Source organism: Fundulus heteroclitus, chromosome 12 (assembly GCF_011125445.2).
Source record: "Fundulus heteroclitus isolate FHET01 chromosome 12, MU-UCD_Fhet_4.1, whole genome shotgun sequence".
Lineage (NCBI taxonomy): Eukaryota > Metazoa > Chordata > Actinopteri > Cyprinodontiformes > Fundulidae > Fundulus > Fundulus heteroclitus.
The window spans coordinates 18,741,215-18,812,749 of record NC_046372.1 but is presented as its reverse complement, the minus strand read 5'-3'; the positions used below and the strand labels follow the sequence as shown (position 1 = coordinate 18,812,749).

General features: G+C 39.7%; 3 protein-coding genes across 3 annotated transcripts; 1 reads left to right on the top strand and 2 right to left on the bottom strand.

The window, feature by feature from the left end:
• Window positions 1-7,259: 7,259 nt before the first annotated feature.
• Window positions 7,260-9,376, bottom strand: LOC105937701 (zinc-binding protein A33). Its single transcript, XM_036144127.1, has one exon. It carries the CDS (start codon window positions 9,239-9,241, stop codon window positions 7,826-7,828), a length of 1,416 nt encoding a protein of 471 aa, XP_036000020.1. The 5' UTR covers window positions 9,242-9,376; the 3' UTR covers window positions 7,260-7,825.
• A 9,248-nt stretch (window positions 9,377-18,624) lies between these two features.
• Window positions 18,625-22,520, bottom strand: si:dkey-174n20.1 (uncharacterized protein LOC796174 homolog). The gene is made up of 4 exons (XM_036144129.1): window positions 22,383-22,520; window positions 21,949-22,191; window positions 20,375-20,677; window positions 18,625-19,091 (listed from the first exon to the last, which is right to left on the bottom strand). Exons 1-4 carry the CDS (start codon window positions 22,501-22,503, stop codon window positions 18,832-18,834), a joined length of 927 nt encoding a protein of 308 aa, XP_036000022.1. The 5' UTR covers window positions 22,504-22,520; the 3' UTR covers window positions 18,625-18,831.
• A 1,334-nt stretch (window positions 22,521-23,854) lies between these two features.
• On the top strand, window positions 23,855-54,023 carry susd2 (sushi domain containing 2). The gene is made up of 15 exons (XM_036143571.1): window positions 23,855-23,858; window positions 24,913-25,047; window positions 25,163-25,361; window positions 28,417-28,565; window positions 29,953-30,298; window positions 31,386-31,587; window positions 31,715-31,800; window positions 31,890-32,158; window positions 33,004-33,147; window positions 33,511-33,663; window positions 36,918-37,169; window positions 38,376-38,654; window positions 38,953-39,129; window positions 47,985-48,081; window positions 53,407-54,023. The coding sequence occupies exons 1-15, from the start codon at window positions 23,855-23,857 to the stop codon at window positions 53,453-53,455; spliced, it is 2,541 nt and encodes an 846-aa protein (XP_035999464.1). The 3' UTR covers window positions 53,456-54,023.
• Window positions 54,024-71,535: the final 17,512 nt, after the last annotated feature.

Here is a 71,535-nt window from a genome sequence, read left to right as displayed (position 1 = left end):
GTTTGGGCCTGCCCCTCTCTTCACTCGAGTGTCCAAGACATGCAGCCGAAGGTCAAATGAAACAACGGCCTAGGGTTTCCTGGTGCCAAGAGCACATATGAACACCCTTATGCTTAAACATTGTGTTCGTTATGGACAATCCATGATGAGCACAGAAGTACAACAACAGAACACCACTCAAGTTCAGATCAGGTGGGCCGTTCCTCCCAACCACGCCCCTCCAGGTCCCACTTTCATTGCCCACATGAGCGTTGAAGTCCCCAAGCAAAACGAGGGAGTCCCCAGGTGGGGCTCTCTCCAGTACCCCCTCCAAAAACTCCAAAAATGGTGGGTAATCCGAACTGCTGTTTGGCGCATAAGCACAAACAAAAGTCGGAACCCGTCCCCGCACACGTTTGCTGAGGGAGGCCACCTTCTCAATCACTGGTGTAAACCCCAACATGCAGGCACCAAGATGAGGGGCAACAATTATGCCCACTCCAGCTCAGTGCCTCTCACCAGGGGCAACTCCAGAATGGAAGAATGTCCAACGCCTCTCAAGGAGGCTGGATGGAATTCTAAACAATAATACTGAATTCCCATCTTTACTAAATGAAGAGACGGTGGTGATGAAGTTCCACCACTTTTATTGAGAAACAGAGCAGAGATCACATAGATGGAAAGTAATCGCACACCACGGTCCCGCTGCAGGCTGCGTCTGCCCTGTCTCTGCCTGTCTCGCTTTCGCCGCTCTCCCTAATACTGCACTGTGGCCTTGGCATGAGACAAAACAAAGGCAGTCTATCGTGGACAATCAGTATCCCCCAGCAGCTGCAGCATTTGGCCTTGCAATCAGCAAACAGTGGATCTTATTCACAGCCATCATGTCTGCAGGCCTCCTATGTCCGAGTGGTGTGAGGCCATAGTGACTTCAAAATAATATCTTTATAACACACTGCCACATATTTGTTGCTGATTCAGCAGAACCACCAGTTTAGGATCAGAGTTTGTTTTGAACTTCGTCATATTGAACAGAACCACTTCCTGGTGTTTGATGGTCCAGAGATCAGAACATGAAGTCAGTAGACCAAGTCGTTCAGTCTACTGTGAGAAACAAGAGAAAACGGATTCTACGGACTCAGAATTCAAACCAGACAAAGTGTGCTTGTATTGAAACAGTTTATTACAAACTAAACGGCAGCAGGCTTCGTCAGTGTCTGTCAGGAAAAGTTTTTCTCTGTGCTCAATCTGGAGGAAACCACGAGTGTAGGTTCTAGCCGGCTGACCGCCAGGTGAACGTTGCTCACGCAACTCAGGAAGTCCCCATGAGCTCATGCAGTCGAACAGTGGTCAGAGAACAGGCAGAGGGTCAGAACCGTGGAGACTATCGCTGGCATGATGATCAGGAGGACAAACGAGAAGCCGATGTCGGGGATGAGGTCCGAGGTCAGAGCCAAGTGATCAGATGTCCAGGAAAGCGCCAGAGGGAAATCCAGCACAAGTCCAGTGCATAGTTCCAGGTTCGGTACACAAGCAGGCTTAAAATCAGAACGGGGTGAGGCAGGCTCAGATGTCAGGTAGCAGGTCCAGTCCGGTACACAGGCAGTCGGAGCAGAAAGGAGTCAGGCAGGCGGTCGGATCAGGCAGAGGTCAGGTAAAACAGAGGGGCAGTCAGGTCAGATACGGATCAGACAGGCTCAGCAGTCGAGAGGCAGAACATGTCAAGAAACAAGCAATCAGAAGTTAGGAATAAAGAACGCTGGAATAAGTCACACCGGATGGCTCGAAATGATCTGGCACTGATGTCTGGTCTGAAGGCTGGTTATATACTGGCAGGTGCAAGTGGATCAGATTGCTGGTGATGAGAAATGGGGCGGAGCTGGGCAGGTGTTTAGAGTGAGTATTCAGACCAGCATCAGTGCCTGAGATCGTGACAAAAATGAAAAATGTTGTGTTCTCAACTCACTTTCTGGAAATTTGTTTGAGTGAAGATCTTGAAACGTTTTGACTTCACTGAGTCATTGATAAAGAGCAGAAACACTGTTTGACTATTAAAAGATGATTTTTTTTCTTCAGAAACAAAAGAAAATAAATTTACATTATGCCTGTAAAAATGTTTAATTTATTCTTAGGTTTATTATTTATAATTGGTTTCTACAGTTCTGAGTAATTGTTTAATGTTTCTTTTTATCATGTCAATAAACTGAGTAAACTTGTTTCTTTTCAATTCATATCAAAACCTTTAAGACAAAAATTTATATTAAAAATTATGTTTTTTTCAATCTGAATCTTCTAAACTGACATGAACACCAGAGTCTCTGTTGAAAACGCTACAGATAACCTGAATTTCTTAAAATTTCTTCTGCATCCCTGGGTTGGTCATTTCATTGGTCTCCACTTATTGATTAAATAATTCTTTTATCTTTTACACACAAAGTATTTTACCAGCATCAGCTGTCAGATTGAGCAGATATTTATAATCCTGTTCACAGTCACTGATCAGTTTGTTCTGCATCCTTTATGCTGTAGTTGTCAGTTGTGGCTACAGATCTTCAACACGTGTCTCATAGGTTGACTTAAAGACTGATTGTTTTGTGATTGTTGGTAAAACTCACTCAGCAGGACGTCTTCCAAGTCTGGTTATAATTAAGAAATCTGACTCTAGTTCTCACTGACCAACATTGGTTTGATCCTCTGTTTTATTAGATGCAGTGATGCTCTGAGTCTGCAGTATCAGTGACCTGTTTTCAAGGTAATTTATTGCTGCTGTGTGTGTGTTTGCCTCCAGCAGGTGGCGCTACTGATGAGGATATCATAGCTGGACGTTTTACTCCTGTAATTTTTTTTTTTTGGATTTTTTGCGCTTCTAGTGGCTTGCTTTTTCTGAAAGTAGGCTGAAAGGAAAGGGGGGTGGAAGAGGGGGAGAGACATGCGGCAAAGGACCGCGGGTTGGATTTGAACCCAGGTTGACTGCGTCGAGGACTAAGGCCTCCATATATGGGTCGCGCTACCTGCTGCGCCACAAGCGCGCCCCTTTACTCCTGTAATAATTCATCACTATATTCTTCAGAGTGAAGAAAATAATTTCTCCGATACTTCATGTGCTTCAGCTGAAGGTCACTAACAAGTTCGGCGCATTTAAGTGCAGAATAAAACTGAAGACTGAACTTTTTCATCCTGAACACATTAAACATTCAGTTCAGTGTTTTCTTTATCAGCAGATACGTTCCCACTGAAAATAACATGGAGAGAGCAGGAAGCTGCATATCGAGGGTTCTGTCACAGTATTTCTATTTTTCTCTGTGTGAAAGAGAACTGTAAATATATCTGTTGTAATATAATTTCAAAGAGGCAGATATCAGGACAACCCTGTTAGCAACTGTTTCACACATTCAGGTGGTGGATCTGTTTAGGAGAAAGTTTCCTAGTTTCTAGCCCCAGTCTGACCTTGGTTGCATCCTTGATGCTAAAAGCAAGAAGGGATTTCATTTTTTTTCAGCTGCTGTGTAGGTGCAAAATTAGGAGAAAGGTTGTTTAGAAAATGGAATAAATTAGGATCTATGATAACTTATTAGACTTCAGGCCTCTGTTAGAATGAGAGTTTTCACAGTGTTTGTTCAGTCTGTTTTCTGTTATATCATTTAAGCCAGTTGTTCCTGTCAAGACTTTGCAAAGACCTTTCCATAACCTTCATGCTTCTTGTGTTATCTGTTCTAAAACCGACTCTGATGTGTTTTCAACCAGTTTCTGACTTTATCTTGTTCTTCTTTACCTGCTTTGATAAAACTGGATGATCTCAGTAAAAAAATGTAATGTTAATATTTAACCAGCATGATGAGTTGTTTCTGATCAGAACCAAAGCTGCAGTTTGATCCTCTGAAGAAATCTAATTTCCAGCAGGCTGAGCTTTATGATCCTCCTAGCTGGAGGAGCTGCAGGAGCTCTGCAGGCTGTAAAGAGACCAGAACCTGAAGCATCTGGACCAGGTCAGGTTCTAGATCCAGTTTACTGTGAGGAACAGAACTGCTATGAGAAACAGTTCTCCATTAATCCACTCTCTGCTTGTGTGTTGTGCAATTATACACTGTTTAAAGTCATTTAATGTTTATTAAATAACCCTCTGTTAAGTATTGTCTGGTGATGATCAGCTCTTAAGCTGATAAAGACAATGGTTGAAAGGGATGAATTTGAGCACTAGCAATTTTTTAACAACAAACTCTGCACACACATAGAATAAAGGATTGACAACTTCTTTTCAAGTTCAACAATTTAATAACAGAAATAAAATGAACATCCAGAGAACATAACTATGTAATGCTGTTTATCTGAATTAACAGTATTTCAATCAGTAAATCATCTCTACTAGGCTAGTGAATCTTAACTAAACTACTAAGCAAAATTAAAATAAAGAAGCTAAGCTAAGGAACTATTTACGTGCAAAAACAAACAAAAGACAAAACAAAAGTGGTTGATCATAATCAGAATAAGTCAGTGAATCCTTTTTCATTGCAGATCTGATTCCAAAAAGCATGGAATGAAGTTAAAAATATTTGGCATGTGTTTCAATCCATCCACAATGCAAAGCCCCAGTTAACCAGAACATTATTTTGAGTAAATAATATTCTAAAGACTGATTTGCTCAGTAAAATCGTTTGAACCTCATGATCACTTGCCTTTGTTTATGTGATTCTACCTCTGGGTGCTAGGGGTCGCTATAGCGATGAGTCGCTAAATCGGATAAAGTCTAAAGTTATCAAAATTGCCTTCAAAACCAACATTAATATTTAATATTAATGTGGGAATAAGGCTCATAGCTCTATTTACTGACGGAGCAGAAAAGACAAGCGTTATGCTTTAAAAATCTCCTTTTGAATTAGGATGTTAGCGGGAGCTGATAACACTTTGGCTAGCAGGCATTCGGCGCAAACAAATAAAATATTTAGCTTTATTTTTAATCATAATGAGTGGGCTGGATAACGTAAACATTAATGTCCCATCAATGTATGAAACCCTTGTGGAGATAATCTTTGTTATAACCGTAAAAACACACTCGACAATGACATGGTACCGAATGCTAGCAATGAGCTATTTCGTTAGTCCTTTGTTTTAAAGGCACCATGTGCACAACAATTTACAAAACATTTCCAAATTAACCATTTAAACTTTACCTTTTGGTTTCTCTGCCCAAGCCTGTGAGTCCATGTGAGTCGGTCAGGCTTTGGCCATTCCAGGAAGGAACACTGAAAGCAGGGAAGTTATTGGCTGTTCTTGAAGGGCTAGCGTTTAGCTCTGCAGCACCATGTGGTCGGGGTCGGAGGCCTGGTCTCTGCCACCTTCTGTGACCTGGATGCAGTCCGATTTAAGCAGATTCTCCTCACATTAGATAGCAGGCCCAAATTTGTCGGCTTTTCAGCTCCAGCTGGGGTTCGCTTCCCTGTAAAGGCTGAGGAGAAATACAACAAAGCTGTTTTTGGCATGCAGGATCCTTCCTCCTGCATCTGAATATGAGGTTAAGACAGCAGACTTAACCCTGATTTGCCCGGACATGTTCCCAGGGCGACGAGAGTTTTCCTCCAGGTGCTGGATGTGCGTCGGTCAGGCCCAGCCAGGGCCTCATCGTTCAGGCCTTCTTCTTTGTCTCAGCAGTAAGGAAGGTCCAGGGAGGTGAGTTCCACAGAATGACTGTTCTGGGGAGCATGTGGCTTTTGGGTCTTCGGTCACATGGCTGCTGAGGAAGGAGACCCACCCCCCTCTCCTTGGGAGCCCCAGGAGAGAAGTCGCACAAGAAAGTGTCTGGTCAGAAGAGCTCTGACTTTTATCTGTGGGGAGTGGTCCACAGCTGGAATCCTGCTGAGAGAGAGAGGGGCCGTCCCCGCTGGCTCTCTCCTCTGTGGCTGTGTGAGTCTCATGTCTAAAATGCATTTTGGATTCCTTCCCCATCGTACATGTTAAAATTAACACAATTCAGCCATGGTGTGATGGCATTACATGTGAATATGAACTGATTCTAATAAATATTTTAGAAGAAAAAACCTTTGTGTTTTAATGTTTTTGATCAGCATAAATAATAACTGGAGTAATGAAGTTTAGACTAAAGTTCAAGCTGAAAGACTTACCCCGCCTGCTTCCACTGATCATCTGGTTATACGTCCATGCACCAGCCAATCTGCGTCCAGTCCTCCTCTTATCATCCCACAAGACTTTGCTTATTAGGCGCTCCTTCAATGGATCCTCCTGCTCTTCAGCTGAACTTCAACCCTCCTCCACCCCATCTCCTCCTTCGCGCTCTCAATCTTCACCTGACTCCTTCTCCCCTACGGCCTCCACCACCAGTGTCTGGACCCCGGGGGGTGGGGTGGGGGGACTTCACCAATCCTAATCCTAAAATGGACATCCAAACTCAGGGACATTCGCAGGTTTCACATCTTCTGCCAGGGTCCGAGTTCCAAAACCTTTTTCTAATTTATGTCAATAAATCTCTCTAATTGCCTTTTTGTCCGTGTTAGTCTGGTAATAATATGAATGAATAATAAAGGCTGAAGAAAAGTCCTTTTAGGACCTTTAGTTGAATCTAGTTAAAAAGCAGAATTAAAGTCTCTCACAGTCAAAAAATGTGTTGAATAACTAAAGAACCCCCTTCCCCCCCTTTGGAGCTACGTAATTCAATAGTGGACTGTGGTTGCACACCAACCTTTTGCTTTCGCAGCAATCTACAACGTTGTGTTAATTGAAGATAAATTTGTCACTTCACTTCAACACAGCTTAATCACTTCCCTGCAAAACTATTTGATCAATGAAAACTGAGGGTGGGGATTTTAAGTAATAGGTAACCTCACTGGGTGAGATCCTGAAACCTATGGTGTACTAAAAGTGTTTCCTACACCAGACTACACTTAAGTCTGGTGGATAGCAGACGGGTGAGGAGAGCACACAACCTGAACAGCTTATTTCAGGAAAATAGATTTCTCTCATCACAGTTATGATCATCTTGAGAAATATCTTTATGAGCATGAAGTTACATCTTTCTCTCAGTACACAAGATAACAAAACAATGGCATGTTTTTGTTAGTTTAACTATTTGACTTGATGCTTCATTTTCAATTTTAGGATAACTGCTGTCCTGAGTGAATTTAAATTCATTCATTCCGTTTTAATGAAGTTAAATTGAATGTACATAATATTACACAATATTCACCCAATAGAATTACGTTCTCTATGTACATGAAACGATAATGTTGAATCAACAAGATCTGCTTAAATAGAACCAACAGATGCCAGATTTCTTTTTTTTAATATAACAAAGATATTCAGCAGCAGTTTGAATGGAAATAACTTTTACATGGAGGAAAAGAAAACAAATAATCAGTGAGGAGAAAACAGTGTTTATTTTTAGAGGTTTCCTGCTAAACTGAATCATTAAAATTATTAAAAACAAGGTAACCCAGTTAAGAAAGCTGAGATCATTGTGTCATTTTTGAACTTGTGTTAAACGTTTTTTTTTTTACAATACAGAGTTAGAAAAAAACTAAACAAAATTCATCCCAGTTCACACTAGTTAGAATATATAGAAATGTCCAATGCTGGTGCGAGAGATTGCAAAAAACACAAAATTTAAAAAATAAACTTCATAGAGGAATATTTTTATACTGGTTTCACAAATAAAATGACTTTGAAAATTATATCAATATGTTTTGATTTTGATTCCTGTTGTTGGTTTCAAATTAAAAAAATAAAACTTTAAAGATGATAAAATACGTTAATAAAATATTTTCTTATGAAGTCTGACTGCAAATAGAAACACCAATCAAAAAATATTCAATATTTCAGAGAACTCAAAAACACAAGTTTAAAAAGAAATCTCTGTTTGACAGACTTTGAGATCAGAAGTTTTGGCATCAGCAGCTTTTCCAACATTGAAATAAGGGAAGAGTTTCTCAGTGAAAGTGTCTCTGAGAGTGCAGATGTGAAACATGTCTTCAGGGTTGTAGAAGGACACCTCCCCCCTGTCATAGTCCAGCTGGACTCTGATCTTCTGGAGATTCTTATTTACTGTGAGAGTTTGACCATCACCATTAGTGTATTTTTCATCTTGATGAGCTAAACACCAGATTCCATCTTCTGGTGAAGCATATGCCTCTCCCTTCCTGTCAACTGACTCTTTAACATAACCAATGAGCCAGACAGGATGGTCTCCCACCTCCACCTCCCAGCTGTGTTTTCCTGAGCTGAAGCCCTCAGAACCAAAAACATTGCTATACTTGGTGTTTCTCTCTGGATTATCAGGAAGCTGCTGCTTTGTGTCTCCACGTCTCACACTGGTCAGATCATCAGACAGGTAGAGCCATCCACCTGCAGTGTTTGGGTCCAGAATGACAGGACTGAAGTGGACCTTCTCCTTCATCTTCTCCCAGACTCTGAAGGACAGGTTGCCCAGGTGTTTGGCCACATCTATCAGAGCTCCTGAGACCAGCTGTGGATCTGACAGTGACCTCTGACCTCTGGCTCTGCTCTGAGTGGCTTTATAACTGCTGAGGAACGACACGTTGTCTTTCTGCAGGTCTGCTTCAACAGCAGAGATGCTGTCTGACAGAGAGGAGATCTGCTCCTGGATCCTCTTCATCTCTCTGCTAATAGTCTTCCTCTTCTGCTCCTCTTCCTCCCTCAGTGCTGCCAGTCTGGACTCCTCTTCCTCTTTCAGGAACTGGTGGAGCTTGTTGAACTCTGCTCTGATCTGTCTCTCTGTGGACAACAGCTGCTTCTTGGAGTGTTGAATCACATCCTCGTATGTTTTCTCCACCTGTTTGTGTTTGTTCCTCTTGTCCTGCAGAGACTTTAAGTCAGATCTCAGCTGCTCCTTCAGCTCACTGACTGCTTGTTCTATAGGAACCACTTTGTGACTCTGGTGGAGAGAAAACTCACAGACAGGACACACAGCTCTCTGCTCGTCTTCACAGAACCAGTAAGGAACCTCTGAGTGTTTCTCACACACCACCTTATTCTCTTTCTTCAGCTCAGATGGAGCTTCATTCTGCCTCCTAGAAAACAAACCAGCACGTTCTTTAAGGGAGAAGTTGATGGATGGATTTTCTTTTGACGGTCTTTTACAGATGGGACAGTTCTTGTTTCCTGCTTGTTCCCAGAATTTCTGCAGGCAGCTTGAACAGAAGCTGTGGTTGCAGCTCAGAGACACAGGATCTCTGAAAGTCTCTGAACACACATGGCAGCTCAGGTAACTTTCAAAAAGAGCGATTTTCTCAGTCATTTTGGATTGAATTATTTCAACAGCCAAACTCACCAAAAGTTTCAGCTGCTTCTTCCTAAAATCTTCCAAGTATTTCCGTGTTTATTCATCAGAGATCTGACACCCACTAATGGCGTCTCAGCTCAGTTCAATAACGTCTGAACTTACTTTCAGGCCGTTTCTCAATTCACGAGAACGCGAGTCCGTACTCGCGTTCTCGTCAAGTCTGTTCTCGGTAAGAACACAGGAAGATCGGACTTGACGAGAACGCGAGCACGCAGCACGTATTGTGCATTGGAACAGAAGCGTACTCGTGACGTCATCACACCCGCAGCTCTTGAGCATTTCTTTAACGTTCAAAACTATTTAGACACTACACCATCATATCTTATTGAAAACGTTTTTTTTATTAATTTCTAAAAAGTCTAATAAAATATCTAAAAAAAAAAATCACAGAACTGTGGGTATAAAACCAGCAATAGCGGGAATTTCTGGGGAGTTGTAATAGACCCCTTGCAACCACGTGACTCCGTTACCCAGAACCCCTTGCGTGGCGGCCATATTGGTTGGCACGCCATTTGACGAAATGACGAGTTCTCCAGGTATTTTTCTTCTTTAGATAACGTATCACAAGATCGTTTTAAGAGTAAGTTGATGGTTGATGGTATCAGATTGCCAGATCCACACAGCAAAAGCCTGAAGGGACGGAGCGAGTCTGTGAAATGCTGGCCAAGGGTTTCGTACTGCGACACAGCTGCTTTATGCTTTATAAACATGCAGGCCAATACGGACAAGAGAGCACGAAAGCCCCTGAAACCACTGGACGGCTGCAATTATTTTATATCAGGAAAAAGGCTCCAGCAACGCCCGCGATGCCATGAGGGATTAAGCGGGTCAGAAAATGGATGGATGGATGCCGGAGAGCCGCCCGTGTAGCGATAGCTACCTCCCCTCCGCCGCTGTCTGAAGCAGCAACAGCGGCTTCTCCGGCCATGTAGCGATCGCCACCTCCCCTCCGCCGCTATTTAAGTAGAACAATGACTAGAGCAGAATTAAGTTGTATTTACCGGAGATGAAGTGTAGACTGCAAATTCTCTCGTAGTATGTTGGCTCCCCCAGTCCATTGGGAGGGTCTGCCTGCGCTCTTTTCATTGAAAATATCCAATTCTTTCTTCTTTCCTCATCCTTTGGTAAACGACAGAAACGTACATCCAACAATTTGGAATGCCTCTCTGTGCAACCGGGAGCGCAACAAGTCGTAGGCATTGCTTAGATTCCAAAAATAAACTAACTAAAAGTACGCTCTAAATCACCCGTTTTGTCATGTAGTAGACGGGCTGTCAGGCTAGCCTGCCCACCAAGATGGAGGCGCGCACCCCCGATCACGTGACTGTGACGTCAGATGCAAGGGGTCTATTGTTGTAGCTGCAGAGGAGATTGAATCTTCTTTAAAAATCAGCACTTTGTAGAAGCAAAATGAGGAATACGAGCAATATTGCTGTTGCTTCGGTCGTTGGTCAGCTTTACCAGCAGGCTGAAGAGGAGGTGATGCAGTTGAGGAGGAAAATCCGAGCAAGGAGAAGATTGATGCAGCAGAGGAGGCTCACAAGGCAGGCTTTGCTCACCCATCTATTGCCAATTGGTAGGCATTTTAAGATTGACAGCCTATTTCTTACTTTTATCTTTAAAAAAAACATTGATGGTGGTATTAAAAACGTGATCAGGTTGAAATTGTGACTATTTTTCTATAAATAATTAAAATGAAGACCCAATTTTAACATTAATAACAGTAGGGTTAAGCTACTTACTGATTAAGAAAGGATTTTTATGTCTGTCCACCGTTACAGCGATTAATCTATAAATTATGTGCAGTTAGTTCAGCCCATTTTTTCAGTGAAATGGTAAAAATACCAGAGAAGGGAAGGCATTTGTTACTTTTACTATACTTGACTAGTTTTACAACACTATACATTTTACCTTTTCTTTCTTGAACTATAATTTCTGCATGTTAAGCAGTTATAGTTTTATGGTGTGAAAAGGTGAGAATTGAAAAAAACAATGATGGTAACATTTGGCATTTTTTATTTACAGGAAGAAACAGAAACAAAATATGTGAGGATAAACACTTCTGTGCCAATCCTCCAAATATTTTTTTAATGAAGGGGACCTGAAACCAGCCTTCAGGCTAAACAGGTCCACCATCGTCCTCCTCCTTCAGCTGCTGTCCATCCAGAAGGTCCATGGATGGCCACAGGAGATAGAGGTGCTGGTGACCCTCTGCTGGCTGGCCTGTGGCTCCAGCTGGCTGCATGTTTAAGTGAACATGACTACACCTGACCTAATGTAGATCAGTTGGAGTCATGTTCACATGCTGCTTCATTTCATTTTTTCACCACCTGTGAAAATACATTAAATAATCGTTAAATAATTTCCATTCCAACTATTTTTTATTATAAGCTTATAGGCATTGTCTATCTGTATAAGATCTTAATATGAGTTATTTCTTTGGTTTAAACCATGTTAGTAACTGTTAATAATTTGTTGAATATATTACACCCATTCTTTTCCAAAGATTAAACATTTGTATAAAATAAATGTCTGTTTTTTCATATACTATCATTACTATTGTTTTCTTTCCCTCTTTCTCCTCTCAATTATCCGTGTCCTGACTCAGAATAAACTCACTTAGATAGGAAAACATTTGTAGATTTTATTTATTTATTTTATATGCTGCTGTCGTCCTTGGCAGACATTTACAATTTATTCCAGCAAGTATTGAGTTAAAGCAACACACGTCAGTCAGATAAACACAAAACAAATAAATCATAACCAGCGGTACTATGCACACTACTTTTTTTAATTACGCACTAACTCTGTAAACAGGTCACATAGAGAAAACTCAAAAGTATAATGTTCTCGCCTCAAACGATCTGAAAACGTACTTTTGAACAACAACAGCAGCAGCAGAAAAGGGAATTTTTAACTTACCGCTGTGAGCTCTGTTTGCGCTGTCTCAAATCAAGCTGCGGCCGCGGTGCATTCTGGGCAAGCGGTCAGTCTGAAGAACGCACAAGTCTGCTCTGATGCATGCTCGATAAAGAGGGCGGGCGAGAACAACATCCGGGGAATTCGGCGCGTTCTCGATTTGGCGTTCTCGGGTTTGGAACAGTGCTCGGTCTGAGGCTGATGACGTGTCACGAGCACACGAGCACACGAGAACGCTCAAGAACGCATATTGAGAAACGGCCTCAGTTTCAGCCACGCGTTAAATCAAACAATCTGCTGTATCAGTTTATCTCCAGCAGGTGGTGCTGTCGGATCATCTTTCACAGCTTCAGTCTTTTTATGTTAGACTTATTTGTTGATCCTTCCTCAGATCGATAAAGATGTGATGTTTTAAATAATTTGTAATGGAAATTTATCACAAAAAGTCACAAAATATAGGCCTATATTTTTTACTAAATGTATGAAAATGACCAAACGTTACAGAGAAACAGGAACTAAAATAACACAGGGAAATTTCTGTCTGTTTCATACTTCAATGTAATTTTAATATTGAATATCAGTCACATATTGAACATGTAAAGAATTTCAAGATCAAACTACAGGTTTTCTTCACAAATAAATCTTGCTTTTCTTTCAATGCAGGAAGCATCTTGTCTTAATGAGCTTCCTGCCTCTGTTAGATTACTGTAATGTTGTTTCTATGAATGCATCTGCCACCTCTCTGCAGATGTTGGATGCTGTCTATCATGGAGCATTACGGTTCATAACAGACTGTAAATCTCTCACTCATCGTTGTACTTTATATTCTCAGATCAACTGGCATCATTATTAATCTTTTAACTCATTCATTGTTACATTTTCATCTATAAAGTTATCCTTGGTGTCATGCTGCAGCCTTGCTTGCTGCACCATGGACATTTCAGGGCGCTATTCACCCTCCATACATCCCAGTCTCCTCTTCACCTCAGTAATCATCTACACCTGTCAGCCTCTAATCAAGCCAGAACTCATCTCACCTGTCATCCTCTCTATTTAAGCTGCCTGCATTCAGTCCTTCCTCGTCGGTTCGTTCTGTTGCTTTCTGTTTTCTCTTGTTTGATTTTGCGCATTGCTGCTCACGTCATCTGGTTCTCGTTCAGCCTGAGTTCTCCACCTGTCTGCTGTGATTCTGCTCCTGCTCTCACTCCAGTCGTGCAAGTCTCCATTCTGTCGTGCTGCTGATCAAGTCTCCATCCAAGTCTCCATTCTGTCGTGCTGCTGGTCTAGCCTGGTTCCAAGTCTTCGTTCTGCTGTGCTTCTGGTTATGCTGCCTACATGCTCTGGGTTCATCCTGCTTGCCAGCTCCAGCCATTAACTGCGTGCTGATCCAGCCTGGTTCTGTCTCTCTGGTCTCCTGCTTCCACTACTCATCATACAATAAAACTCACAAACTAAGCTCTGTGTGTGGTTCAGTTTGGGTTCAGTACACAAATCATGACACTTGGATGGTTCCCACCTTATTTATCCTCCTACATGTCACTCAGACAGTCCATCTACAGACTTCACTCTCAGGACTTTATTTCCCTTCCCGCTCCGTTAATACGATCAGAACCTGAGAACAAAAGCATTTTCTTACTCTGTCCCCTCAACTTGGATCTCTCTATACCAGGATCTGAAACTGTCAACATTGACTACTCTGGAACCAATTAAACTTATTAAAAGAAAATACAGAAATCTTCCTAGAAAACTCGCTCTTTAGGTCATAGTTTATTTGCTTATTTGATTACACTTTACTTGACGGGGTAAGACTGATTTTACACCATCATAAACATGAAGGAGCCTTTATGAATCTAATTTACCAGATGATACCTAATGATAACAGTCATAAACATTCATAAAGACTACTTCATGTACATAACAGGTGTTTTGTCATGTATAATACAGTGTAAGGCCAGTCTTATGCACACACCCTGAAGTAAAGTGTTACCGCTTACTTAATCTGAATGAAATATTTTAATTATTCATATTCTTGCTGTGTGACTTTTGTGTTAGTTTTGGTTTTATCAAAATAGGTCTGTCTTGTAAATGAGATCTTGGATCCACATAAGACAACATGTATAGATAAAAATTTTATAAAAGAGAAAAACATAAAACACACCTGTTTAATGTTTGTTTCTTGGATATTTTCATGGACAGTTTTATTAATAAATTCTAGCATTGAATCAGACCATTTACATAAATTACTGTCCATTGATCTGTAAATCCATCCTGATCTCACTGCCACACATTTGTTGCTGATCCAGCAGAACCAATAGTTTAGGATGAGAGTTGGTTTTGGACTTTGTCATATTGAACAGAACCACTTCCTGCAGAAGGTGTTTGATGATCCAGAGATCAGAACATGAAGTCAGTGGACCGAGTCGTTCAGTCTAATGTGAGAAACAAGAGAAAATGAAAGATGTTATTTGTGTTCTCAACTCATTTTTTCCGAAAATTTGTTTCAGTGAAGATCTTAAAACGTTTAAACTTAAATAAATACATTTTTGAAGTAAATTTTTACAAAGGAAATGATTATGTACCTCTCTCTATTGTGTGGGGAAAAAAACACTGTCAGACCGGCATAAAAATCTTTCAGCTCGTGCACCCATTTGGGAATCCCTGTTCTAGTGGATCCCTGGACCCGCTTCAGGACCTGAGGAGACCAATCTCTCCAAGCTGTTGCAGTGAGAATTTTAAACAAAATGCTTCTATCTCTATGGAGTTAGGAGTCTGTGCTGCTGAAGACAAGGCAAGACAAATTTGTATAGCACAGGGATTCCCAAAGTGTGGTGCCCAGGGTGCATGAGATGAAAACTGTAATGGCGGTCTGACAGTGTTTTTTCCCCACGCCATAAAGACGTGTAAATAAACATTTCCTCGTAAAAATTAAAATCAAAACTGTAAATTTAATCAATAAATAAAAATGTATCATAACGATCCATATTAAACTTTATTGCTAAGTGCTGTTGTACACTTACTGTTTCTTTAAGTTAGGTTGTTTTGGGTTTATACCAGAAGAAATGTGTGGCTTCCGGGGGGAGGAGTGGAGGTTCGGGGGAATGGCGGATTACTCTGTGAAAGCTGCTCTGTTCGTCCTACTGTAAAATAAAGTGTTAGCAGCAAAACCTCGGTCTGGTGCTTGGGTGTCATAATGGAACGTTACGGTATTCACATGAAAATGTATTTATTTAGAAAAGCCTTCTTCTACGATTCAAACCTTGTGTAAAGGGGTATCTTGTGTGGATTAGCTGAAAACTAAAATAGTCCACATGGGAAAAAATAACTAAATCCACTACTTTCTGTAGTTTTGGCTGAGAGATAAAAAGGAGATCAAAAGTTAAAGTCTGGAAAATCCAAGCAAGCAGGGAGCACAGGAGAAAGTGTAGAATATTAGAAAAATATTAATACTGTAATTTTCCTATTTACCTGCAGTAGAGGAAAATGATCAAAGATGACTTAATGCGAAATAAATTCAGCCACCGAAGAACTGGCAGGTATAATTTAATAAACATATAAATAATATTAAACATGTTACTGTACCATACCATACTTATTTCTATAGCACCTTATTAAAACAAGACATGGTTGACCATATTGCAGCACAACAAATAAAATAAAAAAACAGAGATAAAAACAACAACAAAAAACAGAAACATTAACAAAGCACCATAAAAACAGACTCAAGAGTGGAATCAGGCTCACGATGTGTTAAAAGCCAAAGAGTAAAAATGCGTTTTCAAGTGAGATTTAAAAACCTCAACAGAGACATATCGTTCTAGAATAATAAATATGGAGCCACCACAAGAAAACCTCAATCACCTCTTAATTTCTTCTGTGATTTAGGAACCAGCAGCAGCATCTGGTTAGAGGATCTGAGGGAACGAGATGGTGTGTAAGGGTCCAGCAGATTGGACAAAGATGGCGGCGCAATGCCATTAAGAGACTTAAAAACAAACAAAATAACTTTAAAATTTATCCTGAAATGAATGGGCAGCCAGCGCAGAGAGGCTAACACCAGCATGATGTTTTCGTGTTGGTTTTTGCCTGTTAAAAATCTCGTTGCCACATTTTGAACTAGTGGAAGATGTGACAAAATGCTCTGGCACATTTGTGTTAAGAGCCAGGAGGTTACAGAAGTACGGATGGCTGATGCCATCTAGAAAAGAGTGGTTTAATGTTAGAGAGCCGTATCTAAATTATGATTTTACCACAGAGTTAATGTGGTTATCAAACCTAAAGGCATTTTAATTCTAAAACCTGGCGACAACAGACTTCAAATATGGGGTTGAACAAAATGGACCCCTCACACCAAAAATCATACCACTGTATAGATTACTTCATAATACAGTTATTGTTTTTGATACCAATATGATTGTAATCAGATATTGTGTTTCATAATGTTTAACTTCTAGGTATCATATTTATGATTTAGGATCTTTTTTTTTGTTGTTGTAATTTGTGGATATGTCTACATTGAAAAAAAAGCATGCTGGGTAATCTACACTTGCCTAAAACACCATATTCTCTCTAAAAGAAGGTATTTCTATTATTTGAATAACAATCGAAAAGTTATAAAGAGGATCAAATCTGTATTGGGACAAATCTACCACCTCCCAGTAGGTTCACATTAAGATCACATGGAGCTGCGTATCTGCTCTTTACATATTTTGAGCTCAGTGGTTTTTGCATCTCCTGCTTTTCCAACAAATAAGTAAGGGAAGAGTTTCTCAGTGAAAAAGTCTCTGTAAGTGTAGATGTGAGTCATGTCTTCAGCGTCATAGAATGACACCTCCCCTCCGTCGTAGTCCAGCTGGACCCTGATCTTCTGGGGATTCTTTTTTACTTTTAGAGTTTGAGCGAAGCCAGTTTTGTATTCTTTATCCTGGTGCAGCAAACACCAGACTCCGTTTATTGGTGAAGGATTTCTTTTTCCTTTTCTTTCTGTTGACTCTTTAACAAAGCCCACATTCCAGAGAGGATGGTCTCCCACCTCCACCTCCCAGCTGTGTTTCCCTGAGCTGAAGCCCTCAGAACCAAAAACATTGGCGTAATTAGTGTTTCTCTCTGGATTATCAGGAAGCTGCTGCTTTGTGTCTCCATATCTCACACTGGTCAGATCATCAGACAGATAGAGAAATCCATATGCAGTGTTTGGGTCCAGAATGACAGGACTGAAGTGGACCTTCTCCTTCATCTTCTCCCAGACTCTGAAGGACAGGTTGCCCAGGTGTTTGGCCACATCTATCATAGTTCCTGAGACCAGCTGTGGATCTGACAGTGACCTCTGACCTCTGGCTCTGCTCTGAGTGGCTTTATAACTGCTGAGGAACGACACGTTGTCTTTCTGCAGGTCTTCTTCAACAGCAGAGATGCTGTCTGACAGAGAGGAGATCTGCTCCTCGATCTTCTTCATCTCGCTGATAATACTTTTTGCCCTTAGCTTATCTTCCTCCCTCAGAGCTGCCAGTCTGGACTCCTCTTCCTCCTTTAGGAACTGGTGGAGCTTGTTGAACTCTGCTTTGATCTGTCTCTCTGTGGACAACACCTGCCTCTTAGAGAACTGAATGATATCATCGTATGTTTTCTCCACCTGTTTGTGTTTGTTCCTCTTGTCCTGCAGAGACTTTAAGTCAGATCTCAGCTGCTCCTTCAGCTCACTGACTGCTTGTTCTACAGGAACCACTTTGTGACTCTTAAGTAGAGATTCCTGACAGACAGGGCAAACCGCTTTCTGTTCGTCTTTGCCGAGCAGTACAGGATCCTCTGGATTTTTACTGCAGATCACCATCAGCGGCTTTTCTCCCTTTTCTTTCTCCGCGGGTTCCGACTTCTTTCTTCCAGCAAATAAGTCAGACAGCTCCTTTAGGCCAAAATTTTCTGTCAACAAATCTTTTGAGGATTTTCTCTTACAGACGGGACAGTTCTTGTTTCCTGCTTGTTCCCAGAATTTCTGCAGGCAGCTTGAACAGAAGCTGTGGTTGCAGCTCAGAGACACAGGATCTCTGAAAGTCTCTGAACACACATGGCAGCTCAGGAAACTCTCAACAGCAACAATTTTGTCAGCCATTTTCTTGGAAATTTGATTGATTTAATTCTAGTTAGACTCACCAAATATTCAAATCAGAATCCAGTCAGTTGATTTTTGCTCCAAATCCTTTACCTTGCTCTTGCGTAGGAGTTCCTGTTTGGACTGACGAGACAAGCTTTCAGTTTGGAAGTGTTTCCTTTCTATCAGTCGCTGATATTTGATTTTCTTGCCAGCAGAGGGCACTGCTGGTTGCATTTTTCATCATCTTTGAACAGCCACCCTCTTGAGGAAGCATAGAGGAACTGCATCAAACCGCATGCAAATAATAAAGACAAACGCGTCACAGCAGATAAAAAGCAGCATTTGTCTTATATTGATTTTTTATTGTTTAGTTGCAGCATAACAAAGACATAACTTGATGAACAATGGGCAATTTATAAAAAAAATGTAAACAAATGAACTGGAAGATCAACACTATTCACAACAATGTTTATAATGAACATAATTTAACAGTGAGAATCATAAATAACTTCAGAGTTAATGACCTGTGGCACTTTCATCATGCCAGTTTCACCAGCCTCTCGCTGGCCTCCCACAGTTTCTTTGCTACACCGGCGTCTCTTGCAAAGGGACGCAGAGCGGCAGGCTGGCAGTCGGCAAAGTAACCCCCGCTGTGCTTGGCAGCTTCATTCGACACGGCGCAGTAGACGACAGTCTGAGCTCCGATCTCACACGGCACGGAGAACATCCACATGACCACCTGCATCAGGATCCGGAACAGGAACGAGTAGTGGCACGTCCAGCGGCTCTGGACAAAACCTGGAACAACAGTCAGTGGAAACAAAAGAGATATCAGGACAAGTATTACACTTGGTTCATGGGACGTCGACAACAAACGTCACTCCAACAAGGCAGCGGTGACCTGGTGTCAAAATCAATGTTACTAACGTGTCCACAGCGTTACTTTTAAATAAAAAACAATAACATCAGGCGAACTAGCCAGGCCAATAGCTGAGGATGTCAGAAATGGACAGGACTTTGGTCAGCTGGCTCTCAGCTGACGTTTAAGAAGAAAGAAACATGGTGGAGAAAGCATCCGCTTCAATGAGCCAGGCTCTAAAAAATGAAATTGAAAACAACATTCAAAACCTGAAGTGGTTCCCAACTGGAACCCAGTTCAAAAGAAATCATTCAGCTGTTTATTAATTAATTACTTATAAGATTGACATAACAATCAGTGTAAAAACCATTTTAAACAGACTGTTGCTGTTATATTGCAAAAAAGATGAAAGTATTGAGAAGCATTTTTAAAACTGAAATTATGTCGATTAGTAAACAATCCTCTAAGTAATTGTAAAATCTCTGTTTTTCTGTAGCAGCTTTTCTGCTTGGGTGTAACACTAACATCATAAATCAGGAATTAAAGGAAAAACTAAACCTGTTTTCTGCTTCTGATGAAATGTTAAAGTCTGGGGTTACAGCAGAAAATAGGGCTGTCATTAACGATCTCTTGACCAATCTAGCTGTTTATGTTTTTTTGTTTTTGTACACATATATAAAATGCCACCGCCATCATGACAATAATGAAATTAAAGGTTAGAATTTACATACTTCCAAATTAAAAGGCCTTGTATTTTCAGAATGTCAATTATCATGAGACTGAACTGGACATAAACTAAAATAAATCACAATTCAGGCAGATTTTTCTTTTTTTATCTACTGAATGCAGTTTGCAAAGCTAGAGAATGTTTCTGTCTGCTATGTTTTCCTGTGAATAGATGGATTTTAATGCTACGTGTGTTAATGTGCAAACCTGAAGCAACCTACCATATTAAATTGAGTTTGTTTTAAGCACATTTTAACACCTAAATAATACTGGGTCCATTTGATCTGTGTTTCACATACTGGAGTTGGCACTTTATACATATATGTTGTACTTTAATGTGGCTTTATTCTTAATTAACCTTTTCTTTGTAAGATGCAATAAATACCAAGTTAGCTGTTAGAAAATAATCTAAAAAGAAAGTTGTTTAATTGTAGGAGGAACATTGTTAAAATGAATTAATTAATAGTAATCAGTACCAGAAATAAAAAGCTCTTACCAGGGTGCACAGCATAGGAAGTCACTCCTTTTCCCTCGGTGATGCGGGCCAGCTCCTGACTGAAGTAGATGTTGGCCAGCTTGCTGCGGCAGTAAGTGAAGAAGGGCAGCAGGTTGTAGTTCAGGTCCTGGAAGTCCAGCTTCTGGTATTTGTAGCAGGAGCAAGTGAGCGTTATGACCCGACTGGGGGCACATTCCTTCAGCCGGGGCAGCAGCAGGTTAGTCAGGAGGAAGTGGCCCAGGTGGTTGACACCGAAACACATGCTGAAGCCGTCGTTTGTCCAGTCAAGGACGCCAGGCATGCCTGAGGAAGCCCCGATTGGGAAGCACAGGGGAACATAACTTTTCTTTAAGATAAGATAAGATAAGCTTTATCGATCTCACAGTGGAGAAATTCACTTGTAATGCATCGGCTCAATAATCAAAAGAAGGTGCCAAAAGGAGGAAAAGGTGCATAAGGTATATACAGTGTGTCCACATATATACAGTGGATCAAAAAAGATACAAAAATAAAAAATACGAAAAGGAAATAAAGCAGATATTTAAGATGACTTATGTACATTTACGCTGACTTATATACAAATGTACTGACGTTGTACCTTAAAGTGTTACCAGGTAAAGAGCAACAGTGAGGTAGTGAGATAAATAACAGCAGCAGGCACTTCTTTACAGGATTATTGCACAGGTAATTAAATAGAATTGCACATTTGTTATTACAGTTATAGTGCAGCATTGTACATGACATAACTTAGGCAGGACATACCTGCTGTCTGTTTTAATCAGATTTTTTTATATCGAGAAAACATGTTGGAGCTCTAGTCTGTTGGTATTTCTCCAAAAGGTTATCTTACATAGATCATAGCACTAATTCTTCTGCATTTTCCACCAATTTATTAAGAGACATAACACACTTCTACAGTAGAGGAAGTTAGGAATTATTTTTCCTATCCAAAACATATACTTTTTTAATATATATATATTTTTTTAACCCTATGTGGACTTTAACTGGACTTTTGTGCTTTTGGTTAGTTGAGACTGAAATTGAGCTTGTTGGAGAGACAAAGCCCAGGTGGGTCTGGAACCTGGACTTAATGGAAAGGAACTTTGGTGGAGCGCATAGAATCATGTACAGTACTCTGAAATAACGTGAGATTGATGTCATATAAAAATCTAGTGGGCTCTAGCAGTAAACTGGCACTAGGTCGCCGCTGGGTAGGTCAGCAGGACCGTGTTTTAAAACCAGAAGTGGTTCACTAGACACCAAATCAGCCTTCTACCATGGCCAAATTGGACTTAAATCTAACGGAAAACATCTGGGGGGAGTGGAAGAGAAAAGGAGATGACCCTAGGTTTTCCTTACAATTTCATTGTGTTCTACCCTGACTTGGGCTATAATGGCTGTGGCGACCAAATGAACTGTACAACCTATCCTGGCCAGGCAACACCTAATTGCTCATGTGCTCAATTCATCTATGTCAAGGGTTAGAAGACACTATTTTCCATGTTTCTGTTTTTTTTGTGAAGATATTTGCTAGTAAGGGGGAAAACCCCCCACCGTGGCTGGGCAGGACTTACCTGCGTTATTCACCAAGATGTGCAGGCTCTTCTCCTGCTGTAGAAACTTCTTGCAAAATTCCCTAACTGAGTGCAGACTGGCCAGATCCAGCTCCATGTGGAAGACATTAAAAGAGCGACTCCTGAGTTTGATCTCTCTTACAGCCCTTGCAGCTTTTTCATGGTCTCTGCAAGCAATGATGACGCGGGCGCCTCTCGCTGCCAGGGCAACGGCTGTCTCCTTGCCAGTACCAGAGTTCCCCCCTACAACATCAACAAAAGATTATTATTTGATATGTAAAAAACAAACAAAAAAAAAACGCTATTCTACAGTAGTTCACACAATTTAGTTAGCAGCAGTAATTGGTGTGTTAATCTTCAAATAACTCAAGTTGCAGTAAGAAAAAAACAAAAAAACAATACTAAGATGAAAAGCAACTGTCATGTTTATTTACCTGTAATGAGAGCCGTTTTACCATCAAGTCTTTTCAGCTCCGTGCAATATCTCCTCCTTTTCACCCATCTTAAAAGTAAAAAGAAACTTAAAGATGCGATTACTGTGTAGAACAGATACATTTTCCTGTCAGCTCAAGCTTTATTTATATGTTGCTACATATGCTAGCTGGTTAGCATGCTAACTGAATGGCCTCCCTCCAATATTCCGACATTCTGGATCTCTTAGCTGTAACCAGGTGCAGAATGGAATAAACATAAAAAGCGGACGTGTATTATCGCAACCTACAATAGTTTTTGCTTTTTTTGGCTAGTCAAGGAATGCGTTGTTCAAGCATGAGGTCTCGCGAGAAGAGTAAACTCAGATTCTTCTTCTGTTGTTGGAAAGTACCGCTTTGGTCCGTTACCGCCGCCAACTGGAATGGAATGTGGAGAAGCAAGAAGAAAAGTAGGAAAAATGTCAAGAGTTAATAATAATAATAATAATAATAATAATAATAATAATAATAATGCCACTACTACTACTAGTACTACTACTAATAATAATACCTTTTATTTCTAAAGTACAGAGATTTTTTTCTGCTGGTGCTAGGGTGTGAGATGGGGGTTAAGCATTTTACTGAGGATGATATGAAGGATCATTTGTTCCCGCATTTCCCAACACACACAGATGCAAGCACAAGCAAAGGTGTGAGAACACTGAGTATAAACCCTCGTGGTCCACAGTCAGAGCTCTGATAAACCTTAATTACTCCCATCTGTAAGCTTAGATTGGATTATTTAAGCAGTACATGCTGGAATGCATTTTTTTATTGTCTAAGAAGCATATACTGACTGATATAGGACCCATTTTTAGAATTTTAATTAAAGAATTTCAATAAATATTATGCAGTAAAAGATCATATTTGTCATTCCAAATGTCAGTGACAGCTTCTCTTTTTGTCAGTGATGGTGAAAGTATTTAAAGGCAGGTTTTCATTTGGGATATTTTTGGATGGAACTGCAAAAGTGTTGTTAGAGAAAAAAATCGGAAAGTGTACTGTACAAAGTTTCCGTTATCTTAACAATTTAACCTTTTGTTCTATGGTGGCCCTGTTCAGTTAAAATACACACACACACACACACACACACACACACACACACACACACACACACACACACACACACATATATATATATATATATATATATATATATATATATATATATATATATATATATATATATATATATATATATATATATATATATGGAGTGTAATAGTCTTAGGAACTGACTTACTCCACTTCTATTACAAAAACTTAATTTAAATAATTAGAAACTTGGGAAAACAATAACACTTCTTGAGAAATGTATTAATTTCTCATAAGTATACCCTTTTACTATAGGCTATTGTTTCCTTTTATTTTTCTCTATTTAGTTGTTGGAACAGCCCCCATTATTATATGTACTGTGTTAGACCAGCAGGCTACCCATGGGTGAGGAAGGTAGCTTGCCTTTAAGACGTGGGGTTTCTCCGCTGTTTTCAAGAAACGTATCAAAATGCCATCCTGGTGGATAATCCCTGAATGCATTTTAAAAAACTTCTTTCTCAGTAGCTGTGTGATGCAACACTGCAGCACATTGTTATTAGTAGTACCCCAGATAAACTGTAAATATTAAAATCTCTGCAACAAATGACTTTTCATACTATATTTTTAATCAGTTGCAGGTGACTGATACAGCTCACTCCACATTTACTGGGATCTGTGATAAACATGTACAAAAGCAAAAAAAGGTATATTTCTGCTACTGTAGTGCCAGACTTGCATTGATCTTTTTCTTTTTAACAACAACACAACATTTAGTTTAACATTTTATCACGGCAGTAAAACGTCCCACATTGTAAAAATACAAATACAATCTGTTTAAATAAGTTAAATTTATGCTGAATTTCATAAATCAGAAATGGTCACAAACATTGCATTAATTAATAATAACAGTTAATCTAACCTTAAAACATTTTTAGACACAATTTTATATTTAATGTGCTCACTTAGATAAATCCCAATAAAGTTTGATTAATTACTTAATGTAATAATGTAATTTTATAAAAAGTTAAAAAGTAAATGTAAAAGACCTTAATTTCAGCAGATTGTCTGAATACTCCTTCGTTACTGAACCCTCTGCCTGCATATAGATTTAACGGTCTCATTAATGTTCTGTTTTGTCTAAATATCATACATACAGTAAGTGTTAAAAAATAAATTCAGCCTGGCTTTAGAGCTAAATTAGCCGTATGTGATACGTCACTCGGCAATGAAACAAAGCTGGAGTTGAAAATAAAGTCCTAAAATGTGACTTTAATCACATGCGTGCAAATCTTTGGAAATTTAAAGAATGTGTGTCGCATGTCGGCGCCCCAGCAGGAAGCAGCGCTGCTTAAAATTCAAATCTGTTAAATCATTGCTAGAAACCCATAACTTGGGTCTCATGTGATGTGGATTGTTTGTTACTTTGGATGACCTTTGGCACACTTTGCATCTGTGTAAGAGTCTCAGTCAAGGGTAGATTCACCCGACCACGAGGGTTTATACTCAGTGTTCTCAAACCGGAGCATGGGAGCACACATGACAGTGTTCATTTTCCTCTTGGGAATTCTTGTTTTTGTCTCATCTGAAATCTCAGGTATGTTCAGCAAATGTTCTATTATTTGTGAAGAAGTGTCAGAATGCATTTTAATGATTTAACAACAATGAATGCAAGGCGTCTTTAACATAATTCATTTGCATGTTTCAACCAGGTCTAACATGCAGCAGGAGGTGTGGAAGTGTGTTGGAGGAATGCTCCTGCCAGGCTGCCTGTTTGTCTTTGGCGAACTGCTGTTCAGACTACAACCAGACCTGCCTCCAGGTGTCGCCTTACTCCAGCTCCATGCTGGGCGGAAGAGCTCTGAGGATCCTGGGTTTGACTCTTCCTCCTGATGGGCGCCTCCTCTGCAGGTTTGAGTCTACGCACACTTAAAAATTACAATTACACTCACTACTGATTAGGTTTCTGTTACATGTGTGAGAGTTACGTTTGTACGGTAAAACAAGGAAGACTAGTGACGTGTATTGACAAATTCAGCAAAGCTTTTAGGTTAAAGTTTTGGCACAATGTGCTTTAATGCTGAATTTATACCACCTCTGATTTTCAATACAGTGCTTTAAATTAAATTGTGAAACACAGTGGCTGTTCTGTTCATCCAAGCAACAAATGCCTTGATTTTTGTATGTTGAAAGATATTTTAAGCACAAAAATGCTATAATTCACACGCAGTATATCCCTCCATCCATCCATTTTCTAACACGCCTTTCCCTTGTGGGGTTGCGAGGGGTGCTGGTACCTATCTCCAGCTGTCAATGGGCGAGAGGCGGGGTACAACCTGGACAGGTCGCCAGTCTATCGCAGCATATATTTATATTTAAAATCTAAATTTCACTGACCAACGTCTCAGTTTGAATCAATTCAATTCAATTCAATTCAATTTTATTTATATAGCGCCAAATCATGAAACATGTCATCTCAAGGCACTTTACAAAGTCAAGTTCAATCATATTATACAGATTGGGTCAGATTATACAGATTGGTCAAAAATGTCCTATATAAGGAAACCAGTTGATTGCATCAAAGTCCCGACAAGCAGCATTCACTCCTGGGGAACCGTAGAGCCACAGGAAGAGTCATCTGCATTGTACATGGCTTTGCTGCAATCCCTCATACTGAGCAAGCATGAAGCGACAGTGGGAAGAAAAACCACCCATTAACGGGAAAAAAAAACCTCCGGCAGAACCGGGCTCAGTATGAACGGTCATCTGCCTCGACCGACTGGGGTTACAGAAGACAGAACAGAGACACAACAAGAGAAACAAAAAAGCACAGAAGCACACATTGATCTAGTAATCTGTTCTACATTAGATGGTAGTAGCAGGTGAGCCGTCTTCTCTGGATGATGTCACAGTTAACAGAACGCCAGACCAGGTGTACCTACTATGAAGAGAAAAGAGAGAGAACAGAAAGTTAAAGCAGAAATGACAACACATAATGCATAATTGAAGAACAGTAGAACTCAATATAGTGAGAAAATTAGATCCTGATATACTCCAGTAACCTAAGCCTATAGCAGTAAAACTATAAAGGTAGCTGAGAGTAACATGAGTCACTAGTTATAATTTTTGTCAAAAAGAAAAGTTTTAAGCCTAGTCTTAAAAGTAGACAGGGTGTCTGCCTCACGGACCAAAACTGGGAGTTGGTTCCACAGGAGAGGAGCCTGATAGCTAAAGGATCTGCCTCCCATTCTACTTTTAGAGACTCTAGGAACCACCAGCAGACCTGCAGTCTGAGAGCGAAGTGCTCTGTTAGGAACATACGGGGTAATCAGAGCTCTGATATATGATGGAGCTTGATTATTAAGGGCTTTATACGTTAGAAGAAGAATTTTAAATTCTATTCTTGATTTAACAGGAAGCCAATGAAGGGAAGCTAAAATTGGAGAAATATGATCCCTCTTGTTGATTTTCATCAGAACTCTTGCTGCAGCATTTTGGATCAGCTGAAGGCTTTGAACTGCATTTTGTGGACTTCCTGATAGTAAAGAATTACAATAGTCCAGCCTTGAAGTAACAAATGCATGGACCAGTTTTTCAGCATCACTCCTGGACAGAATGTTTCTAATTTTGCCGATATTCCGGAGGTGAAAAAAGGAAACTCTGGAAACCTGTTTAATATGGGATTTAAATGACATGTCTTGGTCAAAAATAACACCAAGATTTTTTACTTTATTACCAGAGGCCAGGTTAACGCCACCCAGATTAAGTGATTGGTTAAGAAGTTTATTTTTTGAGGACTCTGGCCCAAAGATTAAAACTTCGGTCTTGTCAGAATTTAGATGCAGGAAATTTAAAGTCATCCAGCTTTTGATGTCATCAAGACATGACTGCAGTCGAAGTAATTGATTGGATTCATCAGGATTTATGGATAAATATAGCTGAGTATCATCAGCATAACAGTGGAAATTAATCCCATGCTGTCTAATAATTTTGCCTATCGGAAGCATATATATAGTAAAGAGAATTGGTCCAAGGACTGAACCCTGTGGTACTCCACAGGTGACCCTAGAGTTTGAGGAAGATTTATTATTAACATGAACAAATTGGAATCTGTCTGACAGATAAGATTTAAACCAGCCTAATGCTTTCCCCTTAATCCCTACAGTATGTTCAAGTCTTTGTAGGAGAATATTGTGATCAACTGTATCAAATGCAGCACTGAGATCTAACAGGACAAGTATAGACACAAGTCCATTATCTGAGGCCATGAGAATATCATTAGTGACCTTCACCAGAGCTGTTTCAGTGCTATGATGAGCTCTGAAGCCTGACTGAAACTCCTCAAGTAGGTCATTACTTTGTAAATGTTCACAAAGTTGATTAGCAACTACTTTCTCAAGAATTTTAGATAAGAAAATAAGATTAGATATAGGTCTGTAATTTACTAACTCATCTTGATCAAGAGAAGGTTTCTTAAGTAAAGGTTTAATAACAGCTACTTTCAAAACCTGTGGTACATATCCATTTACTAAGGATAGATTAATCATGTCTAAAATAGTGCCACTGATCAAAGGGAATATGTCCTTAAACAACTTGGTTGGGATTGGGTCTAACATACAGGTAGAAGGTTTAGATGAAGCTAAAATTTTAGATAGCTCAGAAAGCTCTACTGCTTCTAAACAGTTCAAACACTGCGCAGATTCTAAAGATTCCTCCAATGCTGCCTCACTTACTGAGGACGAGGTAATCATGTTTGGGAGGATGCCAATTATTTTATTTTTAATGGCATCAATTTTATTTATGAAGAATCCCATAAAATCATTACTACTAAGAGCTAAGGAATCATTGTCTCGCACTCCAAGCTGTGTATTTGTGTTGCTTTTTAATTAATCAAATAGTGTCGCAACACCAGTCGAAAGGTCAAATGAAGGTCAAATAACTCCAAGTTTGTCTGATTTTGTTGCAGGTTCAAAGGTGAACCTGAACAACAGGGGGGTTTTGATGAAGAGGGACATCCATTCTGCGTATCTCCTCTGTTGTATGAGACGGGCTGGATATCGTTCGACGTCTCGGTAGATGGTACACATTTTGATAGATCAGGAGAATATCTGTCAGGTAAAAAAATAAATTAAAAACTCTTAAGATCCTCTTCTCTGCTTGGATTATGCTAAAAACCTATTGTGGTATGTGGAGTTAACAATCAGAAATGTTGTTAAGTGTTTTTTTTATGCAAGTGTTGCAAAAAGTAACTTGGTGCTTAAAAAACTTTTGTTAGACCTTGCAAAAAGTATATTTCATATTTATTTTCCTCCGAAGTAGGGCACAGTACTCTTCCTTGTAACCTTCTGGTTTCCCAAAGGTCAGAAGCAGAACCTCTAAAAAGGCGGTCTTTGCAGGGCTTAGGATATTTTTGCTACACTTTACACGGTTATATAAATAATCTAAACATTATTAATTCTGTATATTAAAATAATCAGTGTTGTATAGTAACAAAGTAAAAATACTTCACTACTGTACTTAAGTATATTTTGGAGTACTTTATACTTTTCTCGAGTATAAAAATTTTTGATAACTTTTACTTTTACTTCACTATATTTCTGAACTTAATTGCATACTTTTACTCCAATACATTTTCAATGTTTGGTTTAGTTACTCGTTACAAAAAGAGAGAGAGAGACTCACGCACTTAAGTGTTTTGACCCCACCTACTGATTGACTGCGACAAAGTCAGAACTTGCCTGGTCTTATTCATCACCACTAACAGGATATGAAGCTGGTTCAGTAGTAAAGCAGGTTAAATTAACCTTGTGGTATAGGTAAAGCATCTAATAGCAGAGTCCTAATTTTCTCAACTAAATGATAACCTGCAGGTGTATCTATTAGCAGGTTTACCACTTCTTGTAGTTTAACTAAACCTGGTTTATCACTTCACCATGTTCTTAGTATACACCCCCTGGTCTAAATTGTGCATGCACTTGGTTGTGCACAATTATAAAGTGCATAGCACTGACCTTACTTAAAGAAGGAAAACTGAAAGCTTACAAAAATGTTGTATTTTCTGTCTAAACTTGGTCTAAATTTCTCCTGAACTTGGTTGTTTATATTATTTTAAGTGAATTTGACCTTCAAAGTTTACCAAAATCTAAAAAATGTCATTCAAACTGCATTTGCTTTGTTTTACTTTTTACTTATACTTTTTATTACATTACTTGAGTACATCTATTTTTACAGTAATTTTCATACTTAAGTACAAGACATTTCAGATACTTTAAGACTTTTACTCAAGTAACATTTCAGTCAGTGACTTGGACTTTTACCAAAGTCATATTTTGGAGAGTACTTATACTTTTACTTGACTCCGAGATTTCAGTACTTTATACAACACTGAAAATAATAAGCCGTACCCTGTAACTATGTTTCATCATCGTCTCCTTTTTGAGTGTTTTGTTTACTGATTAACTCAACCTGACACTCAAAGTTTTCCTTCATTTTTCTGTCTCAGTCCATCCCAGTAAAGCGGATCCTTTATTTGAAGTCACCCTTGTGAACGCAACGCTGTGGCAGAACTACGGCACTCCGAACATGGCAGGGCGGCTGAGGATGACCTGGAACAGCTCTTTAGTTGAGTCAGAAAAGATCAACGTGGAGCTGTGGGGTTACAGAGAGGTCAACAGGAGTACAGCCGGCTCGTCCGCGCTGCAGGCGGAGATAAGATACCTGTACTCTCTTGGAAGGCATGTTCCCAACACGGGGGACTTCAGCTTCATTCCTGAACCCAAAGAAGAGTTTTCCGGGTGGGAGTTGGGGAATATTCGAATCACCGCAAGCTCTGAATCGGAGGGACAAAGGTATCCACAACACGTCTTTAGACTGCAGAAAATGTATTAGTTATAGAACATCTGCACATTCACAATGATGTTGCTGATCTTTTTTCCCATGCTTTTTACACTGGTGAAGCAATTTAATTAATTAAAAAAAATTAATATCATGTTAACATTTGCTTTTTACAAAATCACAGGCGCCACGCTTGTTGGTAACCCTGCCTTAAATATATTTCATTGTATCTGGCCCATGTGTGATGTTAAATTAGGGCTGGACGATAATTCAATAATACTATATATCGATCGATAGACGTGTGGTTCAACAGAAAAAAGGGGTCAATAAAAAGTTCAATAAAAGAACGGTGCATTCTAGCCTATCCTGTAGGTTAATATTACAGTCATTACATCCTCCCAACCAATTACAAACGCAGACCCAGGAACACTCCGTCACCAAGCTTCAAAAAGTTCAGAGAACACGTGTTCTTTTTTCACTTTTTAAGACTTACCGTTTTGGTAAAAAATTAATTGAATAAAAGGTTGAGTTTGAATCCATTTATTTAAAAATATGTCATTAAGCAACAGCATAAAATCACCAGGGCTGCACCTAAAATATGTTTTGAATTTTTTGATAATTGTTGATTATCGATATGCTTTTTTTTCTGTATCAACCAGCCCTATGTTAAATGTTATATAATGTTTATACTCAAGGAAACAAGAAGTCATGCATAAGTAATTACTTAACTTCCTAAAAGCTGTGGCATAAAAAGGGGGATAAATTGTTTTAAAGTTTTAGTTACATTTGTTTAAAAGCAATACTTTTAGGGGTTACTATAACTTTTTCAAAAGTGATTTTATTAACAATTATCTCTTTACTTTTCAATGACTAAATAAATCAAATCAAAGTTTCAGTTTTTCATTGGGAAATTAAGCCACAGCAATAAAATATTAATCCATTACTGAATTTTAAGTTTTTTTTTTACACATGTTTACCAATGATGCAAACATATTTGCCAGGACCTATAACTAAATATTTCAGCCATAGTTCAAACCTTTTTTTGGAGATGCCATTTTTTTTTTGCTCGTGTGCCATTTTGTAACGGATTGTTCTTCCCAGGAACGTACGGGCCCTGTGGAGTGGAGGCCATGTTTTGGCCTGGCACCTGGAGCAGTCCTTCAGAGACGATTCGTCAGCTTGGGCAGAGAATAAATGTCTGCAGTGGGACGATCTGGAGAGGAGGCTGCCTAACTTCCTGGACGAGCTCGCCCCCTGTCCTTGCACGCTGGCTCAGGCTCGAGCTGACACAGGAAGATTTCACGTGAGCCTGTGCACAGCAGCAACTGTAGGATGGGATCATTCTGTCCAGTCACTCCATCTTTCACAGAAGTTCAGCTAAGATTTTGCCTCTGACAGATAAGACTTCAGTTCTTTCTTTTCTTTTGCAGACTGATTACAGCTGCAACATTGAGACAGGCAGCGTGTGCACTTATCACCCTGGTTGCGTCCACTGCGTCAGAGCTGTCCAGGCCAGGTCGGAGTGGCAAGATGGCGGATGAACTTTTAAGTCAGAGAAGTTCAAAGAAGACATAATAAAAAGTAATTCTCCTTCTTAATGTCCAGCTCAAGCCATGGATCAGGGCAGCAGTGTTGCTACGACCACATGGATGCTCTGGTCCTGACGGGGGACTCGGTTGGTGGCAGCACCCCGGACCGCGCCCACGACTGGGGCTCGCCGCCGTACAGGGAGCCCCCTCGGGTTCCTGGGTACTCCCACTGGCTTTATGATGTGATGAGCTTCTGCTACTGCTGCCTGTGGAGCGACCTCTGCCACATCTACCTAAAACATCGACCTTCCAGTGGATGTCGCGGATACCAGCCACCGAGAGCAGGTTGGACCCGTGTAACATTTTCTTTCATGCCATTGCGAAGGTGTGCAGTCCCCTAAATGAGATACCAGAGAAAGATTTATCCTGGGAACGCACCAAAGATTTCTCATCTGTTGCACCGCGCTGTCTGTCAGCTGGCTGAAAGAAAGCTACGGAACGTTCTAATTTCATACAATAAAGACAAATTCAGCCGTATGAAAATGTTTCCAATCATGCAAAACACAAATAGTTATGATGCTAAAACAAAAAGAAGCACAACCCAATCACTTCTATCAAGGTAATGGTTTTAAAACAACGTCTGTAAAGCAACTGACTGCAGGCCGGCTCCTGGAGCAGAGAATCCATGTAATTTAACAGCTAATATTAACTTATAAAACTTTATAAACAGCAGGACGACAAAATTATATATTTTCTGAAATAACCACTTTAAAACTGCTAGTAAAATTGTGCTATAATTTCCATAAGTATAAGAAACAAATAGTAAAGTAACAGCAATTATCAATGTGCTATGGTTTTGTTAGCACCATGTCAGAGAAAAGCGACTCTGTACTTCATTATAATCTTTAATCTTTTTAGAGGGTAAGATTTTTTTTAATCTTATCGTCACATGAAACGATTAATCACAACCTGGCTGCTTTTGCTTCTTTTTAAATTTCTACAAAAAGGACCCAAGAGCAGCAGGCGAAACCAAATCAGTGTACAGGAGTAAATAAGTTACAGATTTCATTACTGGGAGCCCAGAGGTGGAAAATATTAGATCACACAACATGAGCCAGACATCGAAACCATGCTTGCTCCATAATGTGGATTTAAGTCTATCAGAGAATTTATTTCCTGCTGCCTGGCAGGTGTTGTCTTCGGGGATCTGCATTTCATAACGTTTGACGGCCTCAGCTACACTTTCTGCGGCAGAGGAGAATATTACCTGGTGTTTTCAGCAGACGAGGGGCTGAGCGTTCAGGCCAGAACAGAACAGCTGAAGCTTAAGAATGGTGAGTCCACATTTGATGCCTCTGCCCTGTTTGTACCCATGTTGTACGGTCCCATTATACTATTTTACACTTTAGCTTTCTCTGGATGCAGACTGTACCGGGGGTCCTGCAGAGAGAACATTCTTTGTTTCCAATATATTTATTTTTTAATTGTGTCTACTTTAGTTAGCAGCTTGGTAACGCCACAGAGCTTTTTCTAAGAATAGACAACAACAAAGTAACATTCATTGATTGTGGGTGACCAGAATTGCTTGATATGCCCCGAATTATTTAAAATCGCTCAGACCCAAGCAGTAATAACCGAATTGTTTACTCTGAAACGTATGCTGCTTGATTAAAGGGATATTTGCGTTTACCAATAAGGCACCTTGGTCGACGCCACCAGGCTGTCCTCAGTGGTCATGAAGGAGATCTCCTCTGATGTCATCGAGGTACGAAGTGCAGGCGACCGTCTTCAGGTGCTGAGGAACCAGAAGATCCTGCCTTTTACTGAACAAAGGTGGATGGATCTGCAAGGTGGACTGCTTTCTGTTTCTTTTGACCCCATTCTGAATCAGTAGGACTGCAGTAATTATTGTAGTAGTGAGAGGAGGCAGAGCTTTTAATAGTACCCAGTGCTTTTGAAGTGAACACTTCACTCTTCACTTTCTGATTGAGTTCAATAAGTTCAGTCTCAACTTTCTGACTCAGCGCTTGAACACTTACTAGTTAAAACAGTGACACCTTGTCACAGATTTCACTGTAAAATTTCACTGAAAATTTCACTAAAAACTAAATTGCAAACAGACACACTTGTCTTTAAAGGACTACGAAATAAAGTTGTTAATGAAATCAGAAAGTCAAGGTCCACATATTTTATGCAATTGTTTGCTGAATCAAGTGGAAATAGCTCAGAAATATGGAAGCAGATTAACAAATTGACCAATCGCAAGTGCAATTTAAGAAAATGTGTAACAAAGCTCAATATAAATGGAATGGTTTGCAATGACTCTGCCAAAATTGCAAATTAATTCAATTCATATTTTATTAATTCAGTAGAGCAACTTGCTGGAAATTTCAATCCAATTTTACCTCCAAAAAATGTTGCTGAAGATTCAGCCTCACCTTTTCACATCAAAGAGGTTGACCAAAGTGAAATAAGGACAATTATCAATCAATTAAATTCATCCAAAGCAAAAGATATATTTGGTTTAGATACATTTTTAATCAAAAAGTATAGTGCAGATCTAGTAAAACCAATATCTCATCTAGTGAACTTGTCAATTAAAAAATGTGAATTTCCACAAGGTTTTAAGACAGCTGTTGTGACTTCAATTTTTAAGTCTGGATCAGCTGATGCGGTCTGTAATTATCGACCCATTGCAATTCTACCTGTCATCTCTAAGGTGCTAGAGAAGCTAGTTGCTGAACAATTAATGGCCTATTTAGAGGAGAAAAGAATACTTAACTCCAAACAATTTGGATTTAGACCAAGGTATTCCACGGAAATGGCTGTATGCCATTTTATGGAATACATAAAAAGTAGTTTGGATGGAGGAAAATGTGTTGGGGCAGTATTTCTAGATTTTACAAAAGCGTTCGATACTGTAAATCATACAGTTCTGCTCAGGAAACTGGAACAACTACATATTTTGAAACAAACCCTAAGTTGGTTTAAATCTTATCTTGAGCAACGACATCAGTGCGTTAAAATTAATGGCGTCAAATCTGGGATCCAAAAATGTAATGTGGGTGTACCACAGGGGTCCATTTTGGGCCCATTACTTTTCTGTTTGTACATAAATGATATTCCAAACATCTGCAAAGATGCCAACTGTCAAATGTATGCAGATGATACAATAATTTATGTGACAGCAGACACACCTGAAAAGGCCTCTGATCTTTTAAACAGACAGTTGTGCATCTTATCAGAGTGGCTCCAAAATAACTGCTTAACTCTGAATTACACCAAGACTGTCTCCATGTGTTTCTCCCTTAAGAAAATTACAAACAATGAACTCAAAATAATTATTAATCAACATGAAATAAAGCCGGCTGGTGAATTTAAGTATCTGGGGGTAGTTGTAGATTCAAAATTGAAATTTGATGCCCATATTAAGAAAATGACAAAAACTATAAAGACAAATATAAATTGCTTTCGAATGATTCGACCATGTGTATCAAATCAAGCTGCACAAGTATATTTACATGCAATGATTTTATCCCATATGTCTTATTGTTCCATCGTTTGGGCCCAGGCCACAAAGTCTGTTTTAAAACCTTTACTCTCACTTTACAAACAAGCACTAAAAATATTCGATCAAAAACCGGTAAAGTGGCATCACTGCAAAATTATTAAAAAATACAACATGATGACATTTGACAATTTTATAAATTTCTCATTTTTAAAAGCTATTTTTAAATGCCTTAATGGTCTTGCCCCTGAAGTAATCTGTAAATTTGTTCTAAAGTATGCAAATGAAGGAATCAGGACAAGAGCTGGAGCTAGTGGGAACTGCAGGATTAAAAGATGTCGGACATCTATGGGTCAGTCCGCCTTCTCAGTGAAAGCATCACATTTATGGAACTCTTTGCCTCTGGAGCTTAAGTCACAGACTGATGTTAAACTTTTCTCCACAAGATTGAAAAAATGGCTCAAAGACAATCAAAAGTGTGAACACTAAACTGGCTTGTACTGTATTGTTTCTTTTAACTTTTCTTGTTTTTTATGTATTTGTGTGTTTTTACTAACCTCCCTCCCCGTAATGCTTACACCTTTTAAAAGCCTAACCAGGGACGAAGGCTGCAAATTAGCCCATGGCTACAAGCCTTATGTACTTGGACATCGGCCACCTGTTTGGTTGCAATGTTTAATTGTACTGTCCCTGTCAAATAAATAAATAAATAAATAAAATAAATAAAACAGATGAGCCAGATGGAATTAAGATTATCTGTTTGTCAAAGTGGCCTTTTTCCCCACATTTTTATTTTCATTTCAAAGATGAGTGTGTGTGTGTGAATGTAAAACCAAACATATTAATCATGCACTGCAATGGCTTAAACTCCAGTTCTCTAACAATAAACTTTAGCGATATCTCAGGTTCCTTTCTCAACCAGCTCAAGGTGACAAGACAAACTTCATCATTCAGCCTTATTTGTCACTGTTCCAGTTGTTTTGACATATTTAATTATTGTACAGGTAGATTTGGCCATAAATAACTTCTTCTATTGTTGTCATTTCCTGACTAATAAAGATCAGAACACATCTACATTAAATGAATAGCTTAATGTCCCATCTTCACCATTTTGATAAGTAAGATAAATGAGCTGTTTCGATGTTACATTTCTTGCCCTAATGACTTGCAGAGTACAGGTGTAGTTGCTTACTCCTGCCTCTAGATGGCAGTATTTACATCTGATTTGTTTTATTAAGGCGCCGCAACTGTTTGTTTTCCATAACGATGTTAGCAATTTGGCATAAATTTAGAAACGTTGGTGGGGAAAAAGAGCAACAGTTAAGGGTTAAGTTTTTTGATTTCCGAATTTTGGTGATGTGCTTAAATTAAATACTTGTTAACATCAGTTCACCACGTGATTCTTCATCACAATTATCCTTTTTCTGTCCCAGTTAGAACTGACATTATTACTTTCAAATGTGACAAAGAACTACGTGTGTGCATAGAAATATTACGTATAAAGGTATTATAGTGGTTTACTTTTTACATTATTTATTATGTCTGAATTAGGTAATTGTGTGTTCAAATCTTGACCAAAATCTTATTTTTCTTTAGGTGTTTTTGTATTTGCTCCCTGTCCTCAGAACGTGACAGTGATGTTTTCCTCTGGTGCTGCTGTGGAGCTCCGCCTGCACGAAGGGACCATGAAGGCCACCGTCCTGCTTCCAGCAGAGTTTTCCAACCGAACCCGAGGTCTGCTTGGCCGGATGAACTCTGACCCGTCAGACGACTTGACGACCCAGTCTGGAAAGGTCATATCCTCCACTAACGCCACGCCGGAGGACGTCTTTACCTTTGGAGCTGGATGTGAGTGTGAGGAGCTGTTGATCTCTTGTGTCCATAAATAATCAGACTGAGACACTGTTACAAACCTTACTCGCCCTAAAGTGACATGAAAGCTAGACATTAGGAATGTTGAGTCAGGAGAAATTCAAGGGTAACAGAAAGCATAGAAATCTAATATTATTATTTTTTTGAATGCTTGGGTTTTGAATAAAATTATGTGAAATAAAAGTCAAATTTTTGGCTGTATTTCAGTGAGGTGTTGCTCACAGTGCCATTTTTGAACAGCTGCTGACCTAATTTACATATTTAACCTGTTGAAGGGGCTGTAATGTTGAATCAGGTACACAGGTGTGCTTCCACACCCTGGCATTATAAGTACAGGACATGGTCTAAAAAGCTGGGTGCCTTATGGAGGAGATAACCATAAATACATGTGTGATGATCTGCATGGGTCAGAAATTGCTGCAGAAAAATAGTTACCTGGCTACACATGCTGACTGAGTACAGTAATATCTGAAAGCGTTGTAAACAAAGACTGGATGAGAACCCCAGATTTCCTCGCCACTACAAACAGTGAGAAGAATATGTCCAAAGCTCACTCTTAGGGAATTGCAGCTCTTTTTCAGTGTGAGATAATGCTAATGCAACAAAATATAATTTAATTTCACGGATTTTTAAAAGTTAATCCGGGCTACCAATAAATAAGGAGAATAAATTTGGCTAATTATGTCAGATTAGGACTGGTTTCAGCTACACTGCCTTTACTTAGCCTCTATCCAACATAGTAATTACAATCCAATAGTCCTATATACTAACCAATAAGGATTATTTGTCTATAATGCAAATTGTCCCATTGGGCTATCTATCTATCTATCTATCTATCTATCTATCTATCTATCTATCTATCTATCTATCTATCTATCTATCTATCTATCTATCTATCTATCTATCTATCTATCTATCTATCTATCTATCTATCTATCTATCTATCTATCTATCTATCTATCTATCTATCTATCTATCTATCTATCTATCTATCTATCTATCTATCTATCTATCTATCTATATATGTACTGTGATTCAGTTCACCCTTCTCACTTCCTGTTTTTTAACTACAATCATTGTTCATGCATGTCGTCACTTATTCATCCATGTTTTAAAATCTGTGATTTGTTTCAACAGCCAAAAACCCCAAACTTCACTGATATTGTCCATTTCTTGCTCCAGGGAACATATCAAAGACGTCTTCCCTTTTCACCTATGACTCCCACTACCTTTTGGATTCATACTTTTTTCCATCAAGCCACGACGCTGCTTTTGTTCCGGCCTTTTCTCTCCCTGTGAAACACGATGACCCCTTGGTAGCAGACATGTTGTCGATGTGTTTGGGAGAAGGGGCGCAGTTCTGTATACATGATACCCTTATCTCTCGGAGCCTGGCGGTGGGAAACGCCACACTCAAGGCCCATCAACATCATCAGGCTTTAATAGAGGCCCTGCAGCCAGGTACCACATGTGACACGTTCATTGTCCGTCTATCTTTAATTTCCTTCAGCTCATGGGCAAAAACCGGGGGGAAACCTTGTATGCATTAGGTTTTAACTCTATATGCCAAATGTACGATTTGATGGCAACAACATAATAAATTGAATAAATTATAATGGAAGATCTGGATAATTAAGAGCTTGCATTTATCATGCGCACACAACCGTTACCACTTTATAAAGCAGAAGCATCAGTTATTTTAAATCTGGGCTTCTTTTGTGACTGTGTGATGACTTTTTGACATATTGTTGCTCCTTAGTGGTGTCATGTGGCTGGCTTCCCACACCCAGGAATGGGAAGAAAAATGGGACACATTACCTGCAGGGAAAAACCCTGGGCTTCACCTGCAATGAAGGCTATGTACTGTACAGGTCAACAGAGCGCACCTGTCTGGAGGAGGGGACGTGGACTGGAGAGCAACCTTACTGTATTACAGGTGGGTTTGGAGAAAATGGAAATGTAGGAAAGTCATCCCTGTTTTTTTTTTTTTCTTTTGGAGTATTTTGTCAATGTAACCAGCTTTAAAAAAAACTTGTGGCTTTAGAAACCAGGTAAAATCTAAACCAAACTGAAAGACTGCAAATTAACTGTTATACTGGGTTATTTGTTATCATCAATTTTCCTCCATGGGGTTCCGATTTTCGAGATTTTAAAAATATCAATATTTTCTTTAAAGAAAATACATTGATTTTATCAAGATGGTTTCTGGTGCGTTATAATTATACTTTTATGTATTCCAGTAGGTTATTTATCAGCTGATTATCTTATTTATCTACAGATCTTTGTTTTAAAATAAGGAAGATCTGTAGACATCTGGGATAAAGCTTTAATTCAGATTAGGGGTGGGCAATTTATTTAAAATTTTATCACGATATATTGTGGTAATGTTGAGATAAACATAAAAAAAATATTTAGAGCTTATTGTAGGTAACTGCGTGGCTGACTGCATGTCAATTATAGCCCAACAAAGACAAAGGTTGTCTTTAAAAACGTTTTAAAAATAACATATTACAATGAAATTCAAAATATGTTTCATCGAGGACTCTAGTTACATAAAATTAAGTGTGATTTTTATTACTAAACCACACACAGTAACTGCATTTAATTATATTTTTAAATGTATTGATTTCTATTGATGCTCTGAATAAACCATCAGTCAAAAATAACAATCCTGATAATACTGACAGTTTGGGGAGTTCTCAAACACCACTAGTTGGAATTTATCGTTCCCAAGATAAATCTGATTTCTTATCGTAATAAGAAATTTTTCTCTAACGATAAAACAATACAGTAAAGCCCAGCCCTAATTCAGAGATGCTTTTTTAAAATTACTTTATGAAAACCATATAGGGATAAATATCGGATATCGGCATTCAGCCCTAAAAGTATTGAGATATAAATTTGTTGGTCCATGTTGCCCAGCCCTAGCTCCATTCATGGTCAACCTTTGTTCTCTTTACCCTTCATTCACAGTTCAATGCTAAACAAGTATAAAATGTCACTCCACTGCTACGCTGACAATCTTGAATCTCATCTTGGTGCCCGAGCCCCTACTTGAATGAATCAGAGACTTGTTTTTTATTCTTTATTCTCCTTGGAGAATCCATTTTAAGAGCTTATTGCTTGGCTTTAAGGCATGAATGGGCTTCCCCCTTCTGACTGCATAGTTCTAGGAAATACTGGAGTCAGGAGAGTAGATGTTCCTGGATGTACCAATGAGTAGAGACAGCAGACGTTCACTGTAACTGGCCCTCAGCTCTACCACAACATAGTCATTCACATCAGAATCTCACCAAAACTAAGCATTAAAACTAATTAAAAAACAAGTTTATTTCTCGGCATTTAAACAAAACTGAGTTGATACTTTTTATGCTTAATTTTGGGTTGTCATTATTGTTTTATTCCTGCACTGTCTTTCCTTTTTTCTGCTGCACACATGGATATAGTGAAAAGATTTAGCAAATTTGATTAAATTTAGATTACCTTAGAAATCCTAAAACAGAAACAGACTTCAGTAGAGCCCCTCTAGCAGTGAATTTACCACATGAGTTCAAAAGCACAAAAAAACAAAACAAAAAAATCTATGTGATCTTTTTTTAATAAAGGGACTGGAGTGGTATCTGGCACAAAGATTAGTAGACAGATTAAAGATTAGTATATTTTAATGATGTGTCAGTTGATCATGTGCACGAGAAAATGCAATTTAATTTAGACATAATGTTTGTTTGTCATGCAATTATTTTTCTTGTTTTGTTTTTTTCTACTAGCGAACTAAATTCTTATGTTGTTCCAAAAGAGCAAAATTTCACCCAAATAAGGTTAAAACCTAGCAGCGTGTTTTTACATTCATTGGAAGCACTTCTTGCATCCTTGATGTGAAACTTTTCTTCTTTTCAGTCTCTTTCAAAGCAAAGACTGAGCCGGCTCGGTTCTCATGCAGACCTTTAGTAACACGGCTAAAAGCGTTTGAGCTTAGAGCGGCTGCGTGTTGGGGAACTGGAAACACCTGGGTCCCTTTTTTTTAGTCCTCATCCTGACCATGAACTCACATGGTCAGGGTGGTAAAGGCGGTGTGGTTTAGTTTCTTAACCGGGCCAGCAGATGGCACTTTTTACCTCAGATTATGTGTGTTCTTGTACTTGCAGCTGAATGAGAACATTTATTACTAATTTAACTAGTAAAAGGGGGACTTTGATGTAAAGTGAGGACTGAAAAAAGGTCCTTACTTCTTTCTGGGCTAGGGGTTTGGTTTAGGACTAAAGTGCCAATTCGGATTAGGTTAGGGTAAATCAGGATTAGGCCATAGACAAGTTTGAAGATGAATGGAAGTCAAGGCACTGTCCTCATTATGTACATTAAACATGGATGTGTGTGTTTGTGTTGCACTTTCTAAGTTACATTATTGCTTTTCTCTGATGTTCTTGCTTCATATTAGCTGTTAGCTAATAACTCTGAATGCTTGAAATGACTTAAATTTTGATTTGTACGGTGATGCAACAACCTGCCTCATCTTAGTTGGACTCATTTGACTAATCCTAATTTTTTTTTCAGCCTTCTATACCAATAATTATTCATCTTAGTTCAATGTCACGTAACTCCACCAAGACATGGTTGCATGATTAAAGGATTCCCCAGAGAGAACTGCGTTTACTCACTTTAACACAGAATATTGGGCCATTTTGGCGGTAGTATGTGACAGTGATTGCTCTCGCTCCGTGGCTCTCATTACACAAATGGGAGCTAACAACTGTCAACGCGGCCTGAGGAGCTCGGTGGCAGGTGATGCAGGAGCCGTTTCCTTTTCCTCCGCTGCTCAGATGTGACCTCCGGCCAAGTAAACAATGCTAAACACAGACTGAGCAGCAGCCCTCCTCCTCCTCCTCCTCCCCTCATATGAATCACCGCGGCACGATCTGCAGGGTCAAAAGAAGTCGTAATTAAGTTGAAAAGGACGTGCCATTGAACAATAAATACCGCCACTTCCAGTTCGACTCATTGTCAGTCACTTCAAAGAGCCGCCGCTGCCTGTCAGAAGAGTTGACAGTGAGTCCAGGCAGAGAGTTGTGCAAGTTCACCTTTTCCAGGGAATAGCTCAGCTCAGAGAGGTTAAAATAATTCACTATCATAGTCCACCAGCTCAACATTGTCAACTAAATTGACAGTTTCTAGTAAAACCTGTGCTTAATGTTTCAATGAAACTATGTTGAAAAAATAGGTCATGACGTCCCACGACAGTTAGCATTTCATATCAGTTATGTAATAGCATAGCATTAGCAACCATTTCATGTATTTTTATTTGAATCCTGTTCTCTTTGCTCACATATTCTGTGTCTTATTATATTGCAATTCTTAATAAATCTACCCTCATTCATAATAATAATAATAATAACCTTTTTTTATTATCCAGGTTTGTCCCACTGAGATCAAATGACTGTTTTACCAGAGAGACCTGTCCAAGGCTGGCAGCATACAGAGAGTCAACTACAACACAAAATAACCATAAACTTACAATACAACATATATAAATGACTCAAGTAAAACAATTGCACTTCCGCAACTTAAACATAATGGGATCTATCTTGGTCCTAAATACATTCAGAGATACTAGAGTTCTAAGTTTAAGCTTCAATTACAAAGTATTCCATGAAGTTGGAGCAGAAAGGCTAAAAGCTTTCTTCCCTCTTTCTGTTCTGACACGAGGAACACTAAAATTTAAAAAGTCTTAAGACCGAGGAACTGTAGGTCCTGTTACTTAAAGTAAACAATAATGAAAGATAAGGTGCTGTCAACTTAAGAATAGCCTTGAAAATCAAAACGTACCAATGGCCAAGCTGGCAAACATGCAGAGATGGCAATTTTACCTCAGCGTACAAGAGACAGTGATGAGTTAGGGCTCCATGATTTGTAATAAAGCGCCATGATACACGCTATCCAGCATGTGAAGACATTGAACAGAAGTGCTCATGTATAATACATCACCATAGTCAATAATCGGAAGTAAAATTTACTCCACCAATTTCTGTTTTACCTTAAAAACAGAATTTATTTTGAAAATAAAATCCAAGTAAAAACTTCAGTATCGAATGAAGTTGAATGAAAATTTGACTTTGGTTTTAACTCAAGCACCTTTATAAGCATTTAGACCAGGGGTCACTAACATTTTTAAAATTGAGAGCTAATCGGTATCGTGTCATACGAAGGGCTACCAGTACTGACCTTTGAACTACAAGAGTCCAAGCTCACCTTAACTGTATGTAGTATAAATATGTTTTTAATACTTTTGTCATTTTTAAATCTATTTAAATGCAAATATGGTTAAAAATGGAGAGCAACTGAATAAAATAGCATTTTAAATGCAGCTCACTGGAGGGTTGTGCTGTTTCTTTAACATGCTTGTGGGCGCCATGTTGGTAACCCCTGATTTAGATGGTAGCTTCTCTTTGTCCGCCTAGTCTGACGCTTTGGTCCTCGACCGGAAAGTTAGTTAGAGTCATGAAAATAAAGGGCAGAATGCACTTTGTGAATGATTTTAAGAACGATGCGTGTATTATGACTCTATTTTGGTATAGCCAATGAAACTCCCCCAAATACATTGAAAAAGTTATCTTACTTTTGCAAGGCGCTGCATTATTAATACCGAGTCGTCAGAAAGACATACAGTTTGTGTGCATAACAGCCGGAACCACACCCACATGTGCACTCATGCAGCAGGCGCCAAGTTCTTGCCTTTTAGGGCAAATGTTGCACATCTTTTCTGCTTAATGAAGTTCTCTCACAGAGATTTTCAGTTTACTGAGCCGTCCCTCCCAAAGAGAGCACCGTTTAACGCTACCAGGGAGCGCTTGGATCTGTTCAAGGTTCACAAAAGGATTATTACCCAGTCCTAAATGCGCTCATGTGAATGTGTTACTGTAAAATGCTGCAGATGTTGGCAAAGGGGATCCACACCCACCTGCTAAGAGGAAGACATTAAAAATGAATTCTGACTGACTCTGATTCTTCTGATTAGTTTGCAATCAGTAAATTTCATATTCTAAGTAATATGTGTTGTACATTTATACAAATGTAGAAGCCTGGCTTAATCTTGTCACTTTTCAATATGAAATACTTTCCTGATTTGGTTTTAGACATCTGCCAGCCACATGTTCCAAAAGGTTGTAAAATCAGGCCTCTGTATTTTCACTGGTAAGTTTTCTCCCAACGAGTCAACTTTGTGCAGAAGAAGCTTTTAAAATGCCGACCAGGGGCATCAAGAGACTTAAAAAGTAGTCATGGTTTTTGCTTTTTTTTTATTGTCAGTGAAAATAAGATCTCCACTCCAGAAGGTCTCCTCCACGGACCTTTTGATGAATTAATTCCCACCTTTTGTGGCTTTAATATAGTTCACTATTATTCAGATCTTGTAGTAATGGAAAAGTTATTCTTTTCTCGACCTTGATGTTTACTTTTGCCTGAATTTTCTTAATCTCTTACAGCTTCTGCTGCAGGTTAGCGTTTTTCTACAAAATGTCTTGCAAGTGAACCTTGATGCAAAGACTGAGGCCAGGCGCGGGTGCAGAATATCGCTTTTAGTCGGTTTGTCCTGTTTTCTTTTCTGTCATGTCTGGGCTGAGCATGTTTAAAGTCTTTATGTAGAGCATTGTTTGACTTTAGTCTTCACTTAACCTGTTTCAAATACCAAGGATAGTTGCATTGATGAAGGTAAGTCATGCAGGGTGAGGTACACCTCGGGTGACAGCAGAAGCTCCCAGCACAGATACAGTTACCAGTTAGAGAAAAATCAGCAGCTCTCAATGAAACTTCTCATCTTTTACTGAAAAAAAAAATCAATTAAATTTTATTTAAATAGCGCCAATTCACAACACGTCATCTTAAGGCACTTTACAAAGTCAAATTCTATCAAATCATACTGGCAGATTGGTCAAAAATTGGTCCTATCTAAGGAAACCCAGGAGATTGCATGAAGAACTGACAAGCAGCATGATCAGTGTATCCATCATTTATCCAGAAATCCCTCTCCCCAGTACCCCTAATATCTGCTTTTCTCAGTTATTTGTCAGATCCCACTGCTGCACTCCAATAAGGCAACTAAAAGTATGTCAAATTCTCTTGAAATGAGTGTATTTTTACTTGATTTGATCAGGTAAATAAGACTATTTGCCCAGTTAATAGGATATTTGCACTTGAAATAAGAACAGTTCATCTCCATCATCTTATTTCAAGTGCAGGATATCTAATTATCTTATTTTAGGGATAAACATACTCATCCCATTGGTAAATAGTCCTATTTAGATGCGCAAATCAAGGAAAAATATTACTTTTAATTCCCTTTTTGCAGTGTGGATACCTATTCCACGTTCTCTTGCCTTTCTGCAGGCTAAGTGTTTTGATGGTGGGGGTGGTGGTTTCCTCCAGCCTGAATTAGGGTCTGTAGGGGTTAGTATAATGTTAAGACAACTCGGAAAAGGTCAGATGTTTTTGGGCCATCAGAGATGAAATTATTTTCGGCACAGCTGAGGATTGTGTGTGTAGGCAGATGTCCGTGGACAAGATCAACCTTGTCTGCAGTCAGAAAGTCAGGCCCCAGACAGGAATGTGTTTCGCAGAGGTTAGCACTCTGACATGTACAAGCAAATGTGATGTATGCGTTGCAAATGTTGGATCTATAAACAACAAGATGCACAAGTGAGTGTGTTTTAATTCTATCTGTGGGTCTTCTGAATGCCGTCTATAAAGAACAGTCCAGGTCTGTTGACGTCTCAAAGTCGATCCAGCCTTTTAGTATCTTTTTACAGCAAAGCTGGCTCATTTAGAAACGTCTGTAAATTGTTTGCATGAGGTTTTGGATTTTAATGTTCCTTATTTTCCATGTTCTTGCATTCTGATTGTAATTTGAATCAAAGTAATACACCATATCCTCTAACTACTTCCACTCAGTCTCAATAGTAAAACCACTGATAGATGAAAAGGACAAGTTTAAACATTTGAGAAAAGCAGCACTAAGATGTTAAACTCATGCCGATCCAAACCCCACCTCAGCTGGAGACAGAAGCGCTTGGCTTCTCCCGCGCTGACATCTGCATCCTCCCTTAGTAGGGTGATATGACCGGGTCCCTTGGAGGTCTGATGTCAGTTCTTATAAAAGGTTGGAAGAGTTTCTAAATCCTTCAACCTCTTCAGATATGTTTTTGAAGAAATCTTGGATCAAAACACGTGTGAAAGACGCTGCTGAAAGAATCCTTCAAAGTGAGCCTGCTTGAGTCCATCCAGCATCACCTTCGTCTTGAAGCTATTTTGATTTCGTCTTCATCGCTTTGTGATCATAACAGACACACCGGAACCTCTTTTGTATAGCTGGGTTTTATCTTCATGAAAACCCTTGTGAATATTCTTTGTGAAAATCTGTGTTCTGAGAATGTCTACAAGCTTAAAATGTAAATGCATATATACATGTATATTATACAAAGTTTTTATCGGTTTTGGCAAGATGAAAAGGTCCTGCAATTTCTGCTGTCAATTTAAAATTAAATAATTCGGCTACAGAAAATGACTGATCTTGCAGTAAATGCTGTTATTAGGCAAATCATTCTGATCCGTGGCCTGAATGGATCAGTAGTCTGCACCACTACCATCAGTGGTCTAATTTTCCCAGTTAGGGGAATGACATTGCAAGGGTAGCCATGCCTCCTTGATTAAATGTGTCGGTGGCAGAAATCTATGTAATTCTGAACTCTGTGTATTATTGTTTATGAAAGTCCTCTTTCTAGATTTTTTTTTCTGTCTGATGGAGGATAATAGGTAAAAACTGGTTCAAACAACACAGTTATGCAACAGAAGGAAAAGCTTTTTTGGGGGTTTTGTCAGGAAGGTGGGACCTGACTTGTGTCTTGGCAACTTTTCAAGTGTTAAAAAAACGTTTGAAATCTTAGCCAGCTAACTGGTCTGGGCAGAGTGGGCGGTGTTTGACAGAAAGATTGCTTGGTGTAATTATTAGCTTAATTCCTGTGGTGTATTGAGTAATCACTCAGTGTTAAAGTTCACGGTGTAGCAACTAATATAATGGCTCTTTTTATTTCTTCGGTCTTGAAAAGGGAAGGTGTATTAAGGAAGGATAAATACACTGCAGTGGCTTTCCTAACTATTGACTTTTAATACATATTAATACTTTTAAAGCTTTTAAATGTTTTTTTATTGTAGAAACATACTCTTCCACAGAACAGTTTAAAGTAACACACATTTTAACTGGAGTACATTCCCAAAAAAGAAAAAAGACATACCTTAAATAATTAATTCTAACTGATAGATTTCAAAGTAGTTGAGAACGTGGAGAAAATTTCACTTACCTGCTCTTCAAAGTGGGAAAGACAAGAAAACATGCAACTATAGTAAGGGCAAGTATGTGTTCATCTTTTTAGATAAGAGGGAGAAAAATTGGGATATCTGCAATGAGAAAATGTTTAATACAACTAGAAATGTAACAATAAGGAAGCCCCACATTTAACTTTCCAGTAATTCTTAGGAGCCAACTGAAATATTTTGTATGTATATATTATTGAGGTGCCACTGACTGTAGGCAGCACTTTGAATCCATCTCTTATCATATAATGATTATCCTATAGACTTACTAACTGATTTAAGTGACCAATCTCCCCCTGGGGTCATAACTTATCATTCCCAAATCTTCAATAGGTGCTTTCCTGATAACCTTTTATGTTTTATATTGAGAGCATATGTGCATTGCAGCGTTCCATGATTAAAACGGTCACTAATATCAAGCTTTGTGTTTTCCAGATGATAAAGTGGGGTTTATTCTGGGGGCTTTCGGGTCCCTCTCTGCGTTGGTCACCTTGGGAATAACCATAAAACTGCACAACAGAAAAAAAGACAGGTGGGTAGCAAACAATTTTTTTCTGTCCCTGTGCTGTTTCGCTCTGAAATTAAATGTTTTAAACAATATAAATGGATGAAAAAGGAAACCTTATTCATTGCTATGAGTGGAGAACAATAAATAATAAAGTTAACAAGTAACAAATTTCCCTTAATTAAGTTATCCTGACCTGACTGGACCTGAGATGCGTACATTATTGGTCAATTTATTTATAACTTTTGTAAAGATCTGAATCACCGATTCAGTTTCCCTAAAGCTGAGTTCATACTGTGGGATTTTCAGCTGATGTAGATCATCTATTTGTCACCAATGAACTGTGGAGTTATTCTGCTTTTTTAATCTGTGCTTTGTACCCATTTTTCAACTAGTCAGTAACATATTTTCATACATACCCGAGTTAAAAATGCTGCTATAAAAAACAAAAATTCCTTGTGGAGCAACTTGCTGTTCATTATGGCCACTGCTGTGGTAAATAATATGTGGATTTATATAACGCTTTTAAAGTCATAAAGATAATTTAAAGCACTTTATGCTACAACCCAGTCAGTTGTACTCATTGATGCACATAGACAGGCAACTTGGGGTTAAGTGCCTTGCCAAGGGACACATCAGTATGTGACAGGATGAAGCTGGAACTGAACCCACAACTCTCTGATTTTTGAGACAAACACTCTGTAAGCACTGTAAGGTTTACTCTCTGTTTTGATACTACTTTTGAGTATTTTCTACCCGGGCGCCTCACAGTGGCAGCCCACTGCTCCCAAAGGGGATGGGTTAAAATGCAGAAGGGAATTTCTCCATTGTGAGATCAATAAAGCTAAATTATTACATGGACATGAGAAAAATTTAAAAAGGTTGTGTGAGTTTGTTGCTACTCCCTGGAAAAGGACTCTGGTGCACCAGAGATATTTATATCATGCTTATATGTTCAGCAACCAAGAACTTATAAGTAATATAGAATAAAATAGAAACATCCTTTTTTGGCTGTTCTTGCGTTGCGCTTTATCAAGTCCAGAGTGCTTCACACTACGTTCAGTGATTCACACAAACGTTCACACCCTGACGGTGGTAAGCTACATTGTAGCCACAGCTGCTCTGGGGCAGGCTGACACAACGACGGAGTCAGGAGCAGGGGATTGAACCGGCAACCCACCAGTTTCAGGACAAACTCCCTAAATGCTAGGTCACTGTCGTCCCTACAGTAGGAAAATTCAGGTGTGCCTGAAAATGAAGATGGAGGCATCTAGATACACACAAAGGTAACAAATATCAAAATAAAAAATAGTAACAGGAACCTGTGCAGCAAGGCAAGGCAAATTTATTTATATAGCACAATTCAGTACAGAGACAATGCAAAGTGCTTTACATGAATAAAATATAGGAATAAAAGCAAGTAGGGATAGAATGTAGAAACAAAAAAAAAACAAAAAAGGGCGAATGTGCAACAATAGAAATAAATACTGCACAGTTATTGTAGCAAAATAAAAAGAAAGATCAAAGACGTGTGCAAATGAGCAGGGTGACTAAAAGAAATGTGCAAAATGTTTAGCAATATTTATGTATAAAAAAATAACAAGAATGATTATTTACAAGAATGTGCAAACGAACAAAGTACGATTAGCTCTACAGCAAAATGTGGATTTGCAGAAAAGTTAGGATGTAAAAGAAAACTAAGGACAGGAGAATACTCGTTTATATTTGTTTTATAAGTGCCTGTGGGATTGCTACTTTTCAGATTTTAGTTATTTGCTCAGCATGACTCAAAAATTAAGTTATTATTGTTACAGGGTGATTGTTTACAGAGCCCCTAAAGGTACATGGATGAAAAAAAACGCTTTTGCGACATCTCGCAAAAGTTTTTGCGGGATCCCACAAAAAGTTTTCCTGTGTCAGCGAACCGGAAGTAAAACAGACACAGTTTATTGACAGTTGATTGATTTCTATTTTGGTACTGGCCTGACATGTAAAGACAATCCATACTTGGCTGCAGACATGGATTTGCCGTAAGTGAGAGACATTTGAAAAGAATACTCAGGGCGAGGGCACTTTCTTGTCGTAAAGCGTACTGTGATCTTGCGGTCCTGGTTGAATTCATCAGCAACGAACTACAGTACTCTGCTCAGCTTCACGGGTCCCGGTGGATGTATGCAAAGTGCAGAGAGCATGGACTACGCGTTAAGAAGGATGTGCGGTTGGGAGAGAGCGAGCCAAAGAGAGAGAACTGGTAGAGCGGCACAGAGTAACAATAACAGAACGCTCAATAAAGCTGTTATTATGAATCAGAGATGTAACCTTTGTGAAACAACCAGGATATAATGTTTTATTTCTCTGATTCATAACAGCTTTATTGAGCGTTCTGTTATTGTTACTCTGTGCCGCTCTACTGTCAATAAACTGTCTGTTTCCGGTTCGCTGACATAGGAAAACCTATTGCGGAATCCCGCAAAAGTATTGCGAGATTTCGGAAAAGTTAGTTTTTTCCTCCATGTACCTTTAGGGGCGCTGTAATACAGAAAAGTCTTTATTTCTATTCTTATTAATTCCAGAGATTTTAAAGCCACTTTTGTACTCGATGATCTAAAGCCTGAAACATCTGCAGAAATCTTGTTTTGGCTTTTATTTGTCATGAAGATTGGTCAAAAGATGAGAAGATTCTTAATAGATTTTGAAATTATGTGGCTGTTTCGTTTATGATCATTATACATAAAGTATCCTAATCATGCTATAGCTGAAATAAAAAAAGGAATACACAGAAGAACCTTTGCATTCAGCTCATGTTGACTTACTTTTTTGCATAAAATGGGTTGATGGTTTTTTTGGATGCTGGACAAAAAATGCTAAATACCTTACTTTTCAAAACTTGAAGTAGAAACTACCTACACTGTGACTTTTAGTTATTTCGTGTATCTCCCTTTATGCATGAACAATAACTGCACAATAACTTTCACAAGTCTAACGATGAGTAAAGTCACAAAAGATTGCGTGTTTTAGCTACAGCCGGCCATATATCTTTCATTCTGCTGTATACGTTCAAAGCCGGAGAGCGGCTTGTTATCTTATGAAAACTGCTACATAGCGAGACGTCTTCCTACCCTCCCATTTCGCTCCAAGACACCTTTCTGCTGTGCAAGCATTGAGGTACAAAGACAATGAATCCCACCTGCTCATTTCATATCCAACAGCTCGGGCCTCCTAAATGTTGCTCGTAAATTCTCTTTCTGATCTGATCAAACCAAATACCCTGTGGGATTATATTCATGACTGTAGTCCAGAGGAACAAGAGGCCAAATGGTAGCAGTAGCTCCTGGGCAAATACAAACAAATTAAAGGCCTTTTTTTTATGGGCTCACTGACTTCATTTGGGCTTTCCCACTTTATAACTCTGGTGGGAGAGAAGAAAAAAGACGAATGTTCAAAGTTATGAGGCCTCTTCACACTGTCAGCAGCTCTCGAAGCAGGCGTTCAATTGAAACTGCTTTGTTTTGGGGTCATGAGGGCAAAAAGAAAGCCCACCTGCCTCCTCTTGATGCCTGGATCACAGGAGGCCAGGTGTAAGGGGAGAAGTGTCTGAAATCCTGCAGATGCACAGGCTTGTATCAGAGTCCCGAGACACTCTTTGCCAAAAAATGCAACACCTACCGTTGTCAAAATGTGTCCAGAGACATCTGATCTGTTCTCTGAGTGAGTGGTTAGCTGCCATGCACGAACTCTTCAAACAAGTGCAGACAGATTGACTTCTCTGCAACATCAGAAGCGGAGCAGGATGTGAGCAGCAGGGGTCTTACTGTATTTCAGATCTTGCCTGGGTTGCGTGTCGGCAGCAAAGCTGCACTAATACAGCTGTGTGCGCGTTGAACAGGTAGACGGAGAAGGCCCCCCGTGCACGTGCTCCTCGTGTCTCAGACTTCCAGGGGTACTTTCCACGTCTAGGGTTACTAGCAGGTTTTAACAGGCCGAGTGGCAGCTCACCACAGAGGGATAAAAGTCACTGCACCATGAAGTGATACCGTGTTTTCGTGTGTGTCATGTCTCCTCCTTATTTAGCTTAATGACACATCAAAAGGTTGGTTGGGAGAGGCCGGGTGGTGGGGTGGGGGGCAGGCGCTTCCGTTTAATCCATCTACTTGCATAGAGCTCGGGGAGCTGCTTGCCAACCTTTCATCGTGCATTAGACTAATTATTTTTCTTGAAATTTAAATATTTGTAAAGCAAATCCAAGAATCTAAACGAGTGATGCCGAAAAGCCTCCTCAGGCTCAGCAGGGACTGGATTTCTTTGGATGCTGCCTTGGTCTTTTCACAGAAGATGTGTAAACATCTATTTTACAGGACGCTATTTCTCTTTGTTTTGAGATATATATATATATATATATATATATATATATATATATATTTTTTTTTTTTTTTTTTTTTAAGAGAGAGAGAGAGTACTCCTGGATCTGTGTTTTTTTTTGTGTCTCTGCTTTGACTTCACAAGTACAAAATAGGTTGTGCCAGATGACCGTTCACACTGAGCCTGGTTCTGCTAGTGGTTTCTTCCTGTTAAAGGGGAGTTTTCCTCTCCACTGTCGCTACATGTATGCTTGGTATGAGGGATTGCCGCAAAGTCAATAACACAATGCAGGCGACTGTCCACTGTCACTACATGCTCATCCAGGAGGAGAGATGCTGCGAGTCAATGACTCAATGCAATCTGCTGGGTTTCTTTTGATAGAAAACTTTAATAATAAAGTGAATTTAACTGTGTTGTCTGATAATATAATTAATTTGGAATCTGTCTGAGTGATTATATTGAATACATTTTTTTGTAAGTTGTAAATGCATATTGAAATATACTATTTCTTAAACCTAGTAGGGGGGGTAACACATTTGTCCCTGACCTTTTATATTAACTGCAAAGTTTGAGATGTACAATAAAAAAACACAACAAACAAGACAGTATCACCATTAGATAATATACCAACCAAGTCACTTTCTACACTTAATAACCTGTTTTGCTACTCCTTCATCAAGTGTTGATAAAATGCAATTGATGGATTATGTCTAGAAATAAATTTCAGTGCAGCAAGTTTTTTAATCCTCTTTTTTTACTCTAAAATGATTTCCATGGTGTTTTAGTTGTGTTGAAACAAAAAGAAAAACTGAGCCTGTTTGCTGTTGCGATGACCCGGATAAACGAGAATTTGTACAGACATGTTTAGTTTTCCACTTTCTGTCAAAATAACTTAATGATTTTTGTTTTTTTTGATACTTTACTAGCAGTTCTCGAGATTACAATTTTTAATTTATACGATGCCTGATTCTCTCTTTCAATTTGGATTTTCAGAGAGAGAAAGGAGGAACCTCTGGAGATGGTGACCCAAGCTCAGACTTGATAAACCTTCAAAGCCCTCTTGGATTATGGAAGTTCGGTCTAAGAAATTTGATTTGAACAGAGCATTTGGAAACAACATGAACCTGATTTTCTCATTTGGATGTTTTTCCTTTTTTTCTTCTTCTTTTGACCCATTGATGTTATCAGAAAAGCCTCAGGCATTAGGTTTCAGGCATGCTGCTTCGCCTCATGTTTTCTCCCTTGTTTAGTCTGGAGAAGCTCCAGGTTGTGGCAAATTGTGCGTGGTGCGACGACTGAGGCGACTGAAGTGAGGGGAAAAACAACAAGAGAAAAAAACTTTCATATCACAGATTTGCATGAGCAAGTGGCTGATTTTGACTAAAAGGAAAAGTTGTATAAATACCACACAAAGATATCATCTTCACCATCACCACTCCTTTCTCCCTGCTGGTTTAAAACGGGACCAGATGTGTTCGCGCTCATGTCGACTGTGAAGCGAACCCGATCGTTTTTCGGTCGAACAACTTTGAACTCGTACACAGGGCTTGTGTGGCCTCGTATGCTTCAGTCAAACCAAGGGTTTTGCTGAGTGACTGAGGCGGAGATAATATAATAAAAAAAAAAACTATCCCCTCCAGAGTTACATAAAGGTCAGCCCTTTGCACCGTGTCGACACTTTGTGAATCTTTGTTCTGTTTCATATTTGCCTAGAAATAAGGATTGAGTGAAACATTCTGTAAATGTTTGAAAACACAGCGAGGTAATAAATAATGCTGTGTTATACCGTGTCTGACGTGTGGTATGTACACTGTGTGGGTGCAAACTACTGTTTAGAGCTCATGCAGGGATAAAGTACTCATCCTTGTACAACCCTGCAGGCATGCACGGTTGGGTAAAGCACCATGCCCCATCAGCCAGACAGTGATCTCACTCTAGCGCTCGGTCCCATCCTCTGCTTTCAACCTAACTCCCCCAAAACAAAGCAGTCAGGCCAGTCATAGGATGCGGGGTGACAGGGTCCCTTGTGGCCGATATGTGGCAGTGATAGGTGGGGGTCCTGCTTAGGGTTCAAGTCAGTCTAATTGAAATAACGTGGCCTGCTGCGCATGGAGGGCTTTGAAGTTTTTGCGACATGAACGCTCTCTTCTCCTCCATGCACAGACTACCATAACGAAGCCAAACCAGTCATTTGCTTTGAAAATTTGATTAAAACTCAGATTTGCCTTTTGTAGCAGCCGACATCTTCTTTGTTATGGTGAACATCAAGAAATATGGAATGAGGCATTAGAAACAAACTGAGAGCACGACGGCCCTGAATTCAGACGGATTGCTCAAATAATAAAAACAAAAAAGACTTAATATTTTTTTTATTTAATCCGGAGATGAAGGTTCTTTTCTGATTATTTAGGAACTTAATAGCATTGAGGATAGTATATAGGCAGGTAAAAAGAAATGTGTGGAAGCATTTTTTTCTGATGTATTAATTTGACATTAAAGTTGTTTGAGTTTAAGGTGTTGTATTAAAACTGCGTAACATTTCTTGTCAAAGGGAGGTTTGTCTTGTAAAGGGCTATCCAGTTGTATGCTACCATTAGCTTTGTTAGCTTACATACTCAAAACTCGTTGATCGGACTGAAACGTGTTCAGATTGAAAAAGAAAAGGTAATTGGAATACACTATTTATATGAGCATGAAATCATGACGTTCCTTTACATGCATCTTCAGAATAGAAGGAGTCTGATGTGTGCAAAGTTGTCAATTTCCCTAGAGAAAACACAAAAGGAAAAGTCGTATTTCTGTCTGTGCTTTAGTGTCATGCAGCCTGCCTCATGTCTACCACTTTCTGGGCTGGCTGACTGCTTTCCTGCTCTGCTCCTCGCTTTTATAAAGTCTGCAACACCTGCTACAGCATCTCACCTTGGACTAAATACCTGCCTTCCACTGCCAGTCAGCGCCAGGTCATGTCCTTGCCATGTGTGAGTTGTCAGTGTTGCATTGCCTGTTTCTGACACTGCTTTGGTTACTTCATCGGACTTCTTGACACGACCCAGGACTGTTTTCGATTTTGATTCCTGCCTTACCCCACGGTCTGTTTCTGCCAGACCTGTTCTGCACCTGGTCCGCCATCATTGGCTGTTCAGCTGTTATTTGCCTATTCAATCTGTCAGATCCACATCTCTGTTTACAATAAAACTTTTAAGCACAACAAGGTGTTTGACTCAAACATCGGGTTCTATGCAGATCTGAGCACAACAGGACGTATGTTCGTTCTGTGTCTTCTAAGCACCCAGAATGGACCCGTGCCAGGTTCTAAGAACGGATGAGAGGTTGATGCACTCGCTAATGAAGCTACAGGCTCAGCAACACGGGCGGTTGTTCTTTCTGCATTATAGGACGAGAGGCACAGAGCACACAGGCGGAGTCAGGGTAGATTGCCCAACTCCGAACGGCACTGTTTAGATGGACGCTGTTTGGATAAACAGTCGGCATAAACCAACCGTCTCATCTGGAATGCAGTTTCATTCTGACTGAGCTTAATCCGGTCACAACAATCCGATTGAGGTGTTCACATGACACATTTTATTCTAATTACTTATTTTCATATAAGCAAAGCAATTTTGAGCCCTGAATGTGAAAGTAGTTGCTTTGTACACTCAAAAATCAAAATCTTAAGTCCAGCAAATTATTCAAAATTTGTGTTGGTAGATCATAACCAGGATGCAAGCAAAACTTTTAAATGCAAAAGCGAGCGATGATAGTAAGATAAAACATTCAAAATGTTAATAATCTTTATTCTGTAAAAAGCCTCCGGTTGAATGAGGGGGAAATATGTTTAATTATACAAGTTGTTTTTTTTTTTTTTTGTCGCATGCCACGCAGGACGTTTTGAGAAATTAAAAATGTCTTACTTCATCCAACAACAGCAGTGAAGGTGCCTTGCAAAACGCCTTGCTTTTGCAACACAACATTCCCTGCCCCCCTTGGTTGATGTTGCTTCTCACTCCCTTTTCTTGTTTTTGCATGTGCATAATTTTTACTCCTTTCTGGGTTTTGACCAGGAGTCTACCCGTCATGGAAACTCTGATTTTGAAGTCTCTATAGGAGAAGAAAGTAGTTTTGGGCTTTTGCCCTGTTGCATTGACAGATCTGGCTGACAACGGAGCTGACTGTCAACACTCGGTTACATAAACATTGGGGAGGACTCCAGCACATTTAGATTGTTTATCTGGCAACATTTTGGAAACTTGGTAGAAAGATGAAACGATGACAGACAAGATAGAAATGATTTGTAAGGACTGCAATAATCTTGTGACTGGCTAACTATTAGCCACTAATGATGCCAAACCTTCTATCTTCTTTAGAGCTACCTGTTAGGGCTAAATTAAAGTATATTTTCACAGTTCTTTTGAAAGGGAAAAATTATGCTTTTGAATGCCTTAATTTTCACATTTAAATCATTAATTTGTGGTCTTTATAAAGTGGAACTGCAATACTTTGGTCTCAATCCCTTGTTGTTGTACCTCCACAGCACCTCTTTTGCCCCTGTTATGAGGTACAGTCTCTTTAAATCTAAAGGAGGCCACCCTCTGACTGTGAGAGGCAGGTATATATATATATATATATATATATATATATATATATATATATATATATATATATATATATATATATATATATATATATATATATATATTCAGGAACACAGGTGGAGGAATGAAGGTAATTAGGGCTGCAACAGATGTTGCAGTCTCTGCTAATAAGCATTGCAGACCGGAGCATGGCAGAGAGCAGCGAACAACCAACTGAACCAAAACACAACAGATCAGGGCAGGAGACAGGAGAAACACAGCAGATGCATTATAGTTAATTTCTATTATATTGTTATTCTTTTTTTTTGTCTCTCTGTTTAGCTCCTGCATTTATTACTCTCCTCCCCTCAGCACCTTCAGCCTTCATCGGCCCCAGCTGTTCCACATCTTCACCTGATTGCTCACACCTGTTTTGCTTCGCCTTTCTCCACCTTTCCCTCTGCATATAAGCTCTCTGGCTGTCATTACTCATTACTTGTTTCTTCTGTTAGATTTCCCTATCTCCGTTTCTCCCTTTTTCCCTCAAGCTATGCTTTTCTGTTCGTGCTGCATATCCACACTTAGTGGAGACCTAAGATGTCCCAGCAGAGGGAGCAGTCCAAAACCCAAACTGAGAAAAAGACAAACAGAAAACCAGGTACACAGTCACATTCATACTTTCCCACCCTAGTGCCCCCACATGCATACACTCTTACCCACAAAAAAAGTGGGGACGCTGTACACACACACTCACACTCACCACACACATCCTATACTCCCAGGTCCAGGTATCAGCACCCCAGAGGGATGTCCAGCCCCCACACCTGGAAAGTGAACCCCATCATCAAACCTAACAGTCTGCAAACCCCACCAATGTAACACCTTTAAATACAGAATCTACAGATGCAGAGAGGAAGGGACGAGATCAAGTGGTTGTGCTTGCAAGCAATCATCGTAAAATGGTCAACATTTCTCAAGATGTGCTTGCAAGCAATTGAAGTGTGCATAAAATGTTATCTTTGTCCGGTTGAATACAACATTACAATGTAAAACTCCAGTCTTTTGTTGTTAAACTCAAGTATGAGCATTTTACTTTGGAGTTGATTTTAAATGGTAAGTCAGCTGAAACTAGCCTGACTAGCTGTTAGCTTTGACCATTCAGAGGACTTATTTAATTTCCAACAAGCTCATTGTGACATAACTACAGGTAAGATAACTATTACCAATAACGACTTTGCAGCAACTTACTTCAAATAATCAAAACTAGTGCTTTAAATGTGCTATTCTGAAACCATCAGATTGAATTTAAAAGTAGGCTGAATCGGAAGTCTTTCTCCATGGCCTCTCCGAACTCTTCCCACGCCCGAGTTTTTGCCTCGGCGACCAGCCGAGCCGCCTGCCGCTTCGACTGCCGGTACACATCAGCTGCTTCCGGAGTCCCACAGGCCAAAAAAGCCCGATAGGACTCCTTCTTCAGCTTGACGGCTTCCCTCACCGCTGGTGTCCACCAGCGGGTTCGAGGGTTGCCGCCACGACATGCACCGACAACCTTGCGGCCACAGCTCCGACTAGCCGCCTCAGCAATAGAGGCGTGGAACATGGTCCATTCAGACTCAATGTCCCCCGCCTTCCATTGAGGAAGCAGAGCCTGAGGACTCTGGGTCGGGTTCTCCCATCTCTGGTGCTGAGGTTGCCGAGGTTGTTAAAAAGCTCCTCGGTGGCAAGGCTCCGGGGGTGGATGAGATTCGCCCTGAGTACCTTAAGGCTCTGGATGTTGTGGGGCTGTGTTGGTTAACGCGGCTCTGCAACATTGCGTGGACATCGGGGGCAGTTCCCCTGGATTGGCAGACTGGGGTGGTGGTCCCCCTATTTAAAAAGGGGGACCGGAGGGTGTGTTCCAACTACAGAGGAATCACACTCTTAAGCCTCCCTGGTAAGGTCTATTCAGGGGTTCTGGAAAGGAGGGTCCGTCGGATAGTCGAATCTCGGATTCAGGAAGAGCAGTGTGGTTTTCGTCCTGGCCGTGGAACACTGGACCAGCTCTATACCCTCAGCAGGATTCTTGAGGGGGCATGGGAGTTTGCCCAACCAGTCTACATGTGTTTTGTGGATCTGGAGAAGGCATTCGAATGTGTCCCCCGGGGGATCCTGTGGGGGGTACACCGGGAGTATGGAGTACCGGACCCTTTAATAAGGGCTGTCAGGTCTCTGTACGACCGGTGTCAGAGTCTGGTCCGCATTGCCGGCAGTAAGTCGGACTCGTTTCCAGTGAGAGTTGGACTCCGCCAAGGTTGCCCTTTGTCACCGATTCTGTTCATAACTTTTATGGACAGAATTTCTAGGCGCAGCCAAGGTGTTGAGGGGATCCGCTTTGGTGGCCTTAGGATTGCGTCTCTGCTATTCGCGGATTACGTGGTCCTATTGGCTTCATCTGGGCGTGATCTACAGCTCTCACTGGAGCGGTTCGCAGCCGAGTGCGAAGCGGCCGGGATGAAAATCAGTGCCTCCAAATCCGAGACCATGGTCTTGAACCGGAAAAAGGTAGAGTGCCTTCTCCGGGTTGGGGAGAATGTGCTGCCCCTAGTGGAGGAGTTCAAGTATCTTGGGGTCTTGTTCACGAATGAGGGGAAGATGGAGCGGGAGATCGACAGGCGGATTGGTGCAGCGTCTGCTGTGAAGCGGGCGCTGTACCGATCCGTTATGGTGAAGAGAGAGCTGAGCCAAAAGGCGAAGCTCTCGATTTACCGGTCGATCTACGTTCCTACCCTCATCTATGGTCACGAGCTTTGGGTCGTGACCGAAAGAACGAGATCCCGGATACAAGCGGCTGAAATGAGTTTTCTCCGTAGTGTGTCTGGGCTCTCCCTTAGAGATAGGGTGAGGAGCTCAGTCATCCGGGGAGGACTCAGAGTAGAGCCGCTGCTCCTCCACGTCGAGAGGAGCCAGTTGAGGTGGCTCGGGCATCTGGTCAGGATGCCTCCTGGACGCCTCCCTGGTGAGGTGTTCCGGGCACGTCCCACCGGGAGGAGACCCAGGGGAAGACCCAGGACACGCTGGAGGGACTATGTCTCTCGGCTGGCCTGGGAATGCCTTGGGGTTCCTCCTGAGGAGCTGGCCCAAGTGGCTGGGGAGAGGGACGTCTGGGCCTCCCTACTGAAGCTGATACCCCCGCGACCCGACCCCGGATAAGCGGAAGACAACGGACGGACGGACGGACGGAAGTAGGCTGAATCTCGATGAAAACTATGATATTCTGAGAGTTGGCTCTGCGTGTGTGCCGTACAAACTCTGGCATTGAAGTATCGTTATGTAACACAGTGGCGACTCAACTAAAAAGAGGGAACAACTGTGAAATCTTCAGCATGAATGTGAGCTCATAAAGATAAAAGATAAAAATTTAGTTTGCAGAAAAGAAAAGTTGCTGCAAACGTATTTCCGTAAACTCTACCATTTTGAACTTGCCCAATAAGAAGGCTCTTGTACCAATTTCCATTACTATTAGCCACAAAAAAGGCTTTCTGACGTCAGTATTCTAAATTATACCAAATCACTCCTACAGCAGATTTTGTTTCATAAAGTCCTAATAAAAACGCTCTCATTCTAAATGAAAAATGTGTTTTAAAATGATCTCAGCTTAAAAAAAAAAAAAAAGTAAAAACAAGCTCTACCATGTGATTTATTTATGTTAATCCTGTAAAGATTTAGAAGCTTTCTGGCAGCCAAATACGATGGAGTATTTCCTTTAATGATTTATCAAATCATAAATAAGTACATAAGCACAATTCCTCTCTTGATATAATAGCAAGGGACCATCTGTCGAGGACTGAGGTCTGTGTCGGAGCAGATCTGACTCACTTTATGTCTAATTGCCTAACTGGGTGCAAATTTCCCCGCTTTCATCTGTCAGTCAACTGCTTACGAGAGAGGCAATGGAGCAAGCTTCAGCATCTGTTTGCAGACTCAGATGCTGATTAATTGCGTTTGGATGAAAATAGGTGCTTTTTCATCTCTGTGGGGGCCTGCTCCAACCCTCCAAATGTTTACGCTCGCTTAACATCTCTACAACCCAGCGCAATTAGTTCAGTCACATTCAAACACAAGTAAATGCTAATGCACTTCGTGAAAGCCTGTTGCTTTCGTGTGGGATTTTTTTCCCCGTTCCTCAGGTCTGCTTTTACATCCCTGGATTATGAAGAAAGGTTTCTGAAGTGGCTTTTGGCTAAGTCTCTTTTGTTTTGAACGGGCTTTTATTTGTCTCATGTCAACTCCAGCTTTGCAGGTGTGCTTTGACCCTTAACTTCTGATGCGTGACAGTTAAGCAGCATCTTCTGAAGATAAATCCTAATTTTAAGGCGTAGGCTGAAACAGATTGGTTTCAGGATTAGGGTATTGGCCCACCAACGGTTCTGCCTTTGACAATGTAACACTTAATACCGGGTAAATCTTTAGTATGGTAAGTTTATCTTAATACAGTTTTAGTTTCTGATTTACCTTTTACAAAAAGTGCCATGATGATTGCAAATAGAACATTAAAAGATTGAATGTAAGTCTTGTTAATGCTTTGCACAACCCCCTCCTACAAGGACGACAGCACTTAGTCTTCAAGAACATCTCACAAGCATTCAGAGAGCTGACCATTTATTTTCAGTTTGTTTACTATGTATCTCTAGATCCATGGTTCTTAGGTACTTGCAGGTACAAATAAACGTATGAACTGTGATATAGTGATGACTGTGCTGTTTATGCTGTGTTACTTTTACCACTGAAGCCCAAACTTTGATCACAGGAATCATATTAACCAAACGGAAAGGTATTCCTGTTGCAAGTTAGAAATCTGGAATATTTTAAACCTTATAAGTTTAGGGGCTAACTGCTATTGGCAATAAAAGCTGATATGCGTGCACTGTTAAAAGTCACCAAGGGATGTTTTATAGCAATGTGTTACTAATTTAATATGATACAAACCCTCAAAAGTAAATTTTTCTACATTAGTATTATAATGTTTTAGGGATTTTAGGAATATATCTTTTTCTTTCTTTTCTAAAGGACCTAATGACAACCCATGTTTAGTTTTAAAAATGAATCAATCAGATTTGTATTTAAAATTTCCTTATAATTAAAAAAAAGTTCATAATTTTGAGTACTTCTACAATATTATTTCTAGGGCCTTTGGAGGAGAAATGGGCCCACATCATCACAGATCCTTCACAACACTTAATATTCCACTCATTTATCCTTATCATACCCACCTGGAATGGCTATGCCTAAAAATATCATTCTGTCTATTTAAAGTGCTGTCTGTGTGCATAAATATCCTATTTCACCCTCCAACTGCACCTATGTTTCGTGTCTTTTTGTCTCTTTGTCTCTTTTGTGTTTTGTACCGTTTTGTTTATGCTAGTCATGCTAGCGTCAGTTGGTGGGGTGATTTTACTCTGAAATTCAGCAGAACCTTCTCCTGTCTAGTGCCCAACCTTTCCTCTTCGGTTCATGAATTCAGGAGCTTGATCTGGGGGCTGCTGCAGCATCAGGCCAAACTTCCGTTTTGAAAAATCTGTGCTGCATTGCACGGCCTCAGTAAGCGGACCTGCACCCGCACGTGGCGGATATGAGTGTACACACTAATTTTAAGGATTTTGCTTCCTTTCAGTGCCCCCACCATATCTGCACCATATTCAGTGTGAGTTTGGAGGGCAAGTCAACACCTCAACTTTGTAAAACTCTTCTTAAAGTGTAGCTCACCCAAAAATCACTCTTTTTTTGCTGATAGACTGTTTAAAATGGCCTCAGGGTGCTATTTTAATGTTTTTAGATTTTCATATGAACTTGTTTATTTCTGCAATACTTGAACAGTCTTAGTGCTGCTCCCTTATGGTTGAACGGTGGCTAGCAGTTGAATTTTCCTATTGGTTCAAACATCACTTTACCACTCAGAAACTGACCTCTTTCTGTCCAGAACTGCCTCAGCAGTGCCAGCTTTGGAAATTGCTGAGTCAGTGCCTTGTGCCAGCAGCTTCAACTGATTAAGCTCAGGCCAGGTGGGCTCCGCAAAGTCTCTCTCAATCTCTGATGAAATGGGGTTGAATAATCCTCCACCTCAAAAGATTGATCAATGGGGAAACTAGCCTGCCCAGCCAGACTAACATACACTGTAAACACAGCATTCCAATATGGAAAGCCGCCGGTAGAGCCAGGTTTCAATGGTGGGACTGACAGGATCAGTGGAAACAGGGTAGAACGAATCCGATAACCACAGATGTGACGCAAACTTCAAGCAACACACTCTGTTTTAGCTCTAAGAGCAGCCATTTATTGAGGTTTTAAAGATATGGCCAGCTCATTCAGGACATAGAGGGCATCATTAAAATATCGGTCTGTTGTGGCCGCCATCTTGACTATTACAATTACAGAAAAGAGCTGCTGCATTATGAGTAAAGAGGGATGCATTGTAAACTCCTGACTCCCGCGCTGTGATTGGTCCGGTACGTTTTGGACCAGAGAGTCTGAGCCTGTCCAGACTGACAAGCTGTGTATTGAATACACGTGCTGTATGTCAGTCTGGCTGGCCAGGCTATGGCGAAACTACCAGTGTCGCTCTGGTCACTCTACATCAGGGGTCACCAACATGATTCCCAAGGGCACCAAGTAGCCCCCAAGGACCACATGTAGCACCTACGAGCCTGTTCTAAAAACAGCACAACCCGCCAATGAGCTGCATCTAAAACTATCTATTTTATTCTGTTACTCGTCCTGTTTATTCACACTTGCATTTATATAGATTTAAAAATGATAATATCTATAAGAAAGGATGGAAAATGTGTTTATTTTACATAAAGTTAAAATGAACTCTGACTCTTCTAGTACAAAGGTCAGTGCTGGTATGACACAACGCCAATTAAGTTGTTCTCCGTTTCAAAAAAGTTGGTGACCCCTGCATGTTTTGACATGTCACTTTCCCTCGTCCTGACCACAGCCCCACTTAACTTTCACCTCTGAGGGTTTCTTGCCACTGCCCTCTTTTGTGACATTTTTAAATATTTGTCTGGGTGCGAGCTTATGCCTTTACATTAGGGTGAGTTACACTTTAACCTTTCCAGCATGGCAGAGTACCACACCTGCCAAAAGCAATCTCCTGCAACAAGGAATTCAGTTCCTAGATGTTTGATTAGCAACTGTGTTTACCATATTTTTCAGACAATAAATCGTTCTAGAATATAAGTTGCATCAGTCAAGAAATGCTTCTTAAAGAGGAAAAATAACATATATACCAGACTACACACATTTATTTCACACAATCCAATACTAGAAAATTACATTTAATCTGGTAAGCACACTTATTAAACTACACAGCTGCATCCACAACTGGCTGAATAACATGGAGCATATCTTGGGAGGATCAATTAGCAATTCCAACCAGGAAGGTCTTATCCAGCGCCCATTAGTCTGGAAGCTGTCAAAATTAGGCCTAAAATAGACTGTGAGGGTAACGGTGCAATGTGCTACGACACAGATGTTTCAGAGCAACATAAAGCTCACGTGCATCAGCAAAGTTGTAAACCACACGGACAACAGACCTGTAAGCTGGCTCTAGCTGCTATTAGCTTCACAGACAGCCCAATAACAGGGTTCTATTAGTCTAGGCCCTTCAAGCTGCACGCTGCATGAATGCAGACTGAAACAGCGAAACAATGTACAAACGCGTGTTCACTCTTTGTTGTCTATAAGTTAATGCTTCAATTAATTTTTAAGTGGTACAGGAGCAGGATAGTTTTCACAAGCTTAGACCGCCCTCTTGTGGCATGGACGGTAATCATTACTCCTTGGTTCATGCTGGTCAATATAAATTACCATTTAAATTTGATATATAAGTCACACCTGAATATAAGTCTCAGGATCGGCCAAACTATGAAAAAATGCAACTTATAGTCTGAAAAATACGGTAGACTGGAGAAATGTTTCAAAGCTTAGCAAAAGTAAAGGAGCCAAGGCTTCCAAGCAGAACCTTTTCCAAACCGTTGCAGAAATCACACTGGATGTTTGTCTTTACATGCCACATATTTGTAGAATGTCTTTGCTTTAACAGACCAAACCACCTTCTATCACTTTCCCCGGTCCAGTTATTGCTTCAGTGCCCCTGTGGTCAACACAGTCTTGGGTGAATACTCAGACGTGACTGCAGCATCGCACAAATTCTGTGCTCCTTTTATAATGAGTAAATGTTCCCTTTTCATTATTCTTTTTTGCTGTTTCAACAGCTTTTTTTCCCCTCTAGTTCATATTTTCTTAAAATTTGACTCATTTTCAAAAGCTGAACCTTTCCTCTTTTTGCCTTAGTTTGCCCTTAGTTTATATTCTGTCCAAAAATCAATCTTGAAAAACTGGCTGCTTTTTTTCTGTTCATAAGACTTATAAATATTTTTTATCTTGTGCTGGACTTCTTGTATTTGCTATGATTCCCTCTTGGCTAGGCTTTTCCATCATGGACTGTTTCTGTAACATGTATTTTACTCTTTAGGGGTCCAGTCCTTATCATCCTGCTGGGCCTTCTTTTCTCAGAATGTGCCAAACAGTTTATTTGGCCACTCCCATTGTTTCCAGTGTGGCTTCCAACTCTTAAATCAACACCTGGAATCACCTTCAGATCTTGAACTTGCTCACCTGATGAAGAAACTGTTAAGCAACAACCCAAACTTGTCCAATGAAAACACGTTTATTGTAAAATTGTAAACTAGATTTTTGCTCATATTTTAATCCACAGTTAAACATCCCAGATTGTTTCCTCCTAACTTATTCTGACAAAGCTGGAACTACTTGGCTTTAAAGCAGACAGAATCCATTCTCAGATTCACTTAATTACAACCCAAAGCTGATCCTTAGCAGCTGGAAGGGCTCAGATTTGACTCCTCAAACTCTTAACTATTCTTGACGTGAACGCTCAGTATAACTTTATCACTCACAGGCCAGCTGCTTTTGTTCCCCGTTTTTAGGCATCAACATCAGAGGCTCGGCTACATCCCTTGAGGCGCTGTAATCCGCCGAGCGACCAACGCCCGTTAGGACCCGAGGTTCATTTTTCATTGGAGTCAGTTCTTTTTATAATGGAGCACGTCATTCTCTCAGGCCACAGAAAAGGCAGATACCTCACTTTACTACACCACAGAAGAGCACACTAGAGAAAAACAGACCCAGCAAGGCCAGTGCACCCTTACAGATGTGCTTCGTAGGCTGTGCCCAACACAGGAAGCCTTTAAAAAGCAAATCAATCACTGTGGAAACTGGGGGGGGGGGGGGGGGGCAAAACCCCATGGAAATCTTGTGAGAGGGCACGTTGCCAAAGAGTAAGACACACAACGGAGCTTGTACCAAATATAAATTCACTCCAGGCTCTTGGAAACCCGTGTTTTCATAAATACAAGAACTCTGCAGAAGTGATTTCCTGATTTGGAGGGATTCAAATGCAAAACAGTGGAAGTCCCTGACAAAAGGAAAGTGAGAGGAGAAAATAAATAAAGAATAGTTGGGTGTTTGCCTTTTGTTTGCCTCGAGGGGGGAATGTTTCCAAAGCGCGGTTTCATCCAGAGAGGAGTCATTTTAGTGGTGATAATCCGTAAACTTTCCACTCTGATTTCTCAACTGAAATGCTGAGATGAATGCCGGCTATTTTCAATATAAACTTTTTTTCTCTCTCACAGATAAACAGCTCCCATGAATAAAGATGTGCAGCCCTGTACTCTATCCCATGCAAAGAAGAAGCTCTAATCTGTTTTGTGTGTCATTTTCCCTTTTAAGTCACTTCTGGCCCATTTCACATAGGGAAGCTCATTCCTGCTGTGGCTGCTTTCATTACTTTCTGTCTTTCTGACTGAGGTTGAAAAGGACCCTGCAACTATTATATACAATAATTGTAATTTTCTGATCTGTAGGCCTCAGTAACCACAGTATTGTGCAGGTGAAGGCTATAATGTTCCGTAAGTTTAACACCTGCTGGATTTTTTTTTATTTTCTTTTTTTTACCACAGATCATACATTTAAGAGAGTATATGCTTCACACGCAGCAGAGATGCATATTTACTTACGGTGTTTTACTGCTACAATCCAAGAAAAAAAAAAAACTTCTTCTGTTCATGTACTTTTGCTCACCAATGAGATTCAAGTTAATTAACAAACCAAACGCTTTGGCAACAACACAAACATATAATCTTATAATCTCTTCTCTAACCCCCAGTGGGTCGAGGCAGATGACCGTTCATACTGAGCATACTTCTGCTGGAGGTTTTCCTTCCCGTTAATGGGTGGTTTTTCATTCCACTGTCGCTTCATGCTTGCTCAGCATGAGGGATTGCTGCAAAGCTATGGACAATGCAGACGACTCTCCCTGTGGCTCTACGCTTCTCCAGGAGTGAATGCTGCTTGTCAGGACTTTGATGCAATCAACTGGTTTCCCTTATATAGGAAATTTTTTTACCAATGTGTATAATCTGACCCAATCTGTATAATATGATTGAATTTGACTTTGTAAAGTGCCTTGAGATGACATGTTTCATGAATTGGAGCTATATAAATAAAATTGAATTGAATAATGAATCAAGATTTGGACCCAATAATTCATCCGAGGCACAAACAGCAGTATAAGAGTTTTATTAAAGCAACACGTATAGATGGGCTGGAAACCGGCTGGCACATACTCAGGAGCCACTGGAAGGAAAAAGAACAGGGGTTGTGCAATTATGCATGTTTTAGGTTATTTAAAGTCTATTAAATTACCCTCGGTCTTTTAGTTACTGTTCGGTGAATATCAGCCCAAACAGCTGATATTAGGACAATAGTTGAAAGGTTGATTTGAGCACTGGTATTCTTTTAACAGCAAACTCACAGCAGTAGTTTCAAATAACATCTGTCTAACATGGAAGTCCTTTTAAAGGATTATCTTGTTGTGAAATATTGCTCCATTTCTACTTAGAGATGGACCAGTAAATTACAGACAAAGTTTTAACCTTTAATCAAAGAGGTCTGTTCACATGTGGTTCCTCCAGCCTTTAGTGAGACCATTTTTTTCTCTCCCCATCTTTCTGTACCTTTTTGATCATAATTGTTTTGCCATTACGCATGTTTTAAGGTATTTGATGCTTATTAAATCACCCTTGGTCTGTTGGGTATTGTCCGGTAATTATCAGCCCTAACAACTGATTTTAATACAATAGTTGAAAGGGTGATTCAGGCACTGGCATTCTTTTAACAGCAAACTGCACACATGGAATAAATGAGTGACAACTTATCTTCAAATACAATAATTTATTAACAGAAATAAATAAAAATCCAGGGAACACCATTATATAATGTTTATCTGAATTAATTATATAATTCAATCAACAAATCCTTTCTACTGGGCTAGTGAAACTTAACTAAAACTACTACGCAAAATGAAAATTAAAGAAATTAAAGAACTATGTACGCACAAAAAAGTAAAAGTAATAGTTAAAAACCATCATAAGAATGATTCAGGGAATCTTGGGTTCACTGCAGGACCAAGTTAGAGAACCAAAGTTCATCTTAAAGAATATGGAATGAGGTTAAATTTAAACAAATATAGAACAACCTTTGGTATGTGTTCAACCACAATGTAAATCCTGTGTTAGAAAAAACATAATTTGGGGAAATAATAATAATAATAATAATAATAATAATAATAATAATAATAATAATAACAGAAAAGGTATATCTTGAAGATGGTCTAAATTTTTTTGTCAGTGTGAGGCCATACTACTTCCATAAAATTATCAGGTTTTTTCTTTACTATTAATTGCATGAATTGTGAATCCCGTATTACTGCTTAATGTTCACACATTGATGTTAGCTTTATGATTTCTGCCTTAGAATTTAAGCATGTTTCTGACTCTGGAGAAAAGTCCATGCATGTATACGATGCAGTCTTCCCTTGTATTTCAAAGTCTAGTATTTACTGGGACACGCTGCTGCTGCTACACGATAAAACTCCAGCATCTGTTTGGGGGAGAACCTTCAATCTCTGTCAAGATATCAATCCCAACATGCCTCATGTCTCAGTATGTAAAGCTGAGCCAGTAATTCCCTGACTTTAAATTTATGATAGCACCTGTCTGTTATCACAGATCAAAATGTTTCAACATAAACTGTTCCAGCAAGCATGGGAATTCCCATCAAATCCAGCTCCAGAATCCCCCCAGATCATCAACAACTTTGTTCTCGCCATTAAAGATAAAGCTCTGCAATCCTCAGCAACCATTACTCTTAATGATCTGCTTAACCAGCGGCGTTACGCCACAGCTAAAAAGCAAGAAGAGAGACGACTTCAAAAGGTGCATAGTCCTCCACGCTTGGTTTGTTTACTCCAGCCATTTTTCTCCTTATCATCCGCTGTGCAACTTGTACGATGAACAGACATGATTAAAAAAAAAAAAAAAAAAAAACGTCTCTGAGTACGTGTAGTTTTTCTTTGAACTATCCAGTTGTGTTTGTGTGTCTGTTGACATGCATACAGTCTGGAAGCAAGTGAGGAGGAGGGCATAGACACTGAATGTATACAGAGCACATATCTTTGAAAATGAAACCCTATCAGTTGAAGCACGTCCAGACTTGCCTGTCTTATTTAGTTCTTTTACAGATATTTGTGTCTTTATTAGGGCTATCTTAATTTCTATTACCTAGATTATACAATGTTGTTTTCTTCAGTACACAAGCTGATTTGGAGTTTGATGATATTGTGTTCAAACAGGTAATTCCTGGTTGTTTATCCAGATGTTCTCCTGTCGTCCTGTGTCCTGCGCTCAGGTTCGTATCTAGTTTCCCCACATTCTCAGGCCCCAGAGGCAGATCTTGTTTACCGTCTAGACAAGTTTGCTTGTGGTGTCTCAGATTTTTTTTTTTTCCCCACTGTTTGTGTGTGTGTGTTTGCTGGCTCGTGAACATGCGATTAATATCACAGGAGCAGTGAAGGTCTTTTTTATTTTTTTTCCCCTCGCCTCATTATGAATTCTTACTGCTGCACTTCATTGTTTGCTCTCCGTTCCTCAGCGGATCAGAACAAGGTCAAAGATCTCTCTGCCCGTACTAAGCTTAGTGAGAAGATTTACACTTCTTTATACCTTTATGATCTATATGTTTTTAATGTGGCAGAACTCGGAAACATTTTTGATAACAAAGATAATCCAAATTGTTGTTGAATTTACAGAATATTTAACTTTAACAGCAAACAACACCTACTAGTCAGTTTTTTTTTTGTTAGGCCTTTACAATTGTTTAACACAAACAGAGACTCAGCCAATTAGCTGACAGTAACCCAATGTAATTTGACATGTTGACATGATGACTTACTTGAAGTTTAAAGTGAGCAACATGATCTACTTAAATGTTCACACTAAATTATCTCTGTGTATCTAAGAGGCAGCTGTTTGGACCCAAAATGCCTCGTTGATGTCAGAGGTCAGTAGAGAAGAGCCTCCTCAGCAGGTAGACTCTACTCTCACCCATTGTCATTGGAAAATGATGCTAAAGTCACTATGGCCTCACTGTTCTCACACCACTCCGACATGTGAGCACTGGATACACTAGAGCAGCTGCTCCACTATCTGCTGATTGCAAGGCCAAATGCTGCGTAGCTACTGTGCATTTTGGAGGATATGTCCCCTTTAATATTATGTCCGGTCAGAAGAAACAGGCGTGTAAACTCAAACATTTGACTACTTTAAATCAAAATCTGCCAGGGGTATGAATAATTCTGTACGAAACTGTATTATATTTCTCTGTAACGTTTTTGTTACAATTACCAAAGTCTTATTTATGCAATGTGCAGGCCCATTTTGGGGAATTCTGTTTGTCTTTTCTTTGCATGACTAGGGTTTTTCCTCATACAAATTTATCTAAGGTAGGTTCAGGACTCTAAACAGCATAAGAAAATTGATGGAGCTTCCCAGATCATTATTAACTTAAAACACTTCCTAGCCCGTGTGTTTATTATTATTTTTTGTTGTTTTGCTTGATGTTAGAAACAAATGTGACTAAAAGGTCTTTTAATATGAGGATTATTTAATCAGCGTAAAACTCAATTGTTCAAAAGATGGACTGGAAGTGATCAAACAGCAAACAAACTACATGACAAGAAAGTCTTGGCTAATGGAAAACATGCAAGCAGATGGAACAGACGTTTTCTGTTATATCAAACCAGAAATAAACATACATTCTGACTTTGTCACACCACATGCAGATGTGCTCTTACCTAACCAGCCAAACTTAAATGATAAAATAATGGAAAATGAATAAAATTAGGTTTTAGTTTCATAATAGAACATTCAGCGATTTCTTCTCTCAGTGCCTCGTGGAGACAGTGCTGACTGAGACCTCTAAACCCAATTTCAATCTGAAAAACTCACACAGAAAGAAAAGGCAATTAGAAGAATTTTATTGATACAATATTTTAAGAGTTTGGCGCTCAGACCTCGGCAGGAAAAATTCACGCTGAATTATACTTGAATATGCATTAGCAGGCGTATGAGAATAGGGATATTTCCCCCCGGGT

Coding starts and splice junctions, on each gene's coding strand:
- LOC105937701 (XM_036144127.1), bottom strand. CDS start 9,241: ATGACTGAGAAAATCGCTCTTTTTGAAAGTTACCTGAGCTGCCATGTG.
- si:dkey-174n20.1 (XM_036144129.1), bottom strand. CDS start 22,503: ATGTATCTGTTCTACACAGTAATCGCATCTTTAAGTTTCTTTTTACTT. Junction 20,678..21,948: donor CATCTTGGTGAATAACGCAG/GTAAGTCCTGCC, acceptor GGGCTTCCTCAG/GCATGCCTGGCGTCCTTGAC. Junction 19,092..20,374: donor TTCCTATGCTGTGCACCCTG/GTAAGAGCTTTT, acceptor CTGTTGTTCCAG/GTTTTGTCCAGAGCCGCTGG.
- susd2 (XM_036143571.1), top strand. Junction 25,048..25,162: donor TGTCTCATCTGAAATCTCAG/GTATGTTCAGCA, acceptor TGTTTCAACCAG/GTCTAACATGCAGCAGGAGG. Junction 33,148..33,510: donor ACAGCTGAAGCTTAAGAATG/GTGAGTCCACAT, acceptor TTTACCAATAAG/GCACCTTGGTCGACGCCACC.